Source organism: Triticum aestivum, chromosome 5B (genome assembly GCF_018294505.1).
Source record: "Triticum aestivum cultivar Chinese Spring chromosome 5B, IWGSC CS RefSeq v2.1, whole genome shotgun sequence".
NCBI lineage: Eukaryota > Viridiplantae > Streptophyta > Magnoliopsida > Poales > Poaceae > Triticum > Triticum aestivum.
Window position 1 is genome coordinate 659,239,677 of NC_057807.1, and position 72,089 is coordinate 659,311,765.

The 72,089-nt window shown below is 44.9% G+C and overlaps 2 protein-coding genes across 4 annotated transcripts; one reads left to right on the forward strand and one right to left on the reverse strand.

The window, feature by feature from the left end:
• Positions 1–18,394: 18,394 nt before the first annotated feature.
• Positions 18,395–24,171, reverse strand: LOC123113967 (uncharacterized). The gene is made up of 3 exons (XM_044535308.1): positions 23,931–24,171; positions 18,953–19,035; positions 18,395–18,744 (listed from the first exon to the last, which is right to left on the reverse strand). Exons 1-3 carry the CDS (start codon positions 24,033–24,035, stop codon positions 18,594–18,596), a joined length of 339 nt encoding a protein of 112 aa, XP_044391243.1. The 5' UTR covers positions 24,036–24,171; the 3' UTR covers positions 18,395–18,593.
• Positions 24,172–45,819: 21,648 nt separating this feature from the next.
• On the forward strand, positions 45,820–51,002 carry LOC123117462 (uncharacterized). 3 transcript variants are annotated; one of them, XM_044538211.1, is made up of 11 exons: positions 45,820–46,509; positions 47,102–47,209; positions 47,300–47,371; positions 47,762–47,848; positions 48,363–48,479; positions 48,572–48,643; positions 49,237–49,326; positions 49,706–49,855; positions 49,961–50,029; positions 50,439–50,508; positions 50,588–51,002. In XM_044538211.1, the coding sequence occupies exons 1-11, from the start codon at positions 45,826–45,828 to the stop codon at positions 50,599–50,601; spliced, it is 1,533 nt and encodes a 510-aa protein (XP_044394146.1). In that variant the 5' UTR covers positions 45,820–45,825; the 3' UTR covers positions 50,602–51,002. The 3 variants fall into 3 exon arrangements, with proteins under 3 accessions (XP_044394146.1, XP_044394147.1, XP_044394148.1); XM_044538212.1 differs by having other exon boundaries at positions 48,578–48,643; XM_044538213.1 differs by having other exon boundaries at positions 47,306–47,371.
• Positions 51,003–72,089: the final 21,087 nt, after the last annotated feature.

Sequence of the window (72,089 nt, forward strand, 5' to 3'; positions counted from 1 at the left end):
ATCTGGCCGGACGCGACTGGAGACGGCGGAGACGGCGAGCTCGGGCTGGCCAACGGCGTGGCTCACGGCGGCGGTGCTGAGGTAGGCAGCGGCGCGGAGATCCGATGAGGTTCGGCAGTGGTGCGGCGAGGGACGGCGGGGCGGCGCAGTCCGGCGGGCGGCGTGGTCGACGGCGGTGGCCCGGCAGGAATGCGGGCGGCGGATGGCGGCGGGCGGTTGCGCTATGCGCGGGTGGCGAACGGGCCGGCTCGGCCCGGCAGCGGCGGGGATCCGGGCCCGGGCGGGCCGGATCTAGCCCCTGCGGATCTGGCGCGGTGGAGGCGCAGGGGAGCCAGGTGGCGGGCGCCGGTTGGCTGTGGGCGGCGACGATGCTGAGGTGGCAGGCTGGGATTGGCTGAGCGACGTGGCTGGGCGGCGGTGGACATGTCCAGCGCGGCGCGGACATGTCCGGAGGCGAGGAGGGGAAATGATCTAGGGTTTCATCTGCGAGAATTTCGGGGGGAGGCACAAATTTATAGGTAGAGGGAGCTAGGAGAGTCCAAATGAGGTGCAGTTTTCGCCCACACGATCGTGATCCAACGACGGAGCGCATGGAGAGGGTTTAGATGGGCTAGTGGGCTGTTGTGAAGGGGTTCTGGGCTGCAAAGAGAGAGGGGTTTCGGTTAACTCGGTTAACCGTTGGGGCATCAAATGACCTCCAAATGGAACGAAATTTGACAGGCGGTCTACCGGTGATATACCAAGACTACTCATCAACTCTCGGTCCATTCCGAGAACATTTTCCCGCGGCTCGCGAAACAAGAACTGGGAGGTGAGGCGGGCGCGGGCAAGTGTGGTTGGGCTTAGAACGGACAACGGAGAGACCCGGGGGAACCCGAACGGAAGCATGTTTTGAAAAACATGCATATGAAATGCACGTGATGACATGGTAAAGTGCAATACGCAAGCAAATGACATGGAAATGACAGCGAATAACTGGAAGACACCTAGAGCATCGGTCTCGGGGCGTTACAACTCTCCTCCACTAAAAAGAGATCTCGTCCCGAGATCTTATGAACGAGACGAAGAGAAAGAGGAAGAGGTGAAGTAAGAACGCAAAAGAAAAGATGAACAAGATCGAGAGCACTCGGGTAGAAAAGAGGAACGGCGAATATGACGAGAATCAAAAGCTCATGGAATAAGATACACTCTAAAACCACTCCGGTTAGAAAAAGATAGGAAAGGAATAAGAACATAAGAATTTGGGCAGCACTCCGGCTGAAAATGGAAGGAATGGAGACATGAACTTCACAAGATGGGATGACACTTGACGAGATAAACAACACAATGCCTCCGGACGAATTGAAGGAATGGAATGAAAATAACGGATGAAAGAACAACAACTTTCACCACAAATGAATTCGATAGCATCCTTAGAGGAAGGGTAGAATGGAGTTGTTGAGGTATTCAACAACAAAAGAATAAGCTTTTTGTGCACTTATCAAAAACATCTCAAAACTTGAGGTGAAATTATACCACAACCAAATATCTGAATAGCTGAGAAGAACGAAGAAATGCAAAACTCCACTTCAGAAGAAAACGGAGAACTATTTGCACTTCGAGACGCGAGAAGAAAAGATACTTGAACTCCTCTAACAAAACCTTGATGAACTCTTGAAGAATGGATTAAATCATGAAGAACCACCATGAAGAACTCCGGTGACAAAAGGATGATGAGATAGAATGAATGATGAAAGAATAAGATTAAGCATTGCGGTGATTTAGATGGAGGTTCCGACGAAATGGACGAGGAAATTCGAAATCCGGAAAGAAAAGATGAAAACACTTGGAACTAGAATTTATTCATCAAAAACAAACTCCAAAGGAAGGGATTACTTGACGAGATGAAATAAGAATAAGAATTACGTTATGCTTATTGATACGTCCATTTTGCATCATGCTTTTATATCAATATTTATTACATTATGGGCTGTTATTACACATTATATCTCAATACTTATGGCTATTCTCTCTTGTTTTACAAGGTTTACCATGAAGAGGGGGAATGCCGGCAGCTGGAATTCCGGCTTGAAAAGGAGCAAACATTGGAAACCTATTCTCCACTGCTCCAAAAATCCTGAAACTCCATGAAACTTATTTTTGGAATTAATAAGAATTATTGAGCAGAAGAAACACCTCAGGGGACCCACACCATGGCCAGGAGGGTGGGGGCGCGCCCACCCCTATTGGGTGCGCCCCCTGTCTCCTAGGCCCCCTGGTGGCCCTTCGGTGTCCATCTTCTGCTATATGAAGGCTTTTACCCTAGAAAAAATTGTGGGCAAGCTTACGGGACGAAACTCCGCCGCCACGAGGCGAAACCTTGGCGGAACCAATCTAGGGCTCCGGCGGAGCTGTTCTGCCGGGGCCACTTCCCTCCGGGAGGGGGAAATCATCACCATCGTCATCACAAACGATCCTCTCATCGGGAGGGGGTCAATCTCCATCAACATCTTCACCAGCACCATCTCCTCTCAAAACCCTAGTTCATCTCTTGTATCCAATCTTGTATCCAAACCACAAATTGGTACCTGTGGGTTGCTAGTAGTGTTGATTACTCCTTGTAGTTGATGCTAATTGGTTTACTTGGTGGAAGATCATATGTTCAAATCCTTAATGCATATTATTAATCCTCTGATTTTGAACATGAATATTCTTTGTGAGTAGTTACGTTTGTTCCTGAGGACATGGGTGAAGTCTTGCTATTAGTAGTCATGTGAATTTGGTATTCGTTCGATATTTTGATGAGATGTATGTTGTCTTTCCTCTAGTGGTGTTATGTGAACGTCGACTACATGACACTTCACCATTATTTGGGCCTAGAGGAAGGCATTGGGAAGTAATAAGTAGATGATGGGTTGCTAGAGTGACAGAAGCTTAAACCCTATTTTATGCGTTGCTTCGTTAGGGGCTGATTTGGATCCATATGTTTAATGTTGTGGTTAGGTTTACCTTAATACTTCTTTTGTAGTTGCGGATGCTTGCAATAGGGGTTAATCATAAGTGGGATGCTTGTCCAAGTAAGGGCAGTACCCAAGCACCGGTCCACTCACATATCAAATTAGCAAAGTACCGAACGTGAATCATATGAGCGTGATGAAAACTAGCTTGACGATAATTCCCATGTGTCCTCGGGAGCTCCTTTCTCATTATAAGAAATTGTCCAGGCTTATCCTTTGCTACAAAAAGGATTGGGCCACCTTGCTGCACTTTATTTACTTTCATTACTTGTTACTCGTTACAATTTATCTTATCACAAAACTATCTGTTACCTACAATTCCAGTGCTTGCAGAGAAAACCTTACTGAAAACCGCTTATCATTTCCTTGTGCTCCTCGTTGGGTTCGACACTTTTACTTATCGAAAGGACTATGATAGATCTCCTACACTTGTGGGTCATCAAGACTCGTTTCTGGCACCGTTGCCGGGGAGTGTAGCACTTTTGGTGACTGGAACTTGGTAAGGAAACATTTATATAGTGTGCTGAAATTTTCTGTTACTTGTCACTATGGAAACTAATCCTTTGAGGGGCTTGTTCGGGGTATCTTCACCCCGACCAGCAGAGCAAAGAGTTGCTCCTCAACCTACTGAACTTTTTGAAAATATTTACTTTGAGATTCCTTCGGGTATGATAGAGAAACTACTAGCTAATCCATTTGCAGGAGATGGAACATTGCATCCCGATTTACACCTTATCTTTGTGGATTATTTAAGCTTGTAGGTATTCCCGATGATGTTGTCAAAAGGAAGGTCTTTCCTTTATCTTTGAAGGGAGATGCATTGACATGGTTAGGCTATGTGATGATACGAGATCTTGGAATTATAAGCGATTGAAGTTGGAATTTCACTAGAAGTTCTATCCTATGCATCTAGTTCATCATGATCGTAATTACATATATAATTTCTGGCCTCGCAAAGGAGAAAGCATCGCTCAAGATTGGGGAAGGCTTAAGTAAATGTTATATTCATGCCCCAATCATGAGCTCTCCAGAGAAATGATTATTCAAAAATTTTATGCTCGTCTTTCTCTCAATGATCGCAACATGCTCGATACTTCCTGTGCTAGTTCTTATATGCTGAAGACTATTGAATTTAAATGGGACTTATTGGAAAGAATTAAACGCAACTCTGAAGATTGGGGTTCCGACGATGGTAAGGAGTCAGGTATGACACCTAAGTTTGATTGTGTTAAATCTTTTATGGATACCGATGCTTTTCGTGGATTTAGCGCTAAATATAGACTTGACTCTGAGATAGTAGCTTCTTTCTATGAATCTTTTGCTACTCCCGTTGATCTCCCTAAGGAGAAGTGGTTCAAATATAATTCTCCCGTTGAAGTAAAAGTAGTTGCACCTATTACAGTTGAAGAAAAGACTGTCACCTATAGTGATCCTATTGTTCCTACTACTTATGTTGAGAAACCTCCTTTTCCTGTTAGGATAAAGGATCATGCTAAAACTTCGACTATTGTTCGTAAGAGTAATACTAGGACTTATACACCTCCTGAGCAAATCAAAGTTGAACCTAGTATTGCTATGGTTAAAGATCTCTTGGGTGATGATTTAGATGGGCATGTTATTTATTTCTGTGGTGAGACTGCTAATATTGTTAGACCAGATACTAAGATACATAGACATGTTGTAGGCATGCCTGTTATTTCTGTTAAAATAGGAGATCATTGTTATCATGGTTTTTGTGATATGGGTGCTAGTGCTAGTGCAATACCCTATGACTTATATAAAGAAATTATGCATGATATTGCACCTGCTGAAATAGAGGATATTGATGTTACTATTAAGCTTGCTAACAGGGATACCATTAAACCAGTTGGGATAGTTAGAGATGTTGAAGTCTTGTGTGGGAAGGTTAAATATCCTGCTGATTTTCTTGTTCTTGGTTCCCCACAAGATGACTTTTGTCCCATTATTTTTGGTAGACCCTTCTTGAATACTGTTAATGCTAAGATTGATTGTGAAAAGGATACTGTCACAATTGGCTTAGAGGGTATGTCTCATGAGTTTAATTTTGCTAAGTTTCATAGACAACCTCGTGATAGAGAATCACCTAGTAAGGATGAGATTATTGGTCTTGCTTCTATTGCCGTGCCTCCTACTGATCCGTTAGAACAATATTTGCTAGACCATGAAAATGATATGTTTATGAAGGAAAGAAGGGAAATAGATGAAGTGTTCCTTAAACAGGAACCTATGCTGAAACACAACCTTCCCGTTGAAATTCTTGGGGATCCCCCTCCACCCAAGGGTGATCCCGTGTTTGAACTCAAACCATTACCTGATAATCTTAAGTATGCTTATCTTGATGAAAAGAAAATATATCCTGTTATTATTAGTGCTAACCTTTCAGAGCAAGAAGAAGAAAGATTATTGAAAACTCTGAAGAAGCACCGCGCTGCTATTGGATATACTCTGGATGATCTTAAGGGCATTATTCCCACGTTATGCCAACACAAAATTAATTTGGAGGACAATGCCAAACCAGTTAGAGATCCTCAACGACGACTAAATCCCAAGATGAAAGAAGTGGTAAGAAAGGAGATACTAAAGCTCCTTGAGGCAGGTATAATTTATCCCGTTGCTGATAGTGATTGGGTAAGCCCTGTCCATTGTGTTCCTAAAAAGGGAGGTATTACTGTCGTTCCTAATGATAAAGATGAATTGATCCCGCAAAGAATTATTACAGGTTATAGGATGGTAATTGATTTCCGTAAATTAAATAAAGCTACTAAGAAAGATCATTACCCTTTACCTTTTATTGATCAAATGCTAGAAAGACTATCCAAACACACACATTTCTGCTTTCTAGATGGTTATTCTGGTTTCTCTCAAATACCTGTGTCAGCGGGGATCAATCAAAAACTACTTTTACTTGCCCTTTCGGTACTTTTGCTTATAGACGTATGCCTTTTGGTTTATGTAATGCACCTGCTACCTTTCAAAGATGCATGATGGCTATATTCTCTGACTTTTGTGAAAAGATTTGTGAGGTATTCATGGATGATTTCTCCGTTTATGGATCCTCTTTTGATGATTGCTTGAGCAACCTTGATCGAGTTTTGCAGAGATGCGAAGACACTAGTCTCGTCTTGAATTGGGAAAAGTGCCACTTTATGGTTAATGAAGGCATTGTCTTGGGGCATAAGATTTCAAAGAGAGGTATTGAAGTTGATAAAGCTAAAGTTGATGCTATTGAAAAGATGCCATGTCCCAAGGACATAAAAGGTATAAGAAGTTTCCTTGGTCATGCCGGTTTTTATAGGAGGTTCATTAAGGACTTTTCTAAAATCTCTAGGCCTCTGACTAATTTATTGCAAAAAGATATTCCTTTTGTCTTTGATGATGATTGTGTAGAAGCATTTGAAATACTTAAGAAAGCTTTGATCACTGCACCTATTGTTCAGCCACCTGATTGGAATTTACCCTTTGAAATTATGTGTGATGCTAGTGATTATGTTGTAGGTGCTGTTCTAGGGCAAAGAGTTGATAAGAAATTGAATGTTATCCAGTATGCTAGTAAGACTCTTGATACTGCCCAGAGAAATTATGCTACTACTGAAAAAGAATTCTTAGCAGTTGTGTTTGCATGTGATAAGTTTAGACCTTATATTGTTGATTCCAAAGTTACTATTCACACTGATCATGCTGCTATTAAATATCTTATGGAAAAGAAAGATGCTAAGCCTAGACTCATTAGATGGGTTCTCTTGCTCCAAGAATTTGATTTGCATATTATTGATAGAAAGGGAGCTGAGAACCCCGTTGCAGACAACTTGTCTAGGTTAGAGAATGTTCTTGATGACCCACTGCCTATTGATGATAGCTTTCCTGATGAACAATTAGCGGTCGTTAATGCTTCTCGTACTGCTCCTTGGTATGCTGATTATGCTAATTACATTGTTGCTAAATTTATACCACCTAGTTTCACATACCAGCAAAAGAAAAAGTTCTTTTATGATTTAAGACATTACTTCTGGGATGACCCACACCTTTATAAAGAAGGAGTAGATGGTGTTATTAGACGTTGTGTACCTGAGCATGAACAGGAACAGATCCTACGCAAGTGTCACTCTGAATCCTATGGAGGACACCACGCTGGAGATAGAACTGCACATAAGGTATTGCAATCTGGTTTTTATTGGCCTACTCTCTTCAAAGATGCTCGTAAGTTTGTCTTATCTTGTGATGAATGTCAAAGAATTGGTAATATTAGTAGACGTCAAGAAATGCCTATGAATTATTCTCTTGTTATTGAACCGTTTGATGTTTGGGGCTTTGATTATATGGGACCTTTTCCTGCCTCTAATGGTTACACACATATTTTAGTTGCTGTTGATTACGTTACTAAGTGGGTAGAAGCTATTCCAACTAGTAGTGCTGATCATAACACTTCTATTAAAATGCTTAAAGAAGTTATTTTTCCGAGGTTTGGAGTCCCTAGATATCTTATGACTGATGGTGGTTCACATTTTATTCATGGTGCTTTCCGTAAGATGCTTGCTAAGTATGATGTTAATCATAGAATCGCATCTCCTTATCATCCGCAGTCTAGTGGTCAAGTAGAGTTGAGCAATAGAGAGCTCAAATTAATTTTGCAAAAGACTGTCAATAGATCTAGAAAGAATTGGTCCAAAAAACTTGATGATGCATTATGGGCCTATAGAACTGCATACAAAAATCCTATGGGTATGTCTCCATATAAGATGGTTTATGGAAAAGCATGTCATTTACCTCTAGAACTTTAACATAAAGCATATTGGGCTATTAAAGAGCTCAACTATGACTTCAAACTTGCCGGTGAGAAGAGGTTGTTTGATATTAGCTCACTTGATGAATGGAGAACCCAAGCCTATGAGAATGCCAAGCTATTCAAAGAAAAAGTCAAACGCTGGCATGACAAAAGGATACAAAAGCGTGAGTTTAACGTAGGTGATTGTGTGTTATTATTCAACTCTCGTTTAAGATTTTTTGCAGGAAAACTTCTCTCTAAATGGGAATGTCCTTACGTTATCGAGGAGGTCTATCGTTCTGGTGCCATAAAAATCAACAACTTCGAAGGCACAAGTCCGAGGGTGGTGAACGGTCAAATTAAACATTACATCTCAGGTAATTCTATCAATGTTGAAACTAATATTATTGAAACCATAACCCCAGAGGAATACATAAGGGACACTTTCCAGAACGTTCCAGACTCCGAAAAGGAATAGGTATGTGGTACGGTAAGTAAACCGACTCCAAAACAATTCTAATGGCAATTTTTATCAGTTTTGGAATATTTAAGAATTTTAGGAAGAAAGAAGTAGTCCGGGAAGGACACGAGGCCTCCACGAGGGTGGAGGGCGCGCCCACCCTTACTGGGCGCGCCCCCTATCTCGTGGCCACCTCGTGTGCCTCCCGGACTCCGTTTTCTTGCACGTTACGTATTTTGGTCGGTAAAAATTCATTATATAAACTCCCGAAGGTTTTGACCACCGTATCACGCAAATATCCTCTGTTTTCGTTTCGAGCTGTTCCTGTTGCAGTTTAAGAGCAAGATGTCTTCTCAAGAGTCAGTCAGGGAGAGTCGGGTGTCTCACCCGACACCAGGTCCAGGAGCAAATAGCGATGCTTATCACTTTGGACCATCAACGGAGGATGAGATGGAGGCCGACTTGAAAAGGATAGATGCCATGGAGGAAGATCAAGAAGTCACCTCTCGTCTCCAAGCAGAATTCATGATGGGGGAACTCTCGGCTATTCCAAATTTGGTCATCCCTTCCAACTTTAGATTTCTTTCTTATGAAAATATGAAAAAGAGCGTCACTTGTTCTCCAAAAGCTATGCAACATCCTTGGGTAAAGGGAGCTTTAGCCGTTACGGGCAAGCTCCGCAAAGAAATTATGGACCTCAAACAACAAGTCAATAAGCTCGAGGAGGAGAATCGTATCCTGAGGGGCATCATTGCCAAGAAGATCATAACACCAACCGTGAAGAAGGAGGCATAATTACATGGGTATGGGCACTCCCCTTGGCAACTGCCAAGCTTGGGGGAGGTGCCCCGGTATCGTATCACCATCACACTCCTATCTTTACCGTTTTATTTAGTTCGATCCTTTTAGTAGTATCTTGATCTAGTAGATTGAAGTTTTGATATCAAGTAGTTTTGAGTTTTGCTTTGTGATCTCTTTATGTAATCGAGTCCGTGAGCTATCTATAATAAAGATTAGTGTTGAGTCAAGGGCTTTGCTATGTTGCTATGATCTTGAGAAAGTAGAAAGAATAAAAGAGTTCATATTGATCTTATGGATAGTAATGACTTCACACATAGAAAGTATGAGGCATAAAAGTTGTTGAGAGTTGATAAACATAGTTTTGGTCATCGTTGCAATTAATAGGAAGTAATAAGGAAAGAGAGGTTCACATACAAATATATTATCTTGGACATCTTTTATGATTGTGAAGCACTCATTAAGTATGACATGCTAAAAGAGTTGACGTTAGACAAGGAAGACAACCTAATGGTTTATGTTTTCTCACATCTCAGTTAAAGTATATTGTCATTGACCTTCCAAACATGTTGAGCTTGCCTTTCCCCCTCATGCTAGCCAAATTCCTTGCACCAAGTAGAGATACTACTTGTGCTTCCAAATATCCTTAAACCCAGTTTTGCCATGAGAGTCCACCATACCTACCTATGGATTGAGTAAGATCCTTCAAGTAAGTTGTCATGTTGCAGGCAATAAAAATTGCTATCTAAATATGTATGACTTATTAGTGCAGAGAAAATAAGCTTTATACGATCTTGTTGTGGAAGCAATAAAAGCGACGGACTGCATAATAAAGGTCCACATACAAGTGGCAATATAAAGTGACATTCTTTTGCATTAAGATTTTATGCATCCAACCCTAAACGCACATGACAACCTCTGCTTCCCTCTGCGAAGGGCCTATCTTTTACTTTATGTTTTTACTTTATGCTTGAGTCAAGGTGATCCTCACCTTTCCCTTTTTCATTTTATCCTTTGGCAAGCTCCTCGTGTTTGAAAGATCATTATATATATATATATATCCAATTGGATGTAAGTTAGCATGGACTATTATTGTTGACATCACCTAAAGGTGAATACGTTGGGAGGCAACATGATAAGCCCCTATCTTTCTCAGTGTCCGGCTGAAACTCCATAACCACAAGTATTGCGTGAGTGTTAGCAATTGTAGAAGACTACATGATAGTTGAGTGTGTAGACTTGCTGAAAAGCTCTATTCTTGACTCTTTCTGATGTTATGATAAATTGCAATTGCTTCCATGACTGAGATTACAGTTTGTTAGCTTCCAATGAAGTTTCTGAACCATACTTGACATTTTGAATTGATCGTTACTTGAGCATAAGAAATCATATAATAAAATCTATTTATGTTGTTGTTATAAGAATGATCATGATGCCCTCATGTCCGTATTTTATTTTTATCGACACCTCTATCTCTAAACATGTGGACATATTTTTCGATTTTGGCTTCCGCTTGAGGACAAGCGAGGTCTAAGCTTGGGGGAGTTGATACGTCCATTTTGCATCATGCTTTTATCTCAATATTTATTGCATTATGGGCTGTTATTGCACATTATATCTCAATACTTATGGCTATTTTCTCTTATTTTACAAGGTTTACCATGAAGAGGGGGAATGCCGGCAGCTGGAATTCTGGCTGGAAAAGGAGCAAACATTGGAAACCTATTCTGCACTACTCCAAAAATCCTGAAACTCCACGAAACTTATTTTTGGAATTAATAAGAATTATTGAGCGGAAGAAACACCTCAGGGGGCCCACACCCTGGATAGGAGGGTGGGGGCGCGCCCACCCCTACTGGGCGCGCCCCCTGTCTCATGGGCCCCCTGGTGGGCCTCCGCTGTCCATCTTCTGCTATATGAGGGCTTTTACCCTGGAAAAAATCGTGGGCAAGCTTACGGGACGAAACTCCGCCGCCACGAGGCGGAACCTTGGCGGAACCAATCTAGAGCTCCGGCAGAGCTGTTCTGCCGGGGACACTTCCCTCCGGGAGGGGGAAATCATCACCATCGTCATCACCAACGATCCTCTCATCGGGAGGGGGTCAATCTCCATCAACATCTTCACCAGCACCATCTCCTCTCAAAACCCTAGTTCATCTCTTGTATCCAATCTTGTATCCAAACCACAAATTGGTACCTGTGGGTTGCTAGTAGTGTTGATTACTCCTTGTAGTTGATGCTAATTGGTTTACTTGGTGGAAGATCATATGTTCAGATCCTTAATGCATATTATTACTCCTCTGATTATGAACATGAATATGCTTTGTGAGTAGTTACGTTTGTTCCTGAGGACATGGGTGAAGTCTTGCTATTAGTAGTCATGTGAATTTGGTATTCGTTCGATATTTTGATGAGATGTATGTTGTCTTTCCTCTAGTGGTGTTATGTGAACGTCGACTACATGACACTTCACCATTATTTGGGCCTAGAGGAAGGCATTGGGAAGTAATAAGTAGATGATGGGTTGCTAGAGTGACAGAAGCTTAAACCCTAGTTTATGCGTTGCTTCGTAAGGGGCTGATTTGGATCCATATGTTTAATGTTGTGGTTAGGTTTACCTTAATACTTCTTTTGTAGTTGTGGATGCTTGCAATAGGGGTTAATCATAAGTGGGATGCTTGTCCAAGTAAGGGCAGTACCCAAGCACCGGTCCACCCACATATCAAATTATCAAAGTACCGAACGCGAATCATATGAGCGTGATGAAAACTAGCTTGACGATAATTCCCATGTGTCCTCGGGAGCTCCTTTCTCATTATAAGAAATTTTCCAGGCTTATCCTTTGCTACAAAAAGGATTGGGCCACCTTGCTGCACTTTATTTACTTGTTACTCATTACAATTTATCTTATCACAAAACTATCTGTTACCTACAATTTCAATACTTGAAGAGAAAACCTTACTGAAAACCGCTTATCATTTTCTTCTGCTCCTCGTGGGTTTGACACTCTTACTTATCGAAAGGACTACGATAGATCTCCTACACTTGTGGGTCATCACTTATCCTCATCAAATTAAGTTGATGACAAGCAACAGATTTTGCATATTACTTATTCTTGTTGAAAAGGATTAAGGGGAATATGGCGCAACCTTGAGGAAGGTCTTCAATGAACCACCGGTAGGATTGGAAAGAACGAATGAATTAATATGATAACAAAGGAAATGGAATCTGAAGGAACCATCATAAGAATTCGAAAATGACTGATGAATGAGATTGAATCACCTGGAAGAATTAGAAGAACAAATATGGTTGAGGGTATTTATATGCAAAAGAACAAAGAGATCACGAGCTGATTAAAGAGTACTTGACAGATGCGTCGGGATGATTGGAGAACCACAGCTGGAATGTGAGGACGAAGAATTCTTCTGGAATGATGGCCTTCGGTGAAAAGAAACAGAAAACAACTCCTGACATACTCCGGATTGGTAAGAAAAGAATATCTGACAAACAGAATAATTCGAGAGGATAACATGAAGCTAGAACCACGAATCTTAAAGAGAACGGGCAAGATTTAGAGGAAAAACTCTTCTTCGATCTTCAAATGACGACAAGAAACACCACCAAAATTGTTTAGATACTCCGGGAGAATGGGAAGCGAAGAGGTTGAGCCAACAATGAAATGATTTGAAATTGATCTTGGAAAGGCATCTGACTGATAAAATTCATTCTTACGTCAAACTCCGAAAAGAATTAGGAATGGCTCCGGAATAATTAGAAGAGTCGGGTAAGATCCTGGGAAAAGACCTGTGGGTTAGGGCCCACTAAAATAAAACACCGTTGAAAAAGGATTGTTGAACAGATAGATGATGCACCGGAACAATTGAAATATTTGAATGAGGTGACACCTCGAATTAATTCGAACACACACGAATCTCCTGAGATGTTTTCTGCACTCCGGAATGATTAAATGGCTAGAGGCGAATGAGCAAGAGGAAACATTTGATCCAAAGAAAAGAATATGATCAACCCAAAAAACTTGAATTGAATCCACCGGAAAGAAAACAAGACGAATCAATGATGAACTTGATGAGAATTCACCGGTAGAAATGATTGAGGGAAGACTACAGAGGCTCCCCACGAATGAAATTGATGCTCGAAAGAGACTCGGGCTCCGGGAAGAAAAAAGGGGTGGGGCGGGAAAAACAAAGGCAACTTGGAAGGGAGAACCGATGAATAGCTTGAAGAGAAGACACCGGTTGAAATAATTGAGGAAGGAATACAAAGACTTCGCACGAGTAGGATGGATACTCGATTACAGGCTCCGGCTCTGAGAAGAAAAAGGGTGGGCGGGTGGGAAAAAGAAAACAACTGAGGATTAAACTTGGCAAAGATGAAGAGGCTCGAGTCAAATTTACGAGAAATACATCGGATGAAAAGAGCTGAGAACTAACGATTGAAAAACCAACTGCGTGATCCTAAAGAAAAATTTGAAGGGAAGAGGAGTAAGTCAAAACACCTGCGTCAAGATTCCTCACACCAGAGCGGCGAAGAGCTAAGGAGTAAAAAGAATTCCTACTCTTCGATATAATTAGACTCTGAAAACAGTTTTCTTCTAGACTCAACAACAGCCAAACTACGAACAATCAAGGGGCTCCTATGGTCGGTCGAGGCTCTGATACCAACTTGTCATGCCAATATGCGACTCTATCCTAAAGGAACTCGAAGGTCCCACCAAGGATAGAAGCGCATATTGGAGACGCTTTTGCAAGGTGGATATCATTACATCGTACCATTACATAATAATTGGGGATACATACAAGAGGCATACAATGTCACACAAATACAACATCATCATACATAAGAGCAACATCCGACTATGGATGAAACACAAACAAAAACTCAAACGATATCCAACCTGCTAGCCCAGGCTGCCGACCTGGAACCTATCTCCTGATCGAAGAAGAAGCAGAAGACGAACTCCAAAACAAGCAAACATCGCTTTCGCGTCATGATCATTGCATTACCTGTACCTGCAACTATTATTGTAGTAATTTGTGAGCCACGAGGACTCAGCAATCCCATTACCATGGGTATCAAGACTAGCAAAGCTTAATGGGTAAGGAATGGATAGTGGTGACGTTGCAGCAGCGACTAAGCATGATATGGTGGCTAACTTACGAATACAAGAATAAGATGAGAAGCTACGCAAACGGTCGCAAACTAGTAATGATCAAGAAGTGATCCTGAAACTACTTACGTCCAAACATAACCCTAGCCGTGTTCACTTCCCGGACTCCACCGAAAAGAGACCATCACAGCTACACACGCGGTTGACGCATTTTAGTTAAGTCAAGTGTCAAGTTATCTACAACCGGATATTAACAAATTCCCATCTTCCACATAACCGTGGGCATGGCTCTCGAAAGTCTATACCCTGTAGGGGTGTCCCAACTTAGCCCATCACAAGCTCTCACGATCAACGAAGAATATTCCTTCTCCCGAAAAGACCCGATCAGACTCGGAATCTCAGTTACAAGATATTTCGACAATGGTAAAACAAGACCAGCAAGACCGCCCGGATGTGCCGACAAATCCTGATAGGAGCTGCACATATCTCGTTCTCAGGGCACACCGGATGAACACTACGTACAACAACCGAAGACCCCGGGTGAAGGGGTGGCACCGCAAGTGGCTCTAGGTTGGACCAACACTCAGAGGAGCACTGACCTAGGGGGTTAAAATAAATATGACTCTCGGGCTCGCGAAAACCCAAGGAAAGGTTATAAGTTGTTAGGAAAATGTGAAACCAAGATTGGGCCTTGCTGGAGGAGTTTTATTCAAAGCAAACTGTCAAGGGGTTCCCATAAACCCGACCGCGTAAGGAACGCAAAATCAAGGAACATAACACCGGTAAGACGGAAACTGAGGCGGCAAGAGTGGAACAAAACACCAGGCATAAGCCGAGCCTTCCACCCTTTACCAAGTATATAGATGCATTAATTAAAATAAGAGATGTTGTGATATCCCAAAATAATCCTGTTCCAACATGGAGCAATCTTCAACTTCACATGCAACTAACAACGCTATAAGAGGGGCTGGGCAAAAGCGGTAACTTAGCCAAACAACGGTTTGCTAGGAAGGGTGAAACGGTTAGAGGCTGACATGGCAATTTGGGAGGCTTGATAAACAAGTGGTAGGAAGCGCGACATAGCGATAGCATCGAAACAACTAGCTTAGCAATGATAGTAGTGAGATCCAGGGTAACGGTCATCTTGCCTGAAATCCCGCTAGAAAGAAGAACGAGTCCATGAAGAAGACAAACAGGCAAAGACGAACCAAGCATAGATGAACGAATCCTCACGATCACAACGAAACAGGAACTATCGAGAAGAAGCACAACCGGAAAGAAGCAAACAACACGGTAAACACCATACACATAAACTTGACATGATGTTCAACCAAGTATGATGCATGACAAGGCTATATGATGCTACTCATGGCAAGAGATGATGCATACAAGAACAACACATCAAAGCAAGCTTAAATGAGGCCGGAACAACATATAACAAATCCGGTAAATCCCCATATGCAAATTTCGAAATTGGTCCAGATCTGAATAAACCTTATATTCAAGTAGTTAAATAGAAAGTCAAGATGCACCATGATGATCTACACGAAATTCTAGTCAAGTTACATATAAAGTTCATTTAATTCAGAGCTACGGCCTAGAAGATATGAGCAAAACAAGTTAACACATGACATTGATGCAAAATACATTCAAACATCAAGCAAACATTCTCAAAACATGGATGCAATATGATAAGATGAAACTACATGCAAAATCAAGCAAGTTTCATATAGAGCATGCTCAAAACGGAGCAACGGTGCAACACATACACTCCAAACAAGATATAGCAACAATCTTCCCAAAACAGCAACTAGGCACTTTGCAATCATCAAAACAACATGATACAGGAATCATAAGAGAACAAACTTGACATGCACTTCATGTACAGATAACAAACTTCAAATATCATTAAGGTTCAGGTTCAAAGACATCAAGATTAAACCAATATGATCAATGCAAAATGCAACTTTATAACACAGGAGCATATGCATTAGCAGAGTTAATATGATGGCAACTTGAGAGCAAGAAAGAGACAAGCTACAACAAGTAAACATAGCAACCAAGGGCATGGAATCAAAGTAAACATAACAAAGAGCAAATAACATCAGGGAATCATATACATATGACTCATGGATTAGTGGGAACCAACATGACAAGTTTGAAAGTTGAAACAGTTTCAGCAAGTGTAAAACAGCAACATTCCGATAGCATGTTTGCAAGCATGAAACAGAGGCATATGAAGTCCAAAATTAAAAACCATGGCATGTGAACAGATTATTCATAGCATGCTTCAAACCATGTAAGCGGAGCATCTCCAGAATAGGCATGTATCAACTAATATTAAGCTCACTACATGCAATCATGAAGTTAACAGAAATCTGGAACATTATATAAGCATGTTCATGTCAATGAAAACATATTCTACATGACATATATATAGGGCATCAAAAGGCATGGCATGATAGAGAATAACATGGACAACAAAACATGTGAACTAAGCATCTCCAGAATATGTATGGATTAATTGGTATCATCAAGCAAACATGGTATCATGATATAACAGAAACAGACTTGACAGAAAGTTAACAGCAAGTAGCCCACTTCACAAGCTTGATGCACTCACTACAGGGCATATCAAAATACAAGGATTATAGCACAGAAAATATGTCATAATTATCCTTCTAAAACATGTTCACATGATGCTCAAAAGAAAATCACACAAAAAGATATAAAAATGACAAATAGGAAAGTTATAACAGTTTCCAGCAGTTAATAGCAACATGCACTTTTGCAACAGAGATTAAGATATCAAGATTCACCCTAACAGGAATGCAAAGCACAACAGCATGTAGAGCATGAAGAGTGGAACATGTGTATATCGTGATCATCATCATAGGATCAACAGAGACAAAGTTACACTACTAACAAGATGCATACATGATGTTAACAATCAGCAGATTCCAGCAGTTTAAATCATATAGCAGTTTTGCAACGAAGATTAAGACATCAATATGAACAGCAACATGAATGCAAATGCAACTATCATGTAGAGCGTCAAAAGATGAACATTTTGACATATCATGCACGCAAAAATGAAGCTATATGCACGAAGTTATGACAGTTCAAACAAGTGCAGATGATGTTGTAAAACTTGAGGACTTACGAGGGAAAATGGACCTCGAGGGAAAAAGTCAACGCGGACTGACGAGGTCCGGCGAGGTCGAGCTGGCAGCGGCGACGTCTGGCGCACTCCGGCGAGGGCACGGAGGCCGATGCAGCGGCGGGGACGAGCGGATCTAGGCGCTCTTGCCCGGATCTGGCCGGAGCACGACCGGAGACGGCGGGAACGACGAGCTCGGGATGGCCGACGGCGTGGCTCACGGCGGCGGCGCAGAGATCCGACGAGGTTCGATGGTGGTGCGGCGAGGGACGGCGGGGCGGCGCAGTCCAGCGGGCGGCGTGGTCGGCGGCGGTGGTCCGGCGGGGATGCAAGCAGCGGGCGGCGGGCGAGCCGGCTCGGCCCGGCCGAGGCGGCGATCCAGGCCCAGGCGGGCCGGATCTGGCCCCCGCGGGTCCGGCGCGGTGGAGGCGCGGGGGAGCCAGGTGGCGGGCGCCGGTTGGCTGTGGGCGGCGGCGACGCTGAGGTGGCAGGCTGGGATTGGCCGGGCGACGTGGCTGGGCGGCGGTGGACATGTCCGGCGCGGCGCGGACGCGTCCGGAGGCGAGGAGGGCAAATGATCTAGGGTTTCATCTGCGAGAATTTCGGGGGAGGCACAAATTTATAGGTAGAGGGGGCTAGGAGAGTCCAAATGAGGTGCGATTTTCACCCACACGATTGTGATCCAAGGACGGAGAGCATGGAGGGGGTTTAGATGGGCTAGTGGACTGTTGTGAATGGGTGCTGGGCTGCAAAGAGAGAGGGGTTTCGGTTAACTCAGTTAACCGCTAGGGCATCAAATGACCTCCAAATGAAACGAAATTTAACAGGCGGTCTACCGGTGATATACCAAGACCACTCGTCAACTCTCGGTCCATTCCGAGAATGTTTTCCTGCGGCTCGCGAAACAAGAACTGGGAGGTGCCGCAGACGCGTGCGAGTGTGGTTGGGCTCAGAACGGACAACGGAGAGAACCGGAGAAACCCGAACGGATGCATGTTTTGAAAAACATGCAGATGAAATGCACGTGATGACATGGCAAAGTGCAACACGCAAGCAAATGACATGGCAATGACAGCGAATAACTGGAAGACACCTGCATATCGAAATACAACCACTTCAGTCATATTTCCAACACCAGCACATCAAATTGTACCGACCCTCCTCTCAAATTACATGACACTTTTGCTTTCAAGCCAGTACAAGGGTCCCAAATATGTTGCAATCGAAGAGGTCGGCTCGGCCTTGTATTTTTTAGAGATCGACGAGAACTAGATGGCGTTGTCTTTCTCCGGCTTCACCTCGTCCTGGTTCTCCATCACTTCACGCTGGTACCCTAACACGGTCTTCCCATTCACAATGTATGTGTAGGTAGCCATTGAGAGGGCTGCTGCGGTGATAAACACAACTTCTGGCCTTCTCCTATGAGCCACCATCAATAAGATAAGCTATAATTCAAACCTCGGCAGCAAATCAATAAGTGATTATGAACAAAATACAGTGATAACTTTGTTGAAAATGACACAAGTAACAATAAATGTGCAGAAACTATTTTTCCAAGCTGTACCAAGATAAGATAATAAAATGTTATCTCACATTTGACAAAAAAATATGGATATGATGCAAGTACCAGGTCTTGGAGGAACCATCACCAAAAAGATCGGCAGGTGTGCTGTTGTTTGATCCATCTCGGCCACTGGAGGACAACTTCCGCTGTAAACAAAGGGCAGTTGAATATATATCAAATATTTGAATATAAATATCAAACAAGCAGAGATCACAAAGGGCAGTTGAATATATATCAAATATTTGAATATAAATATCAAACAAACAGAGATGAGGACGACCCGCCAGCGTGACGAGCCAGTCGGACACTACTCAAGCGCTTGAAGGCCATGGCGGACGAGTTACGCAAGATCGGGAACACCATCGCTGACCGCACCCTTGTCACCCTGCTCCTTGCGGGCATCAGCAACAAATTCGACAAGCTCTTTCCCATATAAACAACCAAGAGAACTAAGGCTAAAGTGTTGAGGCCAGTTCTTCACGCTTTGCTCTAAGATTCCAAAGATTCACCGTCTCAACGCAATGCCTACCCACCAGGGGCTCAGGGACGACAATGTCGTCGAAAACTGTCCTGTTGGTGCACAACCAAAATAGTCCAGTACACTGCTATAGCCACTAGACCCAGGCTGATTGTTTTCGCCTACTGAACCGATTTTTCACCATGTCAAAAATGTTCGACGACCCGATTACAAGGGCAAAAACCCGATTCCTGGCTTCCAGCATCGCAATTCGACGACCTCTGGCGCTACTTTGACCTCTGCCCCGCATGCTGCTTCATCGTCATCTACGCAGCACCTCCTTAGGTTGATCCATGGACAGGGCTCGTGCAGGCCTATCCTGCCCCATGGGCAGCAGCTGCGCGAAACGGTGGCGTCCATTGGCACGCAGCACCATCGGCACAGTGACAACTGGTGCCACCGCCTCAACACCCTGTTGGGGAACCAGGACTACAGTCTCATCAGACGAACACCTCCTTCGTGTCACTCCCAACAGCTAGGGCACCAGCTGACGTCCGCGCCTGCGCCTTTCCTGGCCACACCGATGAACTACACGTCAAATCCTCTGCAACCGCCTACTCTAGCACCCTCTGCACCGGCCACGACACCTGCAACACCTTCACGGGGCCAGGCTGCCTTCCTGCTCGCCATGAACACCAACACCAAGGCTGGAGGCTGGATCTTCAACTCAGGTGCTTCTGCACACATGCCCAACTCATATGGCATGCTGCATGTGTCAAACCCACCTCCTTATTTCCTCAAATAACTGTAAAAAATGGCTCAAATTTATCTGTTTTTTACCTTGGACATTCTTTATTCATACTGCTAGCAAACCTCTACTTCATAATGTCCTTGTTGCACCCTCACTTGTCAAAAAATGATACCTGTTCGTCAAATTTACTACTGACAACCATGTCTCCGTTGTACTTGACCCTCTGGCCTTTCTCTGAAGGACCTAGCGACTCAGGCACTGATCACGTGGCAAAATTGTTTGAAGAACCTATACCCATTTCATGATGTCATGCCGGCTTCCTCCACTGCTCCGTCAGCCTTCCTCGCCTCAGTCAATTTCTGGCGCCCTCGTTTAGGACACCCAAACCATCATCTTGTACCTAGTTTACTTCAGCAATTTACTGTACTATTCATTGTAGAAAAGATCCTCATGAACCAGCCCTCTGTGAAGCCTGTCAAAGAGGAAAACATGTACGGTTGCAATTTTATCCTTCAATGAAATCTACTTCTGCTCCCTTTGAGCTCTTGCATTTTGACTTACAGACCTTCCCATTGCATGCCAAGTCTGATGTTTACTCCCCCTTTCTTAACATTCAAATATATGTCTCCATTCACTTTTCTACTCCAATTAAATTTCTTCAATGTGATAATTAATGGCCATGAATTAGACAATAACCACACTTTGAGAATTCTTTCTTACTCAAGACATTGTCTTCAGATTCTCTTGTCCCTACACTTCTTCCCAAAGTGGAAAAGCTGAGTGTGCACTTCGAACTATCAATGATGTAGTTTAGAAAACTCTGTTAATTCAGGCACTATGTCCCAAGATTATTGGGTGGAGGCTCTTTGCACTGCTAATTATCTTATTAACTTTAGACCCAGGAAATCTTCTCTCTCGACTACACCCTTCTCTTCTCTGCATAATTTTCCTCCACCATATGAATATATGATACACTTTGTTTTCAGCTGTCTTTGTTTTCCTAACATGACTGGCACCACCCCTCATGAACTTGCACCCAGATCTCTCCTTGTGTTTTCATAGGCTATCCAGATGAACACCATGGATATCGTTACTTGAATTTAGCATCAGGTCGTGTCATTCTCTCACAACACGTTGTCTTTGATGATTCATCAATTCCGTTTGTTTCAGTCTTCTTCTCACTCACTTGCGCACGACACTCTCTTTGCCACACCGCCCAGACCAACATTTTTGTCTTCCACTACTCCTGTCGCCTGTCCACAAACCTGTGATCCAGTTGCACCTCAGACATCAGCCTCTCCACCTGATCCTTCTCCCTGTCCCTCAACTCCTACCAATGACACCACCACCTCATCTTCCTCACCCTCTACTTCTGATTCTTCATCACCTGCGACACCTCCTTCACCAGCAAATGCTATCCCAGTTGCCATGCCTTCCAATCATCATCGTATGACCACTACAGTCAAACATAGTTTTGCTATACCAGCAAGTCGGCTCAACCTTCTCGCCACTAAACCTTCTATTTCTCCACTTCCAAAATCCTACCGCGTTACTCTTCATGATCCAAACTGGAAAGAAGCAATGCATTCTGAATTTGATGCTCTTCTTCAGAATGACACATCGAAGCGTGTTCCTCACCTAACCAACTGAAATGCTGTATAAAGCCAGATGGGTCTATATGAGTTATTCTCAACACCAGGGATAGATTATGATCAGGAATTCTCTCTTGGTGTTAACTGTCAAGCCAAGCACCATACGCGTTGTTTTATCCATCGCAGTTTCCTCCTCTTTGCCAATTCACCAACTTGATACAATGCTTTTCTTCATGGTTACTTACAAGAAACTATCTATTGTCAACAACCCAAAGGCTTTGAACATCCCTCTCTTCCTTATCATGTTTGTCATCTCAAAAAGTCCCTTCATGGGCTAAAACAAGCACCTCGAGCTTGGTTTAATCACTTTGCTACATTTATTCAGTCTATTGGTTTCACTGCTTCTAAGTGATAATTTCTCCTCATCTTTCGCACTGCTACTCACACTCTTATTTATTCCTCTATATGGATGACATAATTATTATTGCATCTTCCCCTGATTCTCTAAATTCAGTCATCACCTTTGTTCATTCAGAATTTTCCATGTCTGACCTTCAAGCTCTACATCAATTCCTTGGCATTGCTGTCAGTCGCTCCTATTCAGAACCTTTTCTTTCACAACGCTAATATTATTTCTAAACTGATTGACAAAGTTGGCATCAGACTGCAACACTGCTCGCATTCCGGTTGATACTGGTAAAAAACTAGATTCTTCTGGGCAATGTGTTTCTGATCCCACTTAAAGCATCACTCAACCAGACATCTCCTATTCTGTTCAGCAGGCATGCCTCTTTATGCACGATCCTCGCGAGCCCCATCTGAACCTTGTTAAGTGCATTATTCATTGTCTCAAGGGCACTTGCCCCACACCTCAATACTTCTTCACCGACCTTTTTGACAGCATACTCAGATGCCGATTGGGCTGGATGCTCCACTCCCGGTATTGTGTGTTTTCGGGTGATAACCTGTTTTCATGGTCGTCAAAATGACAACTCACTGGCTCCAGGTCCTCGGCCAAAGCTGAATATTGCTCAATTGCACATGCTGTTGCTGAAATAGTGTGGCTTCACCAGCTTCTGCAGGAACTACATCGACCAGCCACACAGACTACTATTGCTTATTGTGATAATATTTCTGCTTTCTACCTCTCTGCTAAACCTGTCCGCATTGGCGAACAAAACACATTGAGACTGGTCTCCATTTTGTGGGGAAAAGCGTTGCTCTTGGACAAGTGAGAGCCCTACATGTACCCAGGCTTCCAATTTGCTAACATTTTTGCAAAGGGCCTACCGGCTGCTGTTTTCAATTTCAGTGGATTCTGATCCAGTCTCAGCATCTAGCCATTCGTTGATGCCACTCCAGGGGAATGTTAAGGATACATTTGTGTGTGTAACACACAATCCATTCAGTTAGTCTTTGGCTTGGTCCTTGCACTGTTGGTGGGCATGTTAGCCAGATCTGCACGATGTGCTGTGGTTGTCAAGAGTCTGTAATTGTACTCTGAATCAAATGAATCAAATTCAGCTTCAGTATATACCTCTGTTTCTATCATGGTATCCAATTCTGGGTAGTTCCTCACCTCTTTCCAATGAGCCAAGATGGCTCACTCTCCGCCCCGCCACAGGTGTCGTCATCCAATGAGCCAACATACAGCTGGGGATCCTGCCGAGCCCTTCACTCTCCATTGTTTTATCTCAATTACACAAATGACATTAGTTGGTAGTTGGTGACAAAAGAAAATTGACCTTGCACAAACAATGAATATACCGGTTACCTTAACCAACTAGCCTCTTAAAGGAGAAGGAAAATAATTGAACACTGCTACACATACAATAGGTTGAGTACGATTTTCTTACAACACCAAATAACATCCATCCATCAAATTTGTTCCGCGGTGGCCTGTAGCTATCGATTCAGAGCGTCATATGAAAATCATATCCCAATTATCGTATGCACAGTAATATCAAAAATAATTACACATCCAATGATCCAAACCCTTTCAAAGGTGATATATTTCATTGATAGCTGGAGAAATAGTGCAGAGCAGGAGACATCACAGAAGCACCTACACGGGCCGAGCGAGCGCAGGAGAATAGGGGTGCCCTAAGCAGCTAGCCTACGTCTCCGAGAACAGGTTTTCTATTCGCGCCGGTACGCTCCCAGTTGCGAGCTTCGCCCCCTCCCCTTCCCCGTACCCGTCCCCGTCCCCCACCAGGCGCCAATCGCAGCGGAAATCCTTACCCTTGTGGCGTCGCGGCTTCCGGAGACGCCCTTGCGGAAGAAGCGGGAGGCCGGTGCGGGAGGCCGGAGCGCGGACCCAAGCGCAGATCGGAGCATCGCCGTCATCTCGCCGACGCCGAGGACGCGGGGGTCGGCTGAGGGCGGCAGGAGCCGCCTCCCAGTTCGCGTCGCCTTTGCCCTTTCCCTCTCGCCTGCGCTGTGACTTTTTTTTTTAATGTGCGCTGTGACTTTGGTGAAATGACCTTGGCTTTTTTTTTAGGATGCTCCTAATTCTTTTTTTTTCGAGAGTACGCCAAAAGCGTACCGTATTTTTATAGAAGGAGAAAAAGTTTTACAAGAAACGAGCGATCAATGCGAACATCGATCACCCGAGCACCCACTCACACCTACTGTTGATCAATCGTGATCTCTCACAAAACGTTCTAATCCACCCACTCCTACACCTGCAATATGCCAATCGCGAATCTCCTCAAGGATGGCTCTAGCTAACTCATTGTAGTCCTTAACCTGTTCCGATCTGTTGAAAACTCTAGCGTTCCTCTGTTTCCATAGCAACCAAGCCGCAGCAATGATGAGTGAATCGAAACCTCGCTTTTGCTTCCCATAGAATCCAGCTCGTGCCCTTAGCCACCAGTCGACAAAAGTGTCCGTGCTGCTGGGTGGGGTGTGTCAATTTCCAGGGTGTCCAAGCACTTGTGCCACACTTGTCTAGCATAGACACATTGCACCAAGATGTGCTCAGCCGTGTCCTCATTCTGCAAACAAGTATAGCATGGCGACGGGTTATCTTGCAGGCCATGGCGTGCCCGTCTGTCCGACGTCCACAATCGATGCTGCATCGCAAGCCAGGTAAAGATTTTGCACTTTAATGGCGCCCAGCTACGCCAAATCGCCACTGATGTGGGTGAAACGATCGCACCCTGGTTGAGCCTCGTGTAGGTGGATCTCGCCGTGTATAGACCCGATGGATCATGCGGCCATGAGAACGTGTCCTCCAGTAGCTCATCTCTCGGCACTGTCGCAATGGCATGTCTCAAATGGACAGTTTGTAGCAACGCTCCGAAGGTTGTCTGTGGTTGTACGTCGAGTGCCCACCTTTCTCCGATCAAAGCCTGGGCAACCGTGCGTGAGTTTCTGACCCTATTCTCCACTCCCGCCACAAGCAACGGTGCTATGTCCCTGACGGAGAATCCATGAATCCGCCGATCCCTCCAAAAAAGGATCTTGTCTCCTTTGCCCACTGTGATGCTCCTAATTCTCAATCGACTGAGATTTTCAAGTCTCAGGTCGGCTCAGTAGCCGTCAGATAAGTGTCAAGATTGGTGTTCAATCGTTGGATGTGTTTCTGAATGGGTAAATGTTTCTACCGGCCGTCCGGCTGAAACTTCGATCGGTCGCGTGCGGGTTGTGTGATTTGATTGAGTCGATTTGATTTGATCATGCACCCCCCTCTCGCGCGTTGAACACATGCTAGACCCATGCATCTTTTTTGCAACACAACCTTATCTCTTTACCGGTCATCCCCGTCCGTTCCTTCTTCGCAACAATGCAAAAGTCACCTCCCTTAACCGGTGTTGCCACCGGCGAAGCGCGGCCTAGTGAGCGTCGTCATCAAAGGGTCACCAGTGATCTACAAGCGCTGAGAGACAACCATCGACGTTGCTACAACCCGGCCGAAGACACGTGAGATGCCCTCGGTCGGCTGCAATGGTGTCGGGGCCACTACTAGGAAAAAGCCTATACACAGGATCTTACCAGCAGCGAGTTTTAAAATAAGGCACCCGCAATGAAAGTTGGTCAAAGTTTCCAATACTGCCCAAACGTTGTGTGCAGGGCCCCAAGCCGGTCCCTGATGGACCGTTCACTCACTTCGTAGGCCTGGCCACGTGCTATGACCCAAGCCCACCTCGTCGGATGGTACTTCGCTTTAAGAGCCAGCGCTTGGCGATGCCCTAATACTAACGTGCCCTTGTAGACGCATGGATAGTTGGGTTCTGCATGCTAGTGTGTGGAGGAAACATGGGCTAAGGGACTGTGTTTAGTTGCTACCCTGAGCGAAATTTGCCTGGCCAGAAGCAAGCCGGGCATGCACATGCATCTTGTTTGGTTGGTGCCTGAGTGCTATTTGGACCAGCCTGACCTGAGATGTCCGGCAAGTAATTAGCCGGAGCCATGCCACCAAAATTGGAGGCCTGACTCAGGCAAAAGCAATCAGGTGCGTCCATGTATGTACTCTCCCCTACTTGATTATTTTAATAATTCTCAGGCATAGAGAAAAGCTCAGGGACTGGAACAAACCACATCTATCTCGGCTGCCTAACCAAGCCAAAGACACCCGAGCCGCTGCGACCTGTCAGGCGCCCATTTTTCTCAGGCAAGGTGCTTATGGCACCATCCAAACGGAGGGAGTACACGCCATGCTTTTGACTACATGCATACACGTCACTTTCTTATTTTTTTAACACCACCTTACATTAATTAACCAGTGCGAAACTTACAATCGTTCGATACAAAATTCACCACATAGGGCGGTACATCATTAACAAGAATACCATCGGATCTATTGTCAAAACTAAATTTTGCTATTACATGTCACTTTCTTATTGGTCCTGCACACTCACTATGGTCACATGCAAGACTAGCTTATCTTGTGCACAAGCTAGAGAATTTTATTTTGCTAATTTTATTCTTTGCAGAGGTAAGCAATGGAAGTGATGGTGAACAATGGAGTAGTACTCCGGGAGGGGATGAATAAAGAGATTCACATGTAACAGGGATACTTGTAGTCGTTGCTACGATAATAAATAAAATGTTTCAGTGTACTACCTTCACTAGTTTGTTAGCCTAACATGCTTTTATAATCATGTGGCAATTGTCACTGCTATGTTGTTTGGGGCACGACAATTTCAGTGGTAATCAGAGCATAGGTTTACTTTTTTTTTATAAAATCCTCTCTAAAACTTATTTTAATCTTTACCTAATAATAAAAAGGTGATCGCTTCTTCCCACCAAATTTTCGTCCATAGCTTCGTCCGTCCGTCAAAACTTTCATAGGTTGTTGTAGTTTTACGTGAGTTGGACTTCTCCCTAATTCAAGTTTTACCAGATTTTTGTCAGACCCGTCGGCTGTTTGGGCCTCAGTCCACAAAACTCGGCCCATGCAAAACCATGTAGTCCGGCGAGGTGGCAAAAATAATGATGCTGCTATTGGGAATCAATCTGCCAACCTCCTATTCAATGTATAAGGAGGTGTCCAATTGACCAAGCTTATGATCACAGACAAAAGAAAGGTTGATTGGTATTAGATAGTCCCATCTCACTTTTTTTAGAGGAAAAGGGCTCTCGAAAGCCCCGGCTCCATTTGTATTTAACAAAAGAAGCCACCAGACAGTGTAGCGATTCTGTTACAAGCACGCGGGGGAAACGGCCAAAAGTCCCACCTCGCTTTCTTAAGCAAAATCTCACCAATTTAAATACGTGAGTTGATACCAATAAGCCGTCCACAGAGTCAATAAGGAGTGTGTCTGCTTCTCCATGGTTAGCTTTCTATGGAGAGAGAGGGTTTGAGAGAGCATCATGAGAGGAAGGAATAGGATAAGAAGAAGGGACTGACCACGGAAGGAGCAGGGAGGAGAGCATGAAGGAGTTCAGGCTAACGGAGAACACTGAAGTGGTGGTGGTGCATCCGTTGCCTCATCCTAGGTAAACTTTTTTCGTGGGCTTCTGTGTTGGCCAAATGGGCCTTTGGCCTGATAGGAAGGAGGTGGAAATGCTCACAGATAAAAAGGAAAAGAAAAAGGATAAAACCGGCTGAATCTTATAAGAGGAATATAAGCTTTTGAGCTGCAATATTAGTTAGGTAAAAATGTACTCCCTCTGTAAACTAATATAAGAGCGTTTAGATTACTATTTTAGTATTCTAAACGTTCTTATATTAGTTTACTGAGGGAGTACATGCGAAGACATGGGGTGCTAAACTGCTAATAGTTTTCTTTGTTTGATCAGGCCGACTCCTCTTATTAATACCCCCTCCGTTCCAAAATAAATTATTCAACTTTGTACTAACTTTGTACTAAAGTTAGTATAAAGTTGAGTCACTTATTTTGGGACGGAGGGAGTATTGGTTTTGGTAACTCCAGCATATAGATCACAATGTTTTGGTAACTCCGCGACGCCGACACAATTTCAGGTCACCACGACGACTCCACGTGTGTGTCGTCTCCCCATATGTTGATACGTCTCCAACTTATATATAATTTTTGATTGTTTCATGCTATTATATTATCATTCTTGGATGTTTTACAATCATTTTATAGTCATTTTATACCATTTTATATCATTTTTTGATACTAACCTATTGACATAGTGCCCAGTGCCAGTTGCTTTTTTCTGCATGTTTTTTACATCGCAGGAAATCAATACCAAACGGAGTCCAAACGCAGCAAAACTTTTTGTGGATTTTTTTGACCAGAAGACATCCAGTGGGCCAGGAACGCACCTGAGGGGAGCTCCGAGGGGAGCACAACCCACCAGGACGCGCCTAGGGGCCAAGCACGCACCGATGGGTTGTTCCCTCCTCGTTGGCCGCCCGCACCGCCTCTTTGTTCGTCGATAAAAATCAATTCCAGCTGCCGCAAGTTCCAGAAACACCATATCCAATCTAGACACCATCTCGGAGGGGTTCATCATGTCCATTGATGCCTCTCCGATGATGCGTGAGTAGTTCTTTGTAGACCTACGGGTCCGTAGTTAGTAGCTAGATGGCTTCCTCTCTTTCTTGATTCTCAATACAATGGTCTCTTGGAGATCCATATGATGTAAGTCTTTTTGCGGTGTGTTTGTTGGGATCCGATGAACTTTGATTTTATGATCAGATCTATGTTTTTATCCATGAAAGTTATTTGAGTCTTCTTTGATCTCTTATATGCATGATTGATTATAGCCTCCTATTTCTTCTCCGATATTTGGGTTTGTTTGGCCAATTTGATCTATTTATCTTGCAATGGGAAGAGGTTCTTTGTGATGGGTTCGATCTTACGGTGTTTGATCCCAATGACAGAAGGGGACACGACACGTATGTATCGTTGCTATTTAGAAACATTATAACTGAGCACTTTTCGAGGCATCTCAGGCTATAATATTCTCAGCCATCCATTCTCGCGATCCAATCGTTCTAGGTCATCCTATTCACGCGGAAATCACTCCAGCATGCGCCGTGGACCGTGATCGGCCTTATTCATCAAGGGTCGCTGCTCCAGTAACATTTTTGGAGGCTCATGGTTCATCTGGGACCGTGTACGTCGCTGATGAATGGAGCAGGCCCTTCTCCTCCAACAGGCCCACTCCCACCCGGCTCGCTCGACCCCAACCCTAGCCGCCAGTGCGCCATGTGGGTCGCGCCGGCGGCCGATGGGACGAAGCACGCGACCACGCCACCCTTTCCCAGATGCCCCGGTAGCGCCGCCTTCTTCTCCCCTTGATGCCCCTCACGAGCGTCGTCACGATGAGGACCTGCTCCATCTCCCTCTGCTGCCCCGTTTGAGCGCCTCCGTGATCTCGACATACTCCAGCGACGCCGCCCCGATCGAGCTCCTCTACAACCAGCAAGAACTCTGCCTTCATCTCCCTTGGCCTCCGCCAGCAGTACGTGTTCCTTCTTCTCTCTTCGGTCGCGGTCGAGCGACGCTGCCAGCAGGACGTGCTCCAGCGACGCCGCCCCAACCTAGCTCGTTCACCTGCACGCCCTCCACTCTAGCCCCGACAACTAAGAAAGCTCCGCATGCCGTCCCTCGTCAACTTCTCCAACGCCTGGCGGCTCATCGGCGACACGGCCATGAACCCCGTCAACAGAGTCTTCGGTGAGAATTACCAACTCACTGTCACCTTCTAATTGATATTGGAAAAGCGTTCTTCTCTTCTTCCCGGAGTAATTTCGATTGTGTTCAGGTGTTGTATGTGTTAAGAGCTTGAGGAAAGCTCCCTTCCTTCCCAAAATTGGTGCAAATTGGGATGCTTTTGGATGCCATGATGATGGAGGCCAGGAAGGGCTTGATGGAGAGGGAGAGGGATCAGTATCCGGTCAGCATATGGGTCATGGCCGTCAATGATGACTACGTGTGCCTCAATGTTATGAAGGTCATCCTCCGGCACTGCCAGTATCATGGTTAGAGCCTCCTTGCACTTCATTGTGTATATTTTTGTTAGAAACTTCATTGAGTTTTAAGACATATTATTACGCCCAGGAGCAAACGCAGTCACATCATCACTGGTATGCGTCGGTGCTATACAATCGGTTTTAAACCCCTTTCCACGACGGAATTTGGAACCGTTGTCAAGTGAGTGTGGGCGATAGGGGGGGGGGGGGGTCCTTCCCACACGACCCAGAAACTGTCGGGGATAGGCCCTCCCGACCCACAAGCTGGCCATTGGGCAAGGCATGGAAACCCAATTGTTTCCGTTCGTATGTACATCCCACATGGTGAATCCCAAAAAAACATTTCCGTTCGTATGTATATCACACACAGTCGATCCAAGGAGTACGTTTCCGTTCTTATGTACATCCCAAACAATTAGGCCGCTATAGTCATGTGAAAAAGGTGGGCATCAACATTTAATCTTCTGATATGCTTGTGATAGGTACGTTATTGCACACGGTTCAAAAATGTAAAATGTGTGTGGTGCCTCTACTAACGCCAACATGTACATTTTCATAACTGTGTGCGATTGGTATTCCTATCACACACGCACACTAGTTTGAAACGTTTGTCGTATTACCATGAATTGCACACGCATATGAGACGAAACCGTGTGTGCGTCCGAAGGGCATCGCAAACGTTTCATGTCAAAAAATCGTCTGTTTTCTTTTTTCATCGCACACGCTGTTTTCTTTCTAACCGTGTGCACATTATTTTATTCGCTCCTGTACAATTTTTTTGGTTGTAATTTATTACTTGAGTTGGAATTTTTTGAAATATGAAACATGCAATTCAAATTCTCAGCACAATGGTTCAACAACGAATCCATAAATAAAATTGCCAGTGCAGTATGTTTAGTAATTACAGGATTAGACATCAATTAACTATGATGAACCACAATATTTACAGGCGGTAAAGGTGAAGAGACAAGTGTAAATTATTTTGATTGTTGATGTTGTTGAAGAAGCGGAATGCCCATAATGTGCCTTCATGCATGCCATAGGCATGAACAACTTTTGTCCAACCCCTTGTGACGATCGCCCGCTCATCCTTCACTGCCTTCAGGAAGACTTCTAGAGCATTATCATGATAGCATGAATTATATACTTTAACCTTAGTTGCCTCCACTCTGGCCATGTAGTTTGCAAGTTAATCATCAGTAAATAGCTTCGTAAACCATTGAAAGGAGAAAAATATCAGATCATGAGGTCTAATAGAGTAAATTATTGTGGGCAGGGGGAAAAGGCAACAGATTACTTACCATCGTAAAGTTCACTGATGTCTTGGACAAACTGTAAATAAAGAGCTTAATTTCCATCTCTCGTTTCTTTCTCCTAACAATCTTTCTTAGTTTCCTCACTTGACGTTGTTTCATGAATATCTCATTGCCCCATACGCAAAAGGGATTGAAGCGTGGATCAGTACCGCTCATATACGTGCCTACAAGCAACCAGTAAATGTTAGAAGCTAAATGTAAAATACAACTACCTATATTCCTAAGTACAAGTATTTTTAGAGATTTCAATATGAACTACGTACAGATGTATATATAGAATTATAGATATAGTTTAGATTAGAATCTAGATTCACTCATTTTGCTTCTTATGTAGTTTATATTGGAATCTCTAAAAATACTTAAATTTAGGAATAGGTGGTGTATAAGACATGTGATGCAGCTAACCTCGACGGCAAACAACAACATCCCCCATTGTAGCCCTGTGTAAGTACATGGAAAGCCAATGTTAACTACAACAGGGTTAACATCCACCAAAAATAGCAAATGGTAATAAAATGGCAGCATCTGTAGTGATATCTTCATTGCGAAAGAGTAGCACGGTAGCAAAGGGACGGATTAAAAAATGGATACAACTGTTAATTGCAACATGCTTAATGGCATCCTAATTCATGTTTTGTAAGTTTGTAGCCATTGAAATACAACTGTTTAAAAATGGGTACAACTGTTAATTGCAACAGGCTTAATGGCCATGGAAACCGGTACTGATAAAAATGCAATTGACAGAGTTAAATATCACAAGGCAGGTGCTGCCAGAGCAGATAATGGCCCAATTGTCTATAAAAAGGTATGGGAAATGCTAAAACGTGTTAGGCATGTTTACTACAAGATTCTTAAGACATCGATCGTACAAAACGTAGCCATTAATTGCAACTGGTATTGGTAAGATTGAACTGGTGAGTTCATACTTGGTAAGCCCTGAGAGGTAGTTGCTGGGGCACTTCATCTTGGCCAGAGCCCGTCCAAAGTCAGCGGCAGCGGAGGCAAGCTCTTCCAATGGGTCAAAGTGTGGATCAGTGCCCCCGACATGTGTACCTACAAGAAGCAAGTAAATGTTAGAAGCCAAATTGCAATTGCACAAATGATGTAAAATATTGTAAGACATGGGATGCAGCTAACCTCGATGGCAAACAACAGCATCACCCGTTATGGCCCTGCGTAAGTACATGGATAGGCATGTTAAGTACAATAGGGTTAACATCCACCAAAAATAGCAAATGGGCAGCATCTCTAGTATATCTTCATTGCGGAGAGTAGCATGGTAGCAAAGTTTGTTGCTGGTATTGGTGAAATTGAACTGAACAGTTAATACTTGAACATCACACAGTGTGCCGTACTAAAATAAACAAGGCACGAACATGCTTAATACATCAACCGTACAAAACATAGCCATTGCAAGTGGTATTGGTAAGATTTAGCTGGTCAGATCATACCTGTTAAGTCATGGGGGGTAGTCGTCGGGGCACTTCTTCTGGGCCAGATCCTGCACCATGTCGGCGGCAGCGGAGGCAAGGTGTTCCTCTGGGTCAACACGCACAGTGGCCATCGCGCCATGGACCGCAATCAGCTCCTCGACCTCCATGTGATATGTGGTTGGGCTTGCGTGATGATGCTCTGGAGGTAGGGACGGTGGGGATTTGGAGGCATGAGAATGTTTCGCAGGCGCCATTTAAGCAATCAGGCCGGGCCGTGATAGAGATCGATGGGTTACCTGACTGGATCCGAGCAGAACGTGGATGTGGTTGAAGCTGTGGTTGTGGCGGCGACGGTTTGAGCTGCCGGTAGGGGGAGGCACGGGGGGCGCGGGAGAGGGAGAGGGGGGAGATGGGGGGAGATACTGAGGAAATTTGATGAGTGGGGATGTGGTTGGAGGAATAAATTCTGAAATCGCGCGCCTAATGAAAATTTCGCTGTGAAACTTGAAACTTGGGCGGGGGAAACACACAACGCAGACGAAGCGCGTAAAATACTCGTGTGTGAGAAAACAGAAAATTGGCAGTTCCTGTTTGCATAAAAATGTACACGTGTAGTCGATTTTTTCAGTCAATGGTACGCCTGGTTTATTAGGAACCATTGCACCGGTAACATACTTATGGATCATTAAGGCAAAAAAAACACACACGGGTATGGCATAGAAACCGTGTGTTTTGTGATCTTAACGCAAAAAAGCGCACACGGTCACACATGCTAATCAACGCTCAAAGCCCTCAAAGGATGCTCATTGTATGTTAATACTACAAACTTAAAGTACTAGCGGTAATTTGCTCTAATACTACAAACTTAAACTACTTCTCACATGCTGCCATCGGGGCATGCTGACCAGACGCTGGCGTTCTCCTTCCCGGCCTTGTAGGCGGCAACCAACCGTGCTTCGATCTCCACCAAGCTCTCCTCATCACGGCGTGCGGCCTCTTCTTTCTTGCGGCGGCGGGAGTCTCTTTTCTTGACTGATTTCTGCCTTTTCCGGTCCTCCTGTACGGCTTTGGCCGCCTCTAGATCCACCGCCCATTCGGCCATGGCAGCCTCAAAGTCCGCCCACGTCACTGTGTGGCTGCCGGCGGCCATGAACTCGGCGCGGTGAGATGCCGTCGCTTCCTTACCATGTGTGCGGTCGCGTGCGGCGAGGAATGCGGCGCCGCGGGATACCATCGCTTCCTTACCAATTACTGTGCGCCGCAGTGCCGTGAACGACACTTGAAGAAAGCTCTGGGACGGAGGGGCCGGGCAGCCGTACAGTGCGGTAGTTTTTAAGAGCTCAACGACAAACGACAAAGGCAATTTGGCTTCCTTACAATTTTGCTCCTTCATTATCGCACACGGTTCATCTCGGTCGCTTCCGGAAACAGTGTGCGCCGAGGCTATTGTGTGTTGCGTTATGATTGGCCGGAACCCCAGCCACACGGATCACGCGTGTGCACCGTAGGATGCGCCGCAATCGAACGGCAATCCACGTCCCTCACATCACATCCGTGCAGTTGTAGCTGGATTGGATTTATATGCGCCAAATGCCTAGAAAATGCACATAATTCCTTTAATATGGTAAATGAGCACGAAAAATGCCAAATTTGAACACGGTGATTTGCAGGGTATATGTTCTTCGTAGAAAAAAAACTCCAGGGCAAAAAACAAAGAAGATTTGGATTCCCCTTCAATCTTGGTGATTTCCCTCTCGAAAGCATGGAACTTCCCCGATGATGGTTCGATTTATGAAGGGCGTGCATGACGACATAAGCCAAACCTTCTCAAATTTTCACCAGGGCATGGTGAGGGCATACCATGGCGCCATGCCAGACGTCATGTTTTTCAATCATTTATTTCATTTTTTCTATAGTTGAAAACCCAATAAACAATGATTTGTGGTTGACTATTGCCACACATTTCATCAAAATATCTGTTCATTCCTTGTAAAAAGCATGAGAATTTACTAAATGGCCCGAGGATCGTTTTCCAAACCGTTCTTGTGCACCTTTCATGCCCCGATTGTTTTAACTTGAATTATGTGCATTAATGCCTGCAAATGCACATAATCTCCTAAATATGGTAAATGAACCCGGAAAAGTGACAAATTTGAACGTGGTGATTTGCAGGATGTATGTACATCTTAGAGAAAAACTCATGGACAAAGTACAAAGGAAATTTGGACCCCCTTCAATCTTGGTGATTTCCCTCTCGAAACCATGAAACTCCTCGGGGATGGTTCGATTTATGAAAGGCGTGTATGATGACATAAGGATAACATTCTCAAATTTTTACCAGGGCATGGTGAGGCCATACCATGGCACCACGCCTGGCATCATGTTTTTCAAGCATTTACTTCATTTTTTATAGTTGTTACCCAGTAAACGACGCGTTTATGGTTGACTATTGCCACACATTTCCTCGAAATATCTGCCCATTCCTTGTAAAAGACATGAGAATTTACTAAATGGCACAAGGATGGTTTTCCAGACCGTTCTTGTGCACCTTTTTATGCACTGATTGTTCGAATTTGAATTATGTGCATTAATGCCTAGAGAATGCAAATAATTCCCTAAATATGGTAAATGAACACGGAAAAGTGTCAAATTTGAACGTGGTGATTTGCAGGATGTATGTTCATCGTAGAAAAAAAACTCATGGACAAAGGACAAAGGAAATTTGGATCCCCCTTCAATCTTGATGATTCCCCCCTCGAAGCCATGGAACTTCCTCGGTAATGGTTCGATTTATGAAAGGCGTGCATGACGACATAAGGAAACATTCTCAAATTTTTACCAGGGCACGGTGAGGCCAAACCATGGCACCACGCCAGGCGTCATGTTTTCCAAGCATGTATTCATTTTTGTATACATTAATTCCGGGTTCGTTTGGCCTTTTTATACATTATTTGAATTTCTGGGCATTTAATGTGCATAATTCAAATTTGAACTACAAGCACATGCTCTAGTGCATCAAAATTGGTTGAAAAATCACATGTGTGTCCTTGGGTGAATTTCTAGATCCCATGCAAGAAATGGGAATGAAACTCAAACATCTGGGCGTCGTGGCTCGACCGGAAAGATTGAGAAATTTGGTGTTTTAATTCATGTAAATCCAAAACACGTCTGAAAATCATGAAACTTGGCATGGTGTCATGACATGGCACCAACATGCTGTGGTAATTTTTTTGGTCGAATTGGGACAAGCTTTGGTATAGGCTGCTTGCAAACTGAAGCTTCTCTCAAGAAGACTCATGGTTCCGAGAGGGAACGTGTCACCTCCGTGTGCTAAACGACATTCGTACGCTGCCTTCTCTCGCCTTAATTTGTTTACACAGGCAGATTAGACCAAATAGAAGTATCATGCTAAATTTTGGAATTATTCCGGGTTCGTTTGGCCGTTTTTATACATTAATTCAATTTCTGTGCATTTAATGTGCATAATTCAAATTTGAACTACAAGCACATGCTCCAGTGCACCAAATTTGGTTGAAAAATCACATGTGTGTCCTTGGGTGAATTCCCATGCGAGAAATGAGAGTGAAATTCAAACACCTGGGCATCGTCCCTCGGCCGAAAAGATTGAGAAACTTTGTTTTTTAATTCCTGTAAATCCAAAACACGCCTGAAAATCATGAAACTTGGCATGGTGTCATGACATTAGCACCAACATGTTGTGGTATTTTTCTGTCTGATTTGCGAAGGCGCACACATTAAAAATCAACAAAGTCATTTTGGAACAAGTGTTGTCACGTTACAAATCAGAAACACAACTATTATTGATACCGTGGGTGTTCTACTTACCAGTTACGTGCCGCCACACGTTCCTTTTTTTATTGGCTAGGAGGTGTCGTGCGGGGTAGCTATTTGAGTACAGGAGGCGTGCGATCAGACCCCTGCGCGTGCTCATCGGGAGGAGGGCCCTTTGACCTCTATCCGCCGCGCACCTCCCTCCCAACGTCTCCATTAATGGCGCCCGAGCCCCTATTTCACGGCGTTGCTATGTCTCACTGGACTGAGATTTAAGAGAGAAAAGTGAAAAATCTGAAAAGATAGTTTTGCACGGATCCTGATGTAAGATCCGACGAACCTATATAGCATCGACTGCGACTTATAGCAAGCATGATGAATATAAGGACGATGACAGTGGATAATAATTGTCTTACATATCTAGGAAGATAACTAAAAAAGCCACATGCGGCTATGCCCAAAATACACAAGGGCAAAAGAAGACGGAAGACACATACAACAATCTGGCTCGCTGATATGTACTTTCTTGATGTGCTGCAGGTCGCGGAGACTAGTTCTCGCCGCGAGCGGCGATGATCTCTTTCATCAGTTTCATGTCCTTAATACGCTACTCGGAAGCAATCACGGATTCCTCCACCAGCCTTTCGTGCTCGATGCGGAGCATGACATTCTCGTCCATAAGTTTCTTGACGATGACGCCCGTCCTCTTCAACAAGGAAGCGGTCTCCTCCGCCTGCTCTACCCTTCTGGCGATCTTCGCCCTCAGCAGGTTGCGGTCGGCCCGGAGTTGTTCAAACGAGGCATTCAACTCATCATGCAGCTTCATCCAGTCGGAGATCTGATCCTTCTGGCTATGGACGATCGCATGCATGCGCCTGTAAGAGTCCTCGCCTGCCCGCGAGAGATTTTCCCAGGCCGCCGTGACGCATGAGGACATCTCTGCTGCATTCGCAAAACGGCAGGACATCTATGTTGCTTCCGCGACGCGATCGGACCAGTCTGCTGCATCGACGGCACGGCGGGACCTCCGTGTTGTTTCGGCGGCGCGGCGAGACCTCCATGCTGCTTCGGTAGCGTGGCGGGACATGTCGGCTGCTTTCGCAGCTAAGCAGGACATCTCTCGTGCTTCCGCTTCCGTGCTCGCCTCTCCGTGGTGGTAATCTCTTGACCGAGAACTCAATCTGGCCATGGCGGACGCAAGAGAACGATGCTGAATGACTTGTTTGCTTTTGTGGATGAGGAGGTGAGGAAGGAATGTGCAGTCATCTTGGCATAGTACAGTATTTATAACTGAATACTAATACGCTCCTAAGTGGGAAATCGTTTAGGTTTTGATCAGTGTGAACATGTTTGCAATTTGGAAGGTGACAGGACGCAGGCTCAAAATTTATTGACGGTTCTATAATTTCTAAGTGCGTCACTATTCCTGGACGGCGTAACATGGGCACGCTTTCTCGGTCGCGTATGTGGCGTTTGGTGCACCGCAATAGGCAATGTCAGCACACATCTTGTTCCAAGAACCGTGCGCGCTCGTTATTACCATCTGATACGTCTCCAACGTATCTATAATTTTTGATTGTTCCATGTTATTATATTACCCCTATTGGATGTTTATGGGCTTTATTTTACATATTTATATCATTTTTGGGACTAACCTACTAACCGGAGGCCCAGCCCATATTGCTGTTTTTTTGCCTATTTCAGTATTTCGAAGAAAATGAATATCAAACGGAGTCCAAACGGAATGAAACCTTCGGGAGCGTGATTTTTGGAACGAACGTGATTCAGAGGACTTGGAGTGCAAGTCAAGAAGCAGCCGAGGCCTCCACGAGATAGGAGGGCGCACCCCATATCTCGTGGGCTCCTCGGGCATCCACCGGCGTACTTCTTCCTCCTATATCCAGGGAGCCAACGAAACACAATTTCCACCTCCGTAACCTTCTGTATCCGCGAGATCTCATCTTGAGCCTTCGTCGGCGTTCTGCCGGAGGGGGAATCGACCACGGAGGGCCTCTACATCAACATCCTTGCCCCTCCGATGAGTTGTGAGTAGTTTACCACAGACCTACGGGTCCATAGTTATTAGCTAGATGGCTTCTTCTCTCTTTTTGGATCTCAATACAATGTTCTCCCCCTCTCTTGTGGAGATCTATTCGATGTAAACTCTTTTGCGGTGTGTTTGTCGAGATCCGATGAATTGTGGGTTTACGATCAAGTTTATCTATGAGAAATATTTGAATCTCCTCTGAATTCTTTTATGTATGATTGAGTTATCTTTGCAAGTCTCTTCGAAATATCAGTTTGGTTTGTCCTACTTGATTGATCTTAATTTCTTGCCATGGGAGAAGTGCTTAGCTTTGGGTTCAATCTTGCGGTGTCCTTTCCCAGTGACAGCATGGGCAGCAAGGCACGTATTGTATTATTGCCATCGAGGATAACAAGATGGGGTTTATATCATATTGCTTGAGTTTATCCCTCTACATCATGTCATCTTGCTTAAGGCGTTACTCTGTTCTTATGAACTTAATACTCTAGATGCAGGCAGGAGTCGGTCGATGTGTGGAGTAATAGTAGTAGATGCAGGCAGGAGTCGGTCTACTTGTTGCGGATGTGATGCCTATATACATGATCATGCCTAGATAATCTCATAATTATTCGCTTTTCTATCAATTGCTCGACGGTAATTTGTTCACCCACCCTAATACTTATGCTATCTTGAGAGAAGCCTCTAATGAAACCTATGGCCCCCGGGTCTATCCTTTATCATATTTGCTTCCAATCTACTTTTATTTGCATCTTTACTTTTTGCATCTATATTATAAAATACCAAAAATATATTTATCTTATCATAATATCTCTATTAGATCTCACTTTCGCAAGTGACCGTGAAGGGATTGACAACCCCTTTATTGTGTTGGTTGTGAGTTCTTTGTTTGTTTGTGTAGGTGCGTGGAACTTTTGAGGAGCCTCCTACTAGATTGATACCTTGGTTCTCAAAAACTGAGGGAAATACTTACGCTACTATTGCTGCATCACCCTTTCCTCTTCAAGGAAAACCAACGCAAGCTCAAGACATAGCACCATCGCGCACGCTTCTTTTAATTAGAATGTGTGCCCGTCTAGCGCACACACGTTGATCTGTCTAATTGTTTCTGTTTGTTGTGGCTAATCGCAAACAGTTCATCCGTGTGAAGTGTATGCCATTAATCGCACACACCTTTGATCTGGCTGACCATTTCTATTCTATTGCCTAATCGCAAACAGTTAATCCTTCTGAAACGTATGCCCTCAATCGCACACACCTTTATCTAGGTGTCCGTTTCTGTTGTTCCGCCTCCTCACAAACAGTTAATCCGAGTGAACCGTATGCTGTGTATCACACATGTCTTCATCTGGCTGCCCGTTTGTTTTGTTCCTTCTAATCGCAAATAGTTCATTGAACTGAACTGTATGTCGTGCAACACGTAACTAAAATCTGAACCGTGTTTGATGCATCCGTCATCGCAAACGTTTTGGACATTTTTAATGGTTCTTTGACACCACCGTTTGTGATTATTGCATCGCACACAGTTTCTCAAAGGGTCTTTGATCATAGTGTCGCGTTAGCAGCATCCTGCAATACTGCAGCATCTTCAATGCCAAGATCAACGTTCTCCTGACCCTCAGGCCCTTTGCTATCATGTTCCATTACATCTCCAGAAACCACAATAAGCGCACTTGCAAATTCATTTGCAGTATTCATCAGAGTTGTACAATATGACTTGTCCTTTTATGATTTATTTTTTCTATATATTTACTGGCACTTCTGAATCTTTCATAGCACAAGCATTCTTCTAATGCATTATATGTCACCTTTAGTAGCAGGAGCAAGACAGTGCCTTCTATATCCTCAATTCCCTATCTTCAAATGCTTCATAGCAAGGATGGGTTCCCTTTGGTAAGAGATTGAGTTATGCAACCGAGTAAATGCCAGGATTTGATTTAAATCTTAAATTGGTTACACGTAAAATTACCTGAGCTCCTGTATGTTCTGCGCCTTGTCTTGCGCATCCATCGTGTTTGCTACCCTGGTCTAGCAAATATGTGATTTGATTTCATGTCAACATAACCTTTCAATTTAAATATTGTCTTCAGCATATGATGAAAGATTCGATCTTTTTCAAATGCAGCTAGGTGGGGACTTCTAAATGCTACTGGAAATAAGACGAAATGATTATTTGAACATGCACACAAGAATGGAATGATCTGTGACATCCAGCAGCCACTATGCTCTGTAATGTCAAAGATATTGTTATTGTGGTGATGTGCTTCCTTTGATGGTGGGCTTGCCCATCCTACTAATAAAAACACTTCCTGTTTTATACAATTATATTTTCAATATAATTCACATATTTTATCTCTGTATAGCCTTCCTTTGATGATTCGCTTCAGCCTAGATGTTGGCGCACTACGGAAACTTGAAGTTTCTCTTTGACATATACTGCATCATGACGTGCATTGGTAAGCTTGTGCACTTGCAACTCTCGCCTTTCTTGCATTTTTGGCTAGCATTGGGCTCAGAAAAATAAGAAGTCACACAGCTTTCAATGAGTGAGAACACCTAAACTGTTACTGCATTTGTGAAGTGTCTTCCCTATTTTGTGTTCTAATGTGGTCAGATCCAAGGTATTCAAGGTGCATATCTTTGACAAACTTGTGCAGTGAAGCGGGATCGCAACTCAGGTGCTCATCAAGCATAATCTCCCGAGAGTTTATGAAGCACCTCTCTGGTCCTGGTTTTGATTCCAAGCTATAGGTGCTTTTTTTGACATACACAAATTCTGTCACATAGTCCATGACTATACTAGAAATAGTTAATCCTATAAAAAAGCAAAAAGAATAGCATAAATGTGTTCACTATTATCTTGTCCTTTTGAACATTGTTGTTTGAATTAATATACATGCTCTTTCCACATACATTAGACCTGGCGCCCTCAATCCTTAGAAACCTCATTGTATGATAAAGGTTCATGTAAAGATAAAACTCGTGTGCATGTCCATGACATATGGCTCTGCTGCAAATTCAAGGCGACCTTTACTTCAGTATTTCAAGTTAGCCTATATGAATTTAACTTTGATGCAATCTGACTTCATATAGTTATGGAAATTTCTACCATTTTATTGAAAAATAGACGGGCGCAACAACACGCGCCAGTATCGTCTAGTTAAGGATAACAAGATGGGGTCTATTTCTACATAAATAGATCTTGTCTACATCATGTCATCATTCTTATTGCATTACTCCGTTTTTCCATGAACTTAATACACTAGATGCATGCTGGATAGCGGTCGATGTGTGGAGTAATAGTAGTAGATACAGGCAGGAGTCGGTCTACTAATCTTGGACGTGATGCCTATATAATGATCATTGCTTGAATATCTTCGTGATTATTTGAAGTTCTATCAATTGCCCAACAGTAATTGTTTTCCCACCGTTTGCTATTTTTCTCGAGAGAAGCCACTAGTGAAACCTACGGCCCCCGAGTCTCTTTCATCATATTTGCCTTTGCGATCTATTTTTCTTTGCTTTTATTTTCAGATCTATTAAACCAAAAATACAAAATACCTTGTTGCAATTTATTTTATCCGTGATCTATTTATCCTATCTACCACAATTATCTCACGTTATCTTGCCTACTTGAGGCGCCGTACCCGAAAGGGATTGACAACCCCTTTAACACGTCGGGTTGCGAGTATTTGTTATTTGTGTGCATGTGTTGTTTACGTGGTGTTAGGAGGTTCTCCTACTGGTTCGATAACCTTGGTCTCATCACTGAGGGAAATACCTACCGTCGCTATACTGCATCATCCCTTCCTCCTTGGGGAAATACCGACGTAGTTCTAGCAGACAGCAAAAGGAATTTTTAGCGCCGTTGCCGGGGAGGATCTTCAACGTCAACCAGGTTCCTAATCACAAATCTCATCTCCTCGTAATTTACATTATTTGCCATTTGCCTCTCATTTTCCTCTCCCCCACTTCACGAAAATTTGCCTTTTTATTCGCCCTCTTTTTCGTTTGCCGTTTTCTTGTCAGATATATTCGTGTTCTTCTTCTCTCGTCACAATGGCTAGTTTGAACACTCCTCCTTTGTTACCAGACTTTGAAGTTCTATACCGCAAACAAAGACAAGGAGAAAATTTGAAAGATGCTTGGTATAGGCTTATGGAGTCTTATCGTGTTTGCAATCTAAAGGGTGATACAAAAATTTTTCTTAGAATTTTTTACGTAGGATTGGCTTTGCATCATAGACAACTCTTGGATTTTGCCACGAAAGGGAATTTTATTGAGCTCGATGTTAATAGCCTATGAAATCTTAGAAGGAATTTTGGGGGTTCCACCATAAAAGAAAGGGTTCTCTTTCACCCCAGAGGGAGTCCAAATTCTGGAAAAACTCGGTGATTTTCACAAACATATGGTTGAATAGCAAAAATATAATGAACATCTCAAACATCTCAATGGTAGTATCAATCGTATGAACACTTTGATTACCCTTTGCAATAAACGGTTGGATATTTTAGATCTCAAGATGGTTTCTTTTTTGGAAAATTTAGGGAATCGCAAAGAGCCTCCCGGATTTGAAAAGACCCTTACTAAAGTGGCAAAGATTGCCGAGGACAAAACTTAGATCCCATGCGTTATGCCTAGCTAGGGGCGTAAAATGACAGCGCTCGTTGGGAGGCAACCCAACTTGTATCTTTTTGCTTTCTGGTTTTCTTGCTATTTTCAATAAAATACACAACTATGCCTCTGGTTAGATGTGTTTTTGTGGTTTAAATTAGTGTTTGTGTCAAGCAAGGCCTTTGGGATGATTTGGGTGGAAGTTGATTTGATCTTGCTGAAAAACAGAAGCTTTTGCGCTCCTGAAATTATTTTCATTTTTATCTGAAGAGTGATTTTAAGTTGATTATTTTTGCAGAAGATTAATAAACAAATTATTTACGTTGTCCTAATTTTTCAAATTTTTTGGAGTTACATAAGTATTCGAAGTAGTCAGATTGCTACAGACTGTTCTGTTTTTGACAAATTCTGTTTTCTTTGTGTTGTGTGCTTGTTTTGATGATTCCATGGTTTTCTTTGATGAGTTTTTGCCATAGAAAAGTTGGAATACAGTAGATATAATGCCAAAATAAAATATGAATGGGTTTGCAACAGTACTTATAGTAGTGGTTTGCTTTCTTATACTAACGAATCTCACAAAGGTTTTGTTGAGTTTTGTGTGAATGAAGTTTTCAAGTTTTGGGTGATCTTACGATGGATGAAGGAATAAAGATTAGCAAAAGGCTAAGCTTGGGGATGCCCCCGAGTGGCATCCCCTCTTTCTTCTAACAACCATCGGTATTTTATTTGAAGCTATATTTTTATTCGTCACATATTATGAGTTTTGCTTGGAGCGTCTTGTATGATATGAGTCTTTGCTTGTTTTGCTTTGTGTTTTAAGTCTTGAATCCTTGCCGGACACACCTTTTTGAGAGAGCCAAAAATTATGCTATGCTTGCTCCTATGCTTCACTTCAATTTTTAGAGCCATGGAATTGCTCTAGTGCTTCACTTATATCTTTTCGAGCACGGCGTGCTTTGTTATTTTTTAAGAAATGCTCTCATGCTTCACTTAGATTTATTTGGGAGTTAGTAATTTTTTTAAGAAATTCTCTCTTGCTTCACTTAGATTATTTTGAGAGAAAGAAATATTATGCTCATGTTCTTCACTTAAATTTATTTGAGCTTATCAAAATCAACATATAAAAATAGTCTCAAAGTGATAGATATCCAAGGAGGATATAATAAAAACTTTCATGAAGATCATTGGACAAAATAAACTTGATTCTTAGTAATGGTTTCGAGATATGACGATATGATATGTGAGTCATGTTGATGAGTAATTGTGTTTTAGTAAGAATATTGATGTTAAGGTTTGTGATTCTCTATGCAAGAACGAAAGTCAATAGTTATGCAATAAAATTTATATCCTACTTGTGGTGCATTATTCGGTGTTACTTATGCTTAATGCTTGGGTATGAGATTTTTTGTTTCTTGTTTGGTCGCTTCCCAATCTTTTGCTAGCCTTCATTTTGCACTAAGTATGGTCACCACTTGTGCATCCAAAATCCTTTAAACCAGTTTTGCCATATGAGTCCACTATACCTACCTATATATGGTATTTCTGTGCCTTTTAAGCAAATTTGCATGTGCCATCTCTAATTTTCAAAATAAATTTCTCTTTTGTTTGCTCGTACCGCTCGCGAGGCGGTGATGGGTGGCCAATATATTCCATGCTAGATGTGTTATTCTCACGATGAGTGTTTATTCACTTGTCATTGCATGAGAGTACGACAAAGGTATTAGGGATGCCCAATCCCGAAATAAAAAATAAATTTACTTTATGTTGTCAAATAATAAATTTCTTGAAAAGTGTTGGTATGGAGGGCACCCGTGGATACAGTTAGCCATGAAAAGTGAAAGTAATGATGGAAAAAGGAATAAACTAATGATGTTATCCCGTTATCAAATGACAACTCATGTCCATGGTTAGGGTTTCGCTCAGTCGCCCACGTGAGCTGACTCGAAAGGGACGGGGTCAGAACCAACTTTCTCTCTGTCGATTCTTTTTGTCTTCTTATATTGTAATAAAATGAATAACTCACATTTTAATATGTTCATGTATATGCTAATAAGTATTTTACGTATTTTTAAATTTCATTTATTTGAAATCATTTTTCATGCTTGCTAGAATATATGGTCATGTATCTAAGACAATGTTCATGTATTCACCCCAAACAAAAAAGTAATAAAAAAAGTAAAGAATAGAGGAAAGAGAGGAACTAAGCAAACAAAAATATTTTAAAAGGATAAATAGTTGAAACTAAAAATTATGACCGGAAAAAACTCTGAAAAATACAGTAAAATAGAAAGGAACTAAAAAAGCGAAACAAAATAGAAACAAATGAGTAAATGGCCAGGCCCATATCACCCGCTGGGGGTGTGTGCGGCAAACAGAACCTCTCTCCCGTCTCCCCTCTCGCTCCACCCCCGAAAAATTTCCCGTTCCCTCTCTTCTCCTCAAATTCCCTCTCTTCTTATTCCCCCCCCCCCCCTTTCCGTACCTTCTTCCTCCCCTCCCCACCCCCCTCGCCTTCGCCCCCCCCCCCCCCCTCCACCACCTCATGGCGTCCACCTCGGTTGCGTTGCGACTAGCGCGTCGTACGATCTGGGACGAGCTCCGGCCAATCTTGGTCGGGTTGGGAGACAATATCTTCCAGACCCCGAAGCCACGGCGTCGCAGGTCGGCGGCTCCGCATCCACCGCCCTACCTCATCATCGACGGCGGGGTTCCGGGGATCATCTTCCGGAAGCCCCTCCTCCTCCCTGTTCTTGCCATATCGCCGGAGCATATCCGGTTCGTCATCGGACCGGACGCCGTCATCGACCGGGTCCACGGGTGGGACTACGTGTGCTTCGACCGAAGGGTCGGGGCCAACCCCTTCGACTGGCGGATTATCGTCTTCTTGCTTGCGGCTGCGGGAGTAACCGCGTTCTTCTTCTACCGCACGAGGCCACGGGGGGATGACGGGCCAGGAGGCCCTGGACCGGACGCGCCTGGACCGCGAGGCCCCGGACCGGGCGGGCGCTCGAGGTTCCCGCGTAGCCTCGGGCTTCTTGATGTTCTTGGAGTTAGCGGCGGCGGAGGAGGGGACGCTGGAGGGGGGAGGTTCCGCCGCAGCCTCGGGCTTCTTGAGGTTCTTGGGGGTGGCGGTGGTGGTGGAGGAGGAGGAGTTGAGGGCAGCTCAGGCGGCGGTGGTGTCACTCGTCCGCAAGATTGCGAGAGCTCCGCGGAGTTGCAAGATTCGGTGAGTTGCCTTTGCTGTCTCCATTGCCTAATTACAGGTCTTGCACATCGAACTCTTGTTTCGTGCTGACAAATGATCCTGGCCGCGAATGATCCTTTTGCTATGGCATTCTTGTGCAACATCTTGTATTGCTAAGGATTCAGGATTTTGTGGAGTACTAGTTTCTAGTACTGTTCTTGTATGCTATCCTATTCCTACCAGCAAACAAGTGAAGTGTGTAGGATTGGTATTATCCCTGTGTTATTTGTTCAGTCCTAAGTCCTAACCAAGCTCATATTTATTTGTCCCTTGCACCTGGTTACTATTGATTGCTCAGAACTAGCTATTGTAGTTGACCAAGTTACATAAAGTCAGCTGATTGAGTATGCCAAATGATATTTCTGCAATATATCTGACATTTTTATCGCATCTATCCCGTTGCAAACTGTTAGTGCGATCCATTGATGCAAACTTATTACAGCATTGCAACAGATAATGTCTTGTGTAGCCAACTTTATGTTCAAATGCACAATGTGGGCTTGTTGTAGTATTCCCATAATAGTTTGATGCTTTATTCTGAATTATGAATACTTATTCCCTTTACGCATATCAGACTGTGGATGTGGTGGCCAGCCATGAATTTCCTCAAGAGGCAGAAGCTTACTCGAGTGAAAGATGTGATTGGATTGAGCTATTTCTTCTGACAGGATGTAATCCACAGGTCATTTACCTAGCAGTACTCAGCGAGTTACTGAATTGGTGATAATTATTATTTTAGAGTCTTAACACTGTTCTTATATGCTCTCTTTAGGTTCAGGGTGACTGGGAGACCTCAATGAGACTGATGCACAACCTGGATATTCCTGAGGGAGATAGCTCCGAGGTCTGTTTGAAGGTTCTTTTTAACCCAGGAAAAAATATACGTTATAGCAATTGAAGTGTTTTTCCTTCTTCCAGTAGCATCTAGGATTGGCATTACCTCTGTGTTGTGATATTTGCCGAGTCATATTCAACGTTTTATTTATGTGGTTGCTAGCAGTTTAGTGTTGCTTTAAAACACCAAAATGTGATATGTGCTTGTCTGCACTTTAGTGCAATATATATATGTTAAAGAGTAGATGCAAAAGTAAGAACACGTGGCTAAGCTTGTTATAGTTAGCTGCCTGTTGATTAAGTGTAGTCACTTAAATTCAGCTGCCTCCTGCCTGAATCATGCAAAGTAATACTTCTGGCAGTATTTCTGATCTTTCTGTTTTCTTCCTCTCATTTGCAGGTTGCAGGAGGAGTTGAGGTCTGCTCAAGCGGTGGTGGTGGCACCGGCCCGCAAGATCCTGAGAGCTCCGCCAAGCTGCAAGATTCGGTGAGTTACCTTGCTGTCTCCATGCCTAATTACGGGACTTGCACATTGAATTATTGTTTTGTGCTGACAAACAATCCTGACTGAAGTATCGTTGTTCCCGTACTATTCTTGTATGTTATATTACTAGCATTGAAGTGAAATGTATATGATTGGTAGTATGTCTTGTGTTAGTTTTTCAGTCCTACCTAAGCTCCAATTTATGCGCCCTTTGCACCTGGTTAACATTTTCTGATTAGAACTAGTTGTTGTGTTAGTTTACCATGTTACTTAAATTCAGCAAAATGATACTTGTGCAATACTATATCTGACATTTTTATTGCATCTGCTCCTTTGCAAACTGTTAGTGCTCCATTAATGCAAGCTTATCAGTTATTACAGCTTTGCAACAGAGAATGTCTTGTGTAGGCAACTTTATTATGTTCAAATACACAAGGTGGACTCGCTTGCAGTATTCCCATAATTATTTGATGCTTTATTCTGAATTATGAATAATTATTCCCTTTATGCATATCAGACTGTGGATGGTGTGCTGGCCAGATACAGCCATGAATTTCCTCAAGAGGCAGAAGCTTACTCGAGTCAAAGATGTGATTGGATTGAGCTATTTCTTCTGACAGAATGTATTTCACAGGTCATCTACTTAGCAGTATCAGCGAGTCAGCACTGAATTGGTGATAATTATTATTGTAGTCTTACCACTGTTCTTATATATGCTATCTTTAGTTTCAGTTTAACTGGGAGAACTCAGTGAGATTGATGCAGAGTCTGGATTTTCCTGAGGGAGATAACTCTGAGGTCTGTTTGAAGTGTTTTTCCTTCTTCCAGTAGTAGGCTTTCTAACCCAGGAAAAAAAAACTTATGGGCATTGAAGTGTTTTTCCTTTCCAGGAGTAGCATCTAGGATTGGCATTACCTCTGTGTTGTTTTATTTGATGAGTCATATTCAACATTCAATTCATGTGGTTGCTAGCAGTTTAGTGTTGCGTTAATACACCAAAATGTGATATGTGCTTGTCTGCACTTTAATGCAATATATATATATATATATATATATATATATATATGTATGTATGTATATATATATATGTATATATATATATATATATATATATATATGTAAAAACACGTGGCTAAGATTGTTAAGAGTTACTCCCTCCGTCCGGAAATACTTGTCATCAAAATGGATAAAAAGGGGTGTATCTAGAACTAAAATACATCTAGATACATCCCCTTTTATTCATTTTGATGACAAGTATTTCCGGACGGAGGGAGTAGCTGCCTGTTGATTCAGTGTAGTCACTTAAATTCAGCCGCCTCCTGCCTGAATCATGCAAAGTAATACTTCTGGCAGAATTTCTGATCTTTCTGTTTTCTTCCTCTCATTTGCAGGTTGCAGGAGGAGTTAAGGGCTGCTCAAGCGGTGGTGGTGGTGGCACTGGCCCGCAAGATCCTGAAAGCTCCTTCGAGCTGCAAGATTCGGTGAGTTACCTTGCTGTCTCCATGCCTAATTACAGGTCTTGCAAATCAAATTATTGTTTCGTGCTGATAAACAATCCTGATTGAACTATCGTTGTTCCCGTGCTGTTTTTGTATGCTATATTTTACCAGCATTGAAGTGTATAGGATTGGTAGTATGTCCTGTATTACTTTTTCAGCCCTACCCAAGCGTTAGTCGACCAAGTTACTTAAATTCAGCAAAATGATACTTCTGCAATAATATATCTGACATCTTTATTGCATCCGCTCCTTTGCAAACTGTTAGTGCTCAAATGCACAAGGTGGGCTCGGTTGTAGTATTCCCATAATTATTTGATGCTTTATTCTGCATTTCGGCTAACCATTCCTTTACACACATTAGATTTCAGATGATAATCTGGTGTCCAGATACAGCTGCTTGACAAGTACCAGTGTCAAATCCTTGTTGCAACATGATGGTCCTGAAGAGGCAGAAGTTTACTCGAGTCAAAGTTGTGATTGGATTGAGCTTCTGGCAGAATGTATTTCACAGGTCGGCGTTAGTTACCATTGCAGAGTACTTAGCGAGTCACTGAATCGGCAGTAGTTATCATTGCAGTGTCTTAACACCGTTCTTATATGCTATTTTTATGTTCAGGGTAACTGGGAGAAGACATGTATGAGGCTGGTTCACCATCTGGGTAGTCCTGAGGGTGATAGCTCAGAGGTTTGTTTGAAGGTTCATTTGAACTCAGAAAAACGTGTTAGATACATCCGTATCTAGACAAATCTAAGACAAGTAATATGGATCGAAGGGAGTATGTTATTTAGCATTGAAATGCCTTTTCTTCTTCCAGTATTAGCATGTAGGATTGGCGAGGCATTACCTTTCATTTATGCGGTTACCTGCAGTTTAGTGTTGCTTTAAAACACCAAAATGTGATATGTGCTTGTCTGCCCTTCAATGTAATCTATACGTCTAAAGAGTAGATGCAAAAGTAAAAAAATGCGGTTACGATTGGTTGAGTGAGCTGCCAGTTAATTAAGCGATGTCACTTAAATTCAGCTGCCTGAATCATGCAAAATAATACTTCCGGCAGTATTTCTGATCTTTCTGTTTCTTCTCGCATGTGCAGGTTCTTAGTGCTTGTGACAGTTCTGCAAAAGAGAGAGCTGGTGACCACCTTTCCCCCCCAAGCGTACGAGGTAAACTCAGTTGCACTCCATCCTCGCTTGTTAACTCTTCTTTTGAAATTAGAGCTAACCATTCCTTTAACCATATCAGTCTGCAGGGGATGATGATCTGCTGGAGTTTCCAGTTCTTGCTCTACTGCTGACACAGGTGGAAGCAAAAGTTCTGTCATTTACATGGAGTAGATAGGAAGGGCACGGCTAATGTTGACCTGTAACAAAGCATACATACATCCATACATACACGGGTTTTAGAGCATGATCTACACGTGTGTGCTGGCATTCTTTGCAAATGTCGTTTTTGGTGCCAGTGGTAGAGCTCTGGTTCAGTAGTGAATGCTATATACTGAATCCATAGGGATACCTTTTTAGTGCAGTTAAACAGGTTCCTACCGGAATGCTCAATTGCATTTGTAGTTTTGTACAGGATAGCAGATTCTTTTATACGTATGTGTGTTGAATGACAACACGATTAACGGTGGATGGCCTGTATGCCACTGCTTGCTTCTGACTCCACATGCTGTCTCTTATCTGTGACATCCTTATGTTACATTGTCTTGCTTTTTATACTTGCCTACATTGCTGAACGGTAATGTGTGCATCGGATGCATTTCCGTTCCAGGTCAATTTTTGTGTTAGCATGACAGGTTTTAAACCTTATGTGCGTCTGAGTTTGGGTACCAGGCCATCATTCAAATTTTGTAGATTTCTAAACTCAGCTCCCAATCTGGATCTTGTATCTTGGTGTCTGACTTTGAGTGACTTCCGCAGCCTGTCCATAACTGTTTCCTCCACATTTTCTCCTAGACAAATTCTGTGTTAGCCTTTTGGAAAGGTGCTTTGCAATGTTTATCTTTTGGAGCATTTCTTCTCATTAATTATATGTTGTTTCCTTTCTCTTGACCATTGCATGCTTGTCAAAGTACTCTGAATCACTGTTTTGAAGGACTTTATCTATTTTCTTTTGTCGCTGCGTAGATCATTTTTAGAAATCACATGAGCAAATCACATGAGCTTGGATAGACAAAGAAAAGATATAATCCCTCCATTCCATAATTATTGTCGTGGTTTTAATTCAAATTTGAACTAAAATCATGACACTAATTATGAAATGGAGGGAGTACTGTTAACTAGCAAACTGTTGGTCCATTACTCACTGAATTCACAGTACTGCCCGGCATGTAGTCTGGAGCAGTAGAAGCATCATTTTTGATTAATTAGCATCCATCCTGTATGTTAAACATAATGTGATTGCACCGCCGGACTCCTGAGGTAGTTAGGATAGATAGATAGAGATAGAATGTTTCCTTCTTCTCCAAGTTCTATCCCTTCCTTGAATATCTCTCCCTCTTTTGTAATCTCAACAATGTATGCGCTATGGTTGGGAGGTGCGCCCCAACTCCATATAAACACGAACCAGTCGGCCTCAACAGGCTAAGACGTTTCCAGCTATCGCACATGGTAGTCAGAGCCATCCTTTTTCCATCTAAGCTCCAAACAAACTCCATCTACCCCTAGCCATGTCTTCATCCTCCGGCGCGTCCCAATCCAACCTCAATGGCCAAGTTACCGAGAAGCTGACGCGCACAAACTATGTGCTATGGCGCACGCAAGTGATTCCCCAGCTGCGTGGCGCCGGTGTCTTCGGCTACGTCGACGGCACTCAGCCGGAGCCGGCGAGACTCCTCGTCACCACCAAGGAAGGCAAGGAGGTGTCATCGCCCAACCCTCTCCACCCAATCTGGGTCAGGGAGGATCAGCAGGTTCTTGGATACCTGCTGAACAATCTGACACGCGAGGTGCTTCTCACGGTGACCACGGTCACCACCGCGGGCGCGCTCTGGACGACGCTCGCCGGCATGTTTTCCTCGCAGTCCGCCAGCCGCATCAACAACATCCGAACCTCCCTCATCAACGCGCAGAAGGGCAACCTCTCCGTCGCCTCCTACTTCGCCGCCATGCGCGGCTACGCCGACGTACTCGCAGCCGCGGGCAAGGCGATCCCCGACGACGAACTGGCGTCCTACATCATCCACGGGCTCGACGCCGACTATCAGCCCCTCGTATCTGCCCTAGACGCCCGCGTGACCCAGGTAACCCTTGATGAGCTCTTCGCCATGCTGTCAAATTTCGATCAACGCATGGTACAGTTCCAAGGATCCGGTGGCGGCGGCTTCAAGTCGTCCGCAAACATGGCCACTCGTGGACGGGGTGGCGGCTCCCGATCGCGTGGCTCCTCTCGCACCAAAGGCAGGTTCGGTGGCGGCAACCGTGGCTCCGTGCCACCTCAATCCGGAGGCCGTGGTCGCCGTGGCCGCGGCACTGGTGGTGGCGGCAGAACCCGTCCCGATGCTCCCCGGTGTCAGATCTGCGGCAAGCCTAGACACACAGCGAAGGACTGCTGGTACAGGTATGAGGAGGACGACTACGACTCGCAAGATGAGGAGAAAGTTGCTGCGGCGGCCGATGGCTCCTATGGCGTCGACACAAATTGGTATGTCGATAGCGGAGCCACCAACCACATCACCAACGAGCTCGAGAAAGTCACCATGAAGGAAAAATACCGCGGCAAGGATCAAATCCATACTGCCAGCGGAGAAGGTATGAGTATAAGTCACTTTGGTCACTCGATATTTCGTACCCCTCATCGCAACATTCATCTTAGGAAAATTCTGTATGTTCCTAGTGCTAATAAAAGTCTTCTTTCTGTCCATCGAATTGCCCTTGACAATCATGTTTTTTTGGAATTTCACCCCTATTATTTTTTGATCAAGGATCAGGCAACGAGGACAATTCTCTATCAAGGTAGATGCGTTGGCGGCCTCTATCCGTTGATTCCGGAGTTTCGAAGACAAAATAAACAAGCTTGTGGTGTTATCAAGCTGTCATCCACACGTTGGCATGGTCGTTTAGGACATGCGTCTTTTTCATTTGTTGGCGAGCGTCATAATGAAACAATTTGTGATTCATGTCAGAGAGCAAAGAGTCATCAGTTGCCTTACCCAATTTCTACCAGCATCTCCACCAAACCATTATAGTTGATTTTTTCTGATGTTTGGGGCCCTGCTCCCACTTCTGTTGGTAGACACAACTACTATGTTAGTTTTATCGATGACTACAGCAAATTCTCTTGGATTTATCTCTTAAAGAAACGATCTGATGTGTTTCAAGTTTTCAAAAACTTTCAAGCTTTAGTTGAACGAAAGTTTGACAGTAAAATCCTTGCTGTCCAGTCCGACTGGGGAGGGGAGTACGAAAAGTTGAACTCCTTCTTCCAGACACTTGGAATCTCACACCATGTGTCATGCCCCCACGCTCACCAGCAAAATGGGTCAGCTGAACGCAAGCATCGACACATCGTTGAAGTTGGCCTTTCTCTTTTGGTCGGCGCTTCCATGCCTCTCAAATTTTGGGATGAAGCGTTTCTCACTGCCGTTCATATCATCAACATGCTTCCTAGTCGTGTCATTCACCATGAAACTCCTGTCGAAAAGCTTCTTCACACAAAACCAGACTACAAGTCCCTACGTGTTTTCAGGTGTGCATGTTGGCCAAACCTACGTCCCTACAATAATCGCAAACTCATGTTTCAATCAAAACAGTGCGTGTTCCTTGGCTATAGTGCTCAGCACAAGGGAGTTAAGTGCCTAGATGTTTCCACTGGCCGTGTTTACATGTCCCGTGATGTAGTTTTTGATGAAACCAAGTTCCCTTTCGCTGATCTCCACCCAAACGCCGGCGCACTTCTTCGAGAAGAGATTCTTCTCTTGCCACCTCACCTCACTAGCTTTGATCAAGGGGGACAAAGTATTGATGATCAATTGTTGGCTAACTCATCTAATGGCATGCATGAGTCCTGTGTTGATGCAACAGGTGAAAACGGCGAAGAAAACGGTGAAGAAAATGGAGCAAACGGTGAAAATCTCGGGCTATATCCCATGTGTCCCGTGGCAGGAGACAGATTCGCCTCGGGATCAGCAGCGGCGCAGGCGATCGGATCCGCCTCGGGATCGGCAACGACGCAGGGGGGAGGATCCTCCTCCGGATCAGCCACCGCAGGCGCTGGCGCAGGCACACGCACTCATGCGCCCGACTCACGCCGCGATGACCCCGCGCCCGACACGCGGTCCCCTCCAACTGGCGCGCGGTACGGCGCCCAACCTGTCACGTACAAGCGGCGGGACTTGGCGCGTGCCAGGGAGGACGCGGGCCCTGCGGGCCCCGCCACGAGCGGCCGACCGGCCGGCGCGCGCGCAGAGGCGCGGGGCTCGGGATTCTCTGCACCGAGTTCAGACGCCGCCCTTCAGCCATCTGCCACAGAAGATCAGGAGGATCTGTCGGGCGTTGGCGCTGCAGCGACAGGATCCGCCTCGGGATCAGTTGCGGATGATCCTGCGCAGCACCCTGGATCCTCTGTGGCTACAGATTCTGTGGCTCCACCATCACGGAGTACACGGCTGCAACAAGGGGTAACTCAACCCGTAGATTATAAACATATGACTAAATATGGTTTGGTCTGTTCCATAGGAGAACCAGATGAACTAAAAACCCTTGCTGCAGCACTTTGTGATGATAAGTGGAAGAAGGCAATGAATGAGGAATACATGGCACTAAAGAAAAACAAAACTTGGCACCTGGTTCCACCACAGCAAGGTAAAAATTTAATTAATTGCAAGTGGGTTTTCAGAATCAAGAGGAGATCTGATGGAACCATTGACCGTTATAAGGCTAGGCTCGTTGCAAAAGGTTTCAAGCAACGATATGGCATAGACTACGAGGATACATTTAGTCCTGTGGTAAAAGCTGCCACTATTCGTCTCGTTTTGTCTATTGCTGTTTCCAGAGGATGGAGTCTCAGGCAGCTTGATGTACAGAATGCGTTTCTCCATGGTGTTCTGGAAGAGGATGTGTACATGAGACAACCTCCTGGGTTTGAAAGTAAGAGTACTCCTTCTTATGTGTGTAAACTTGATAAAGCTCTATATGGACTAAAACAAGCTCCAAGGGCATGGTATTCTCGCCTTTGTCACAAGATGCAAAAACTTGGATTTGTTCCTTCTAAATCAGACACATCATTGTTTATTTATAACAAGTCCAATACATGCATATTTGTTCTCATCTATGTTGATGACATAATTGTGACTAGCTCATCTGATGAAGCAATCAGATGTCTCTTAAAGGATCTGAGTGCAAAGTTTGCATTAAAGGATCTTGGAGACTTGCACTTCTTTCTTGGGATTGAGGTAAAGAAACATCAGAATGGACTTCATCTCTCTCAAGCAAAATATGCAGCTGATCTGGTAAAAAGAGCAGGATTGCAAGATTGTAAACCCTCACTCACTCCATTATCCAGCTCAGAAAAATTGTCTCTTGCAGAAGGTAAAATTTTGAGTCAGGAAGATAGCACAAAATATAGAAGTCTCGTAGGAGCTCTTCAATATCTCACTCTTACCAGACCAGATTTATCTTTTGCTGTCAACAAAATCTGCCAGTTTTTGCATGCACCTACTGATGTTCACTTGACAGCTGCCAAGCGTATAGTCAGATATGTTAAACATACTCTCAATATAGGTCTAAATTTCAGCAAGTCATCTTCTACTCTTGTCAGTGCCTTTTCTGATTCAGATTGGGCAGGATGCCTTGATGACAGACGCTCAACAGGTGGTTTTGCAGTCTTTTTTGGACCTAACTTAATATCATGGTGTGCACGCAAACAGGCTACTGTATCCAGGTCAAGCACTGAGGCAAAGTACAAGGCATTAGCAAATGCTACAGCTGAAATCATATGGGTTCAGTCTATGTTGAAAGAGCTTGGAGTAAAGAGCAAGCAAGCTCCATGTCTGTGGTGTGACAATCTTGGAGCCACTTATCTTTCTGCTAATCTTGTGTTCCATGCCAGAACAAAGAACATAAAGATAGACTTTCATTTTGTCAGAGAAAGAGTTGCTCAAAAGCAACTTGATATTCGATTTGTACATTCAAAGGATCAGATTGCACATGGATTTACAAAGCCTTTGCCCTCAAGAAGTTTTGAAGAATTCAAGCATAATCTCAACTTAATGAAGCTGTGATTACGGGAGGGTGTTAAACATAATGTGATTGCACCGCCGGACTCCTGAGGTAGTTAGGATAGATAGATAGAGATAGAATGTTCCCTTCTTCTCCAAGTTCTATCCCTTCCTTGAATATCTCTCCCTCTTTTGTAATCTCAACAATGTATGCGCTATGGTTGGGAGGTGCGCCCCAACTCCATATAAACGCGAACCCGTCGGTCTCAACAGGCTAAGACGTTTCCAGCTATCGCACACTGTACACAGTCACACGATCAACAGAGTATACGTATTTATTTTTTCTGAATCTACTTATTTGCTTGTCTCGCCAATGAAGATACTGCATTATCTCTATACTTTGACGGGGCACGTTTCCAGTGCGTCGCTGAAGGCAACCGGATTCTTCGGCCTAGATCCGTTGGCCAGCATGTTCTACCAGTCGAGCTTCTGGTGGCCGGAGCATACGAAGGCGTGGCCATAACTCTGGATGACCCGCCGGCGGCAATTGGTACTTCTCCCTCGATCTCCTCAGCTGCAGGCACGATGAAGTCTCTTCGGGCTTCCGCAACCTATCCATATCGTTCATCGCCCCCTCCCTGTTCCATAGTTCACAGCCTACATATACTGTATACGGTATACACATCCAAATAGATATATAATCAGTTTTGTTGATTTTCGTTTGACCGAGCTTTTTAAAATCACAAATTCCAGTCATTTAATGTGAAGGACCATGGCCCTTGCGGGCCAGAGGGATCTTGCTCCGTTTTAAGTCCATTTGTAAGTTCGTTTTGGTTTTGTGTGCTGAGGCGGCGGCGGCCGGCTGCGTCTCTCTGAAGATGGAATAATATTCTCCCCCCGATACATCTCCAACGAATTTTTTTATTGTTTCATGTTATCATATTATTGCTTTTATATACTTTATATGTCATTTTATGTTGTTTTTATGGACTAACCTATCATTTATTTGCATTTATCTTTCTTGCCTTTTATTCATTAGTTATTTTTACAGAAATTAAAATACCAAAAATATTTGTGTTACTACTTTGCTTGAATTGCTATCATGTCTTCTTTTGAGGAAGTCCTCGTGGAGACTGCTAGTGATAGTTCTAGTGGTGCGCATGAGTGAACCTCCTTCAATTTGAAAAACAAAAGGCTGACGTTTGGATAGTGGAAATAGTATTGGAAAGAGTGTTATCCAAGAATTCTTTACATGCACAAGAGCCATGCCATCAAGTGGGGAATTTATTCTTGAAAGTACAAATAAGTTATGCGGATGCTATTGCTATGCTTGTGCTTAAACTTGAAAGAAAATTTGTTCACACTCATCCCACTTTGTAAAGATTGTTTTTTGAACTACCTATTATCAATGGTCATAGGGCTAAAAACAATGGCAACTATTATCCTTATGAATGAATTTGATTGCATAATTCGAGAAGCTAAAGATATATTTGATTATTATGATATGAATTATGAATGCCCTTTGATAGACAAAATTCTCCATGATCAACATTTTATGCATAGATTTGCATCTAAAGATCATCGTGCTTTTGAGGAGAATGCTAGAAAAAAAGTTCCAAATTTGGCTTTGATCCAACACTTATTTAATAGTACTAATAAATCAATATGATTGATTGTTAGAGGGAATCAGCAGGGATTTAATGAGTGTTTTAAAAATGCTAGATTCTCATAGTCATAGATGACGAATTCAGGTTACTTATGAAGGATCCCTTGATGACCAAATTCTGCAAGAAGTTGAGCTTACTAATGCTAAAATTACTGAGAATAGTCCCTTTTATTATTTGGGTTCTCCAAATAGAAAATATATTGCTGGAAAAAGGAAACTCTTAAGGAATGCTTATGATGATATTATTTACAACGGGATGGTTGGAGATGACAATACGTGAAACTATGCATTACGCCTAGCTAGGGGCATTAAACAATAGCACTTGTTGGGAGACAACCCAATAGTTATCCTTTATTTTTATTATGTTTAGTGTGTCAACATGATTATTGCTACTGTAGTAATTATGTTTCTATCTTTTATTTTGATTTTATTTGTCAAGTAAAGCCTTCGAGATGATTTGGATACTTGTTGATTTGTTCCTGTGCTGAAACAGAAGCTTTTCCGTCAAGTACTTCAATTGTTCTGGTGTATTGGAGTACAATCAATTGTTGAAATGTTTACCCAGTATTGGGTTACAATTCTCAAGGTTATCCTATTTTTTTTCTTCAGAATTTTAAGAATTCCAGAAGTATGACAGGAAAATCCATCATTATGGGTTGTTCTGTTTTTGACAGATTCTGTTTTTATTGCATGATGTGCTTATTTTGATGTTTCTATGTATTGTATCGGGGGGGGGGGCATAAGCTATAGAGATGACAGAATATAGTAGGTATTATGTAAGAACAATTATGAATCTTATCATGGCAGTACCAAAGTGAATGATTGTTATTTATCATACTAACGCATCCCACGAGAGTTTTGCATGGCTGAAATTTTCATGCTTTGGGTGAGATGACGATGGAAAGAGATTAAGGAGCGTCAAGAGACTAAGCTTGGGTATTCCTAAGGCACCCAAGGTAATATTCAAGGGGATTCCTTCCTTCATCTTCAGTCTATCGATAATATCACTTGGAGCTATATTTTTATTCGTCATATGATATGTGTTTTGCTTGGAGCGTTCTTTGCTTTACTTAGGTTTGTTTGCTTATTTCCACAATTATTATTTCCTACGATCCATAATGGATCAGGTTCTACTATGTGTGTTTTTTCATACGATCGATAATGGATCATGTTCCACTATCAAAAGATAACGCTCCTCGTATATCGTGGAAGCTGGATTATTACAGGCCATATTTGGCCTTGAGGTTTCCACTTCAAAATAATCTTCTCTAAAATTACCTATAGGTGGAAGACTGCACGACATCGATGTGAAATGGATCCAAAGGGACCCCCTCGACATAATGGTTCGTGTATATATTTTTCAGAAAGGTGAAATCGAAGCTAGATATGAAATTATAGAGGACGCAATGTCCAAATTTCTCCATGACTAGGCAGAGAAGAAACAAGTGTGCAAGTCCGAGAAGTTAGAGAAGAGCAGAAATGCTAGCAATGAATACAAGGAGATGGAGAATATATTGATTGAACTTGTAGGAACAATCAAGAAAGTTGTGTTTCTATTGAAGTGTGTAATTTTTTTTTGCCGTTTCTATGGATTAGTTCTCCTAGTTAGGAATTCGTGAAGTATGTGGCTAAGATGTCATTTAATGAAGTAATTGAGTAGTGAAGCTTAACTCGATGGTAAAAAGTAAATGAATTTGTGCTAAAAATGTTAGGGAGTTAAGTTTTAAGGGTTCAATTAGGAACCGTTTTTTAGCTCCTCATATTTGAGGAGTTAAGGTTTGAGAAGGCATTTAAGGAGTTAAATTATAAGGGGTAGGCTAGAGATGCTCTTAAAACTTTAAAGTCTAAGATGAACAACCATATAGAATGTCGGGTTTAAGATGGATAAAATGCCATAGTTGGAATCCACATCCACTCCTTTCTATTTCTCAGACAACGCTGGATGCATTTTGCTCTTTTAAACGAAAATGCCTACTTCAAAGACACCTCCGAGTTTTTAAGGTGTGTTGGTCTTTTAGAAGGAAAAACATATCTATAAAAAACATGTAAAATGAGACTCTAACCTTAAGCCTGAGGCAAAGCATGCCTGAAAGTGCAACTAATCCCCAGGTGGTTTTGGTAATTCATAACTGCATATATCTCATTGAACTGATGTCCATTCAAGATAAATATGAAGGAGTGGAGGAGGGGGCCGGCCAAGGGGAGAGGCACGCCCTAGGGGGGGAGTCCAACTCCCACCGGGAGTAGGATTCCCCCCTTTCCTATTTGGAGAGGGAGAGGGAAGGAAGAGGAAGGAGGGAGGAAGGAAAGGGGAGGGGCCCTCCGGATTCGGATTGGGCTTGGGGGGGGGATGCCCCCTCCCTTGCTCCTTTCCCCTCCTTTCCACTAAGGCCCATTAAGGCCCATATACCTCTCGGGGGGTTCCGATAACCTCCCGGAGCTCCGGTATTGTCCCAATCTCACCCGGAACCTTTCCGGTGTCCAAATATAGTCGTCCAATGTATCGATCTTCATTTCTCGACCATTTCGAGACTTCTCGTCATGTCCCTAATCACATCCGGACTCCGAACAACCTTCGGTACATCAAAACACATAAACTCATAATATAACTGTCATCTTACTTTAAGCGTGAGAACCCTACGGGTTCGAGAACTATGTAGACATGACCGAGACACGTCTCCTGTCAATAACCAATAGCGGAACCTGGATGCTCGTATTGGCTCCTACATATTCTACGAAGATCTTTATCGGTCAAACCGCATAACAACATACGTTGTTCCCTTTGTCATCGGTATGTTACTTGCCCGAGATTCGATCATCGGTATCTCAATACCTAGTTCAATCTCATTACCGGCAAGTCTCTTTACTCGTTACGTAATGCATCATCTCGTAACTAACTCATTAGATTTACATTGCTTTCAAGGCTTATAGTGATGTGCATTATCGAGAGGGCCCAGAGATACCTCTCCGACAATCGGAGTGACAAATCCTAATCTCGAAATACGTCAACTCAACAAGTACCTTCGGAGACACCTGTAGAGCACTTTTATAATCACCTAGTTACGTTGTGACGTTTGGTAGCACACAAAATGTTCCTCCGGTAAGCGGGAGTTACATAATCTCATAGTCATAGAAACATGTATAAGTCATGAAGAAAGCAATAGCAACATACTAAACGATCAAGTGCTAAGCTAACGGAATGGGTCAAGTCAATCACATCATTCTCCTAATGATGTGATCCCGTTAATCAAATGACGAATCATGTCTATGGTTAGGAAACTTAACTATCTTTGATTTATGAGTTAGTCAAGTAGGGGCATACTAGTGACAATATGTTTGTCTATGTATTCACACATGTATTATGCTTCTGGTTAATACAATTCTAGCATGAATAATAAACATTTATCATGATACGAGGAAATAAATAATAACTTTATTATTGCCTCTAGGGCATATTTCCTCCAGTCTCCCACTTGTACTACAGTCAATAATCTAGATTACACAGTAATGATTCTAACACCCATGGAGCCTTGGTGCTGATCATGTTTTGCTCGTGGAAGAGGCTTAGTCAACGGGTCTGCAACATTCAGATCCATATGTATCTTGCATATCTCTATGTCTCCCACCTGGACTTGTCCCGGATGGAGTTGAAGCGTCTCTTGATGTGCTTGGTTCTCTTGTGAAATCTGGATTCCTTTGCCAAGGCAATTGCACCAGTATTGTCACAAAAGATTTTCATTGGACCCGATGCACTAGGTACGACACCTAGATCGGATATGAACTCCTTCATCCAGACTCCTTCATTTGCCGCTTCCAAAGCAGCCATGTATTCCGCTTCACATGTAGATCCCGCTACGACGCTTTGTTTAGAACTGCACCAACTGACAGCTCCACTGTCGGAGTATTTGGACATGGATACCCCGAAGACGGCGAGACAATAAATCAAGACATCGGGGCTAGCAAAGCCCCTCAGTCCGACTGCCCGGCCGCACCTGCCGGCTCCCCATCCGACTGCTCTGCCTGGCCGGCTGCCGGCTGCCGACTGCGCCAACCAGACGGCTGCCGACAACATCGACCAGCCGGCTGCCGACTGCAGCCCGACAAGACCCCGACGTGGTGGCCATGCCGCGGACGAGACGGCTGTACCTCGATGCCATCATGTATAGTGTCACCTGTCCCCTGGCACTATTTATGAAGTGACCTAGGGGACAAGCATGACACCCCACCATACCCCCTTGCTCCCATGCCACCACATATCTTACATGCTAAGCTAGCCATGCCTATATAAGGCACACATCCATCCATCCATCCACACACTCTCACGCACACACTCATTCGTCCAGAGGCCACGTCCATCATGCCACTAGCTAGCTAGCTCATTGCTACTACTCTCAGTCCAATACAGCTCCAGGAGCACTTTGTACTGCCTGATGTACACCCAAGATATATACTCAGACATGCATGAGTAGGGGTGTTATCTCTCCGGAGAGCCCTGAACCTGGGTAAACTAGTGCGAGCTACTCGCATACCCGTCCCCGGATATTCCGGCAGCAGTCTTGCCCTCACACGAAGCCACCTTGTGGCATATGTCGTCTTGCATCCCCCGTGAGAATACCACGACATTTGGCGCCCACTGTGGGGCGGTACTATGCTACCGCACTGCTGCTGGTTTCGCAGTCCGGACGGGACCATCTTCGTCATCTCCGTCGCGATGTCGCCGTCGTCTCTCCAGTAGCGCTCGGGGCCCGACATCGACACGCCCCCGAAGCGGCTGCGAGGGGCGGCGCGTCCTCACCATCGGCCTCGCCATCTTCATCATCACCATGACATCGTCACCTCTCCGGCGCTGGTCGAGGGCTCGACATCAGCACGCCCTCGGCGCGTCCGTGCTGGGCGGTGCGTCTTTGTCACCATTGTTGCAGCGTCGACAGCCCGTCCGCGTGCGCGCCGCGCGCAGGCTCGCTTCGGTCGACCGTGTCCATCCACGCGTCGTTCGTGTCTGCTCCCCCTGCGCTGCGCCTTGCTTCCGGCCGGAACGCGCGTTCGCTCCTCCATATATCATCCACACTAGCTGGCTAGATGCAAGCCAACCATGGTCAGATACAACCCATACACTAGCCACACTCTACTCATACATTTCCTCGATGCAAGTCGTGCAATGCTCATGCACCATTCCTAAGCTAACCATGCATCAGTCAATCAAAGTCAACCATGCGCCTCGCTCTGGCTCTTGCTCCGTCGCCGCCTGCGAACATGTCCAGGCCTCCGCGTGCGCGCCCCCGTGGTGCTGCTGCTCCGCCTCCTCCGTCCGTGGCCCGGCTTCCCGCGCTGTTGCGCCGCCTGCGCCACCCGGCCTGCGGTCGGCTCTCCGCCGCCTGTCCGCGTACCCGCGCGGCCGGCCGGCTCCTCCTCCCGTGATGCCCCGGCCGCCGCTCCGCCTATGAGCCCCATCCCGGGCCAGCCACCCACTCGCGTGCCCGCACGTCGCTCTGCCTCACTCCAACCTCCGCGCCTTTCCACCGGCGCGGCCGCACTCGCATCAGCCGCCTCCGCGCCCGGGCGCGCCGGCTCCGTTCGACTCCTCGCTCCGCCGGCTTCGCCCCGTGGCCAGCTCCCTCCGCATCCGCGCGCCCGCCCAGGCCTGCTTCGGGTCCGGCTTCCTCCGCCAGCCGGCCTCGCCGGCATCTCGTGCGCGCCTCCAGCAGCAGGCTCCAAGCGCCCGCAGCGCCGCGTTCGCGCCTCCCCAGCGACCCGACTGCACTGTGCCGCCTCCGCCCCGTCGGTCCGCGGCTGGCTCCGCACATCTCGCGAGCCCCCCCGGCTCCGACGCTCGCCGCGTGCGCCGCTCGTCCGGGTTGCTGCTGCAGCCTTGCGCTCCGCCTCCCGCGCGCCGGCCGGGTGGCTGCTGCCGCCTCCCACGCGCCCGCCAGGTCACACGGCCGGCTGCGCCGTGGCCTCGCCCCGCGGCCGGCCTCCCCCGCCTCCGCGCGTCTGACTCGGGACGGCTCCGGGTCCTCCGCCCCGCCTCCGCCAGCACCCGGCGCGTGCTAGCCGGCCCCCATTGCTCGTTACTGCTCGCTGACTGCCGCCTTCTGCGAGCAGAGAAAAAGGCCGGCTGCCCCACGCGAGGACAAGAAGAAAAGTCAAGGGCCCGCTGAAGAAGAAAAAAGAAAAAATATCATGCATCCGATTGCTCGCGTGGAGTCGGACAGACAGAAAAAGAAAAATAAAGGAGAGAGGCCGGCTGGTTCAGCACAGTGCACCGGCTGAAGCAAAGAGAAAAGAAGTGGCCGGGTGGTGGTGTCCGGCTGCTCGCATGCAGTCGAACAAAGAGAAAAAAGAAAGAAAAAGAGGGAGAGTCCGACTGCGCAGACTACTGCCCAGCCGACTGTTCTGGTCGACCGCCCGCGCCAACGCTTGGCCGACTGGTTCGTCTGCCCGCTTCATTGCCTGCCGACCGACGGGCCGGTCCGGCTGCACACAGCCCGTTGAAGAAGAAAAAGAAGAAGACAAAATAGTTGCCGGGAGATCTGGCCCGACTACTCAATAGTCGGCCCGAATCTTGGGGGCTACACCCAGCGGGCGCGCTGACGCGTCCCCGCGAGGAAGAAGACAAAGTAGTCGCCGGGAGATACGGCCCGACTGCTCAGCAGTCGGCCCGAATCTCAGGGGCTACACCCGATGGGTGCGCTGGCGCGCCCCCACGGAAGATTGCAGGCATAAGAAGAGTTTTGTCCGGCTGCCAGCAAGACGCCTCGCCGCCTGGCCGGTCGAGCCTGACCGGCCGGGAACCCCCTTCGAGCACCCGAGGGCTCGAAAGCTACACCCAGCGGGCGCGCCGGCGCACTCCGCGAGCGTCGAGCCGCGCCGGCTGTCTTCGGAAAACTCCGCCTCGGCTACACGAAAACCAATGTGAGCTCCTCACCTGCATGTTTTTTTGCACCACGCAAGCATGGATAACCCCGAGCGATGCTCGGAGGGCTATCTCCGCATTTCATTACAGTTGCATCACTGTTCGCCCCGGCGCCAACCAGAGTTGGCCCGGGGGCTGGCCGCTTGGCCTGAGACGTTAGTTCCCGCAGACGGCTTAGTAGCGTGCATGGTACCAAAGACCCACTCTTAGCCACAGACCGCAGAGCGGCTGTCCGGCTAGCAAGAGTGAACGCTGGAGGCCACCCACGCGAAAAACGTCCGGGAAGAAAAACGGTTCGGGCGACCCGGCCGTTTTCCTTTACAAGTATCTACTCGGTTGAATCTGCTCCCAGACTCTGAGCACTGACCACTCCACTTCGCGGCCCACTCTCATCCACAGACCGCAGAGCGGCTGTCCGGCAAGCAAGAGCACAAGCCAAAAAGCGAAGGGAACACGAAAAATATTAAGGGGGCTCGGACGAAACTGAGTCGGCACCCTCCGCATAAAACTTGCAATGCTAAAAGCAAACATATGATAAATTTGCGTGGACTAACTTTGTCTTTTTCATGATCATTTCCATGAACACTCGCCAAAAACCCTCCGCCCAACTTTGCCAAGTTGCCCGGAGGCTTGGGGGCTACTGTCGGAGTAATTGGACACGGATACCCCGAAGACGGCGAGACAATAAATCAAGACATCGGGGCTAGCAAAGCCCCTTAGTCCGACTGCCCGGACGCACCTGCCGGCTCCCTGTCCGACTGCTCTGCCTGGCCAGCTGCCGACTGCGCCAACCAGCCGGCTGCCGACAGCACCGACCAGCCGGCTGCCGACTGCAGCCCGACAAGACACCGACGTGGTGGCCATGCCGCGGACGAGACGGTTGTACCTTGATGCCATCATGTATAGTGTCACTTGTCCCCTGGCACTATTTATGAAGTGACCTAGGGGACAAGCATGACACCCCACCATACCCCCTTGCTCCCATGCCACCACATAGCTTACATGCTAAGCTAGCCATGCCTATATAAAGGCACACATCCATCCATCCATCCACAAACACTCACACACACACTCATTCGGCCAGAGGCCACGGCCATCATGCCACTAGCTAGCTAGCTCATTGCTACTACTCTCAGTCCAATACAGCTCCAGGAGCACTTTGTACTGCCTGATGTACACCTAAGATATATACTCAGACATGCAGGAGTAGGGGTGTTATCTCTCCGGAGAGCCCCGAACCTGGGTAAACTGGCGCGAGCTACTCGCATACCCGTCCCCGGATATTCCGGCAGCAGTCTTGCCCTCACACGAAGCCACCTTGCGGCATATGTCGTCTTGCATCCCCCCGTGAGAATACCACGACATCCACCGTTTAATATAAACACGTATCCGGTTTGCGATTTAGAATCGTCCGGATCAGTGTCAAAGCTTGCATCGACGTAACCATTTACGACTAGCTCTTTGTCACCTCCATCAACGAGAAACATATCCTTAGTCCTTTTCAGGTATTTCAGGATGTTCTTGACCGCTGTCCAGTGATCCACTCCTGGATTACTTTGGTACCTCCCCGCTAAACTAATAGCAAGGCACACATCAGGTCTGGTACACAACATTGCATACATGATAGAGCCTATGGCTGAAGCATAGGGAACTTCTTTCATTTTCTCTCTATCTTCTGAAGTGGTCGGGCATTGAGTCTGACTCAATTTCACACCTTGTATTACAGGCAAGAACCCTTTCTTTGCTTGATCCATTTTAAACTTTTTCAAAACTTTATCAAGGTATGTACTTTGTGAAAGTCCAATTAAGCGTCTTGATCTATCTCTATAGATCTTGATTCCCAATATGTAAGCAGCTTCACCGAGATCTTTCATTGAAAAACTTTTATTCAAGTATCCTTTTATGCTATCCAGAAATTCTATATCATTTCTAATCAATAATATGCCGTCCACATATAATATTAGAAATGCTACAGAGCTCCCACTCACTTTCTTGTAAATACAGGCTTCTCCAAAAGTCTGTATAAAACCATATGCTTTGATCACACTATCAAAGCATTTATTCCAACTCCGAGAGGCTTGCACCAGTCCATAAATGGATCGCTGGAGCTTGCACACTTTGTTAGCATCCTTTGGATCGACAAAACCTTCTGGTTGCATCATATACAACTCTTCTTCCAGAAATCCATCCAGGAATGCCGTTTTGACATCCATTTGCCAAATTTCATAATCATAAAATGCGGCAATTGCTAACATGATTCGGACAGACTTAAGCATCGCTATGAGTCAGAAACTCTCATCGTAGTCAACCCCTTGAACTTGTTGAAAACCTTTCGCAACAAGTCGAGCTTTGTAGACAGTAACATTACCATTAGCGTCAGTCTTCTTCTTGAAGATCCATTTATTCTCGATGGCTTGCTGATCATCGGGCAAGTCAACCAAAGTCCACACTTTGTTCTCATACATGGATCCCATCTCAGATTTCATGGCCTCAAGCCATTTTGCGGAATCTGGGCTCATCATCGCTTCCTCATAGTTCGTAGGTTCGCCATGGTCGAGTAACATGACCTCCAGAATAGGATTACCGTACCACTCTGGTGTGGATCTTACTCTGGTTGACCTACGAGGTTCTGTAGTAACTTGATCTGAAGTTTTATGATCAACATCATTAGCTTCCTCACTTATTGGTGTAGTCGTCATAGGAACCGGTTTCTGTGATGAACTATTTTCCAATAAAGGAGCAGGTACAGTTACCTCATCAAGTTCTACTTTCCTCCCACTTACTTCTTTCGAGAGAAACTCCTTCTCTAGAAAGGATCCATTCTTGGCAATAAATGTCTTGCCTTCGGATCTATGATAGAAGGTGTACCCAACAGTTTCCTTTGGGTATCCTATGAAGACACATTTCTCCAATTTGGGTTCGAGCTTATCAGGTTGAAGCTTTTTCACATAAGCATCACAGCCCCAAACTTTAAGAAACGACAACTTTGGTTTCTTGCCAAACCACAATTCATAAGGCATCGTCTCAACGGATTTTTATGGTGCCCTATTTAACGTGAATGCGGCCGTCTCTAAAGCATAACCCCAAAACGATAGTGGTAAATCAGTAAGAGACATCATAGATCGCACCATATCTAGTAAAGTATGATTACAACGTTCGGACACACCATTACGTTGTGGTGTTCCGGGTGGCGTGAGTTGCGAAACTATTCGCATTGCTTCAAATGTAAACCAAACTCGTAACTCAAATATTCTCCTCCACGATCAGATCGTAGAAACTTTATTTTCTTGTTATGATGATTTTCAGCTTCACTTTGAAATTCTTTGAACTTTTCGAATGTTTCAGACTTATTTCATCAAGTAGATATACCCATATATGCTCAAATCATCTGTGAAGGTGAGAAAATAATGATGTCCGCCACGAGCCTCAACATTCATTGGACCACATACATTAGTATGTATGATTTCCAACAAATCAGTTTCTCGCTCCATAGTTCCGGAGAACGGCGTTTTAGTCATCTTGCCCATGAGGCATGGTTCGCAAGTACCAAGCGATTCATATCAAGTGATTCCAAAAGTCCATCAGTATGGAGTTTCTTCATGCGCTTTACACCAATATGACCTAAACGGCAGTGCCACAAATAAGTTGCACTATCATTATCAACTCTACATCTTTTGGCTTCAACATTATGAATATGTGTATCACTACTATCGAGATTCATCAAAAATAGACCATTCTTTAATGGTGCATGACCATAAAAGATATTACTCATATAAATAGAACAACCATTTTTCTCAGATTTAAATGAATTACCGTCTCGCATCAAACAAGATCCAGATATAATGTTCATGCTCAACGCTGGCACCAAATAACAATTATTTAGGTCTAAAACTAATCCCGAAGGTAGATATAGAGGTAGCGTGCCGATGGCGATCACATCGACTTTGGAACCATTTCCCACGCGCATTGTCACCTCGTCCTTAGCCAGTGTCCGCTTAATCCGTAGTCCCTGTTTAGAGTTGCAAACATTAGCAATAGAACCAGTATCAAATACCCAGGAGCTACTGCGAGCTCTGGTTAGGTACACATCAATAACATGTATATCACATATACCTTTGTTCACCTTGCCATCCTTCTTATCCACCAAATACTTGGGGCAGTTCCGCTTCCGGTGACCAGTCTGCTTGCAGTAGAAGCACTCAGTCTCAGGCTTAGGTCCAGACTTGGGTTTCTTCTCTTGAGCAGCAACTTGTTTGCTGTTCTTCTTGAAGTTCCCTTTCTTTTTCCCTTTTCCCTTCTTCTTGAAACTGGTGGTCTTATTGACCATCAACACTTGATGCTCCTTCTTGATTTCTACCTCCGCAGCCTTTAGCATTGCGAAGAGCTCGGGAATTGTCTTATCCATCCCTTGCATATTATAGTTCATCACGAAGCTCTTGTAGCTTGGTGGCAGTGATTGAAGAATTTTGTCAATGACGCTATCATCCGGAAGATTAACTCCCAGTTGAATCAAGTGATTATTATACCCAGACATTCTGAGTATATGCTCACTGACAGAACTATTCTCCTCCATCTTGCAGCTGTAGAACTTATTGGAGACTTCATATCTCTCAATCCGGGCATTTGCTTGAAATATTAACTTCAACTCCTGGAACATCTCATGTGCTCCATGACGTTCAAAACGTTGTTGAAGTCCCGGTTCTAACACTACAAAAAAAAAGACACGTCCGTGACATTTTGGGCCGAACGAATTTTTTTCCTGTCATACATATGACACTTCTATGACGATAATTGTGACAAAACTCGGTATCATCATAGATGTGGTGGGCTCCTACTTCTATGACAAAAAATCATGACAGAAAATGGGCTTTTCGTCCTGGGCGGGCCGGAGACGCAGCTGCATGACATTCTTTGGGCCGTCCATGACAGAAAAAACCGTGGTAGAAGCGAGGGGGAGGAAGATTTTGGGGAGTTGCCGGTTACGGTGGGAGGTCGGGGGACGAGCGATGCGCGTTTCTCTCGTACACGTACGCGCGTGTGTGCGAGGCGTTGGCTCTAACTGAACCCGAGCGAGGCGTTGGGCTCTAACTGAACCCGAGCGATTGCACTGCAGGCTACGCGTTAGTGAACCCGAGCTATCGATCGATGGATGTTAACTGAACCCGATGGAGCGATTCCTTCTCTACTACTGCTAACTGAAGCCGATCGATTGGATGAACAGCGAGCGTTGTGGGGGGGGGGGTGGATGAACAGTGAGCGGCGGCGTTGCCTCTGGGTGAACAGGACCCCCTGGTGTGGGGGGCTGGATGAACAGTAGACGGTGGAGGGGTGGCCGTGGAGGGGTGGTTGAACAGGACCCTGTGGTGTGGAGGGCTGGATGAACAGTAGACGGTGGAGGGGTGCCCGTGGAGGGGTGGTTGAACAGTAGCCGGTGGAGTAGCACGCGGTGGAGGCTCGATGAACAGGAGCCCGTGGATGCTGGAGGAGGTCGACGGTAGCCCGTGGAGGCTAGAGGAGGTCGACGGTGGAGATGAACAGTATCCCGTGGAGTCCCATTTTGCGGTACGCCACACCCCTCCCGTTGAACAGGACCCCTGTTTCGACCGTAGGAGGCCCGTTTTGTCCATTTTGCGGTACGCCACACCCCTCCCGATCAACAGGACCCCGGATTCGACCATAGGAGGTCCGTTTCGTCCGTTTTGCGGTACGCCACACCCCTCCTGATCAATAGGGCCCCGTTTCGACCGTAGGAGGTCCGTTTCGTCCATTTTGCGGTACGCCACACCCCTCCCGATCAACAGGACCCCCGTTTCGACCGTAGGAGGTTCGTTTCCTCCATTTTGCAGTATGCCAGGCCTCGTTTCCATCGCAAGTTTCGTCCAAGCCCTCCCGATGAACACGACCACGCATTCCGTTCCGACCCAGCCGGTTGGCTCCCATGCATTCTGTTGCCTCCCGATGAACACGACGCATTCCGTTGCCTCCCCATGAACACGACGCATTCCGTTGCCTCCCCATGAACACGACGACGACTCTATTTCTCCGTTTTGACCTAGCCATGTACACGAGTCCTGGCCGTAAGTATGCGCGAGTAGGCGTTCGAGACCCCGCCCGTATGTACGTACGTGGCCGTATTTTCTTTCTTGCACCCTGGCCGCTGTACGTATGTGTACATGCTACGTGCGCGCCTCTACTACGACACGTACGCGCCTCTACTACGACACGTGCGCGCCTCTACATCGACCAGTATATATGTACGTACATGTTCGCGACCAGAATGACAACGCTACGTACGCTTCGACCAGGTGGGTCCCGACTATCAGGCACTTCCTTGCCTGCGAAGATGTAGCTGGTGGGTCCCAGCAGTGAGGGTGGTGAATCGTTTTTTTGCCGGATGCACTTCCTTGCGTGCGAAGGTGTAGCTGGTGGGTCCCAGCAGTCAGGGGGTGAATCGTTTTTTTTTTGCCCGGACGCACTTCCTTGCGTGCGAAGGTGTAGCTGGTGGGTCCCAGCAGTTAGGGGGAAACGTTTTTTTCGTGAAATACGGTGACCCGTCCAGTGGGTCCCCGCTGTCAGGTGGAGGAATAATTATTTCGCGCGTAATAAGGAGGCACTTCCTTGCTGCGGCCGTGGACCCAGCTGTCAGCCTCTCCACGTACAGTCCACGTCCGAAGGAAGCCATTCCTTGACCACGTTGACCACGCCGCGCCGAGAGCACCAGGGCGGTGGATGATAGCGAGGCCTAGGAAGGGGACGACGCGGAGCCGGGGAAGACGTGGCAGTGGGTGCCCACGCGTAGAGGAGTATGAGGGTTCACTCGTTCGGCTGTGGTGTGAGGCTGCCGTCACCGTAGAATAACAGGGGGTGTGGGTGCGTAGAGGGATGGCCTGGCCAGTGGTGGGAGTAGTAGGGGGCGGTGAGGCCTCCGCGGCATCACAGCCGGCCACGGGCGGCAGGAGCAGGCGACACGACCGGTGCTGCTTTGGGCGGCTAGAGCAAGAAGACCAGA

Excerpts from the sequence above, each read along its gene's own strand:
- LOC123113967 (XM_044535308.1), bottom strand. The coding sequence starts at position 24,035 with ATGACGGCGATGCTCCGATCTGCGCTTGGGTCCGCGCTCCGGCCTCCC. Across the intron at positions 19,036-23,930 it reads GAAGCCGCGACGCCACAAGG|CGGAAGTTGTCCTCCAGTGG; the intron begins GTAAGGATTTCC and ends CTTTGTTTACAG. Across the intron at positions 18,745-18,952 it reads GATGGTTCCTCCAAGACCTG|GAGAAGGCCAGAAGTTGTGT; the intron begins GTACTTGCATCA and ends GGTGGCTCATAG.
- LOC123117462 (XM_044538211.1), top strand. The coding sequence starts at position 45,826 with ATGGCGTCCACCTCGGTTGCGTTGCGACTAGCGCGTCGTACGATCTGG. Across the intron at positions 46,510-47,101 it reads CCGCGGAGTTGCAAGATTCG|ACTGTGGATGTGGTGGCCAG; the intron begins GTGAGTTGCCTT and ends TACGCATATCAG. Across the intron at positions 47,210-47,299 it reads TGACAGGATGTAATCCACAG|GTTCAGGGTGACTGGGAGAC; the intron begins GTCATTTACCTA and ends TGCTCTCTTTAG.